This window comes from Lolium rigidum, chromosome 4 (assembly GCF_022539505.1).
Source record: "Lolium rigidum isolate FL_2022 chromosome 4, APGP_CSIRO_Lrig_0.1, whole genome shotgun sequence".
Classification (NCBI taxonomy): domain Eukaryota; kingdom Viridiplantae; phylum Streptophyta; class Magnoliopsida; order Poales; family Poaceae; genus Lolium; species Lolium rigidum.
The window spans coordinates 75,197,769-75,269,669 of NC_061511.1; the positions used below are offsets into that span (position 1 = coordinate 75,197,769).

The 71,901-nt window shown below is 43.0% G+C and overlaps 3 protein-coding genes across 4 annotated transcripts; all 3 read right to left on the minus strand.

Annotated features, from left to right (window-relative positions):
• Positions 1 to 18,894: 18,894 nt before the first annotated feature.
• On the minus strand, positions 18,895 to 22,801 carry LOC124649208 (protein NETWORKED 4B-like). 2 transcript variants are annotated; one of them, XM_047188865.1, is made up of 3 exons: positions 22,711 to 22,801; positions 20,940 to 21,082; positions 18,895 to 20,781 (listed from the first exon to the last, which is right to left on the minus strand). In XM_047188865.1, exons 2-3 carry the CDS (start codon positions 21,040 to 21,042, stop codon positions 19,181 to 19,183), a joined length of 1,704 nt encoding a protein of 567 aa, XP_047044821.1. In that variant the 5' UTR covers positions 21,043 to 21,082; positions 22,711 to 22,801; the 3' UTR covers positions 18,895 to 19,180. The 2 variants fall into 2 exon arrangements, with proteins under 2 accessions (XP_047044821.1, XP_047044822.1); XM_047188866.1 differs by lacking the exon at positions 22,711 to 22,801 and adding an exon at positions 21,254 to 21,330.
• Positions 22,802 to 34,599: 11,798 nt separating this feature from the next.
• On the minus strand, positions 34,600 to 37,503 carry LOC124647436 (thioredoxin H4-2). The gene is made up of 5 exons (XM_047187384.1): positions 37,179 to 37,503; positions 36,516 to 36,594; positions 36,312 to 36,425; positions 35,508 to 35,630; positions 34,600 to 34,988 (listed from the first exon to the last, which is right to left on the minus strand). Exons 2-5 carry the CDS (start codon positions 36,534 to 36,536, stop codon positions 34,851 to 34,853), a joined length of 396 nt encoding a protein of 131 aa, XP_047043340.1. The 5' UTR covers positions 36,537 to 36,594; positions 37,179 to 37,503; the 3' UTR covers positions 34,600 to 34,850.
• A 43-nt stretch (positions 37,504 to 37,546) lies between these two features.
• Positions 37,547 to 59,241, minus strand: LOC124647252 (putative cyclin-dependent kinase F-2). Its single transcript, XM_047187219.1, has 6 exons — positions 58,136 to 59,241; positions 57,692 to 57,744; positions 57,368 to 57,586; positions 57,212 to 57,255; positions 37,860 to 37,922; positions 37,547 to 37,726 (listed from the first exon to the last, which is right to left on the minus strand). Exons 1-6 carry the CDS (start codon positions 59,239 to 59,241, stop codon positions 37,547 to 37,549), a joined length of 1,665 nt encoding a protein of 554 aa, XP_047043175.1.
• Positions 59,242 to 71,901: the final 12,660 nt, after the last annotated feature.

The window sequence follows — 71,901 nt, forward strand, 5'->3', positions numbered from 1 at the left end:
GCATGCTATGTTAGTACTTGGTGTAATTGCAATGATCTATCATGCACTCTAAGGTTATTTAAATATGAACATTGAATGTTGTGGAGCTTGTTAACTCCGGCATTGAGGTGCTCTTGTAGCCCTATGCAATTAGTGGTGTTCATCATCCAACAAGAGAGTGTAGAGTGGTTTTATTATGTGATCAAAGTTGAGAGTGTCCACTAGTGAAAGTATGATCCCTAGGCCTTGTTTCCAAACATCGAATCTCCGTTTATTTACTGTTCCGTTGCATGTTTACTCGCTGCCATATTTTATTCAGATTGCTATTACCACTCATATACATCCATACTACTTGTATTTCACTATCTCTTCGCCGAACTAGTGCACCTATACATCCGACAAGTGTATTAGGTGTGTTGGGGACACAAGAGACTTCTTGTATCGTGATTGCGGGGTTGCTTGAGAGGGATATCTTTGACCTCTTCCTCCCCGAGTTCGATAAACCTTGGGTGATCCACTTAAGGGAAACTTGCTGCTGTCTCGCAAACCTCTCGCTCTTGGAGGCCCAACACTCGTCTACAAGAATAGAAGCACCCGTAGACATCAAGCACTTTTCTGGCGCCGTTGCCGAGGAGGAAAGGTAAAAGGCACTCATACTCCGGTCCCAGGTAACTAAGTACTTTTCTGTTGTCGTTGTGTGTGTGTGATGCGTGCAGTTGACACACGTCCGTTGGGAACCCCAAGAGGAAGGTGTGATGCAGACAGTAGCAAGTTTTCCCTCAGAAAGAAACCAAGGTTTATCGAACCAGGAGGAGCCAAGAAGCACGTTGAAGGTTGATGGTGGCGGAATGTAATGCGGCGCAACACCGGGGATTCCGGCGCCAACGTGGAACCCGCACAACACAACCAAAGTACTTTGCCCCAACGAAACAGGTGAGGTTGTCAATCTCACCGGCTTGTCTGTAACAAAGGATTAACCGTATTGTGTGGAAGATGAGTGTTTGCGAAAAACAAGTAAAACAAGTATTGCGATGAGATTGTATGCGATGTAAAGAATTGGACCGGGGTCCACGAGTTCACTAGAGGTGTCTCTCCCATAAGATAAAAGCATGTTGGGTGAACAAATTACGGTCGGGCAATTGACAAATAGAGAGGGCATAACAATGCACATACATGATATGATAAATATAGTGAGATTTAATTGGGCATTACGACAAAGTACATAGACCGCTATCCAAGCATGCTTCTATGCCTAAAAAGTCCACCTTCGGGTTATCATCCGAACCCCTTCCGGTATTAAGTTGCAAAACAACGAGACAATTGCATTAAGTATGGTGCGTAATGTAATCAATAACTACATCCTTAGACATAGCATCAATGTTTTATCCCTAGTGGCAACAAGCACATCCACAACCTTAGAACTTTCTCGTCACTCGTCCCAGATTTAATGGAGGCATGAACCCACTATCGAGCATAAATACTCCCTCTTGGAGTTAAGAGCAAAAACTTGGCCAGAGCCTCTACTAATAACGGAGAGCATGCAAGATCATAAACAACACATAGGTAATAACTTGATAATTAACATAACATAGTATTCTCTATCCATCGGATCCCGACAAACACAACATATAGTATTGCAGATAGATGATCTTGATCATGTTAGGCAGCTCACAAGATCCGACAATGAAGCACGATGAGGAGAAGACAACCATCTAGCTACTGCTATGGACCCATAGTCCAGGGGTGAACTACTCACTCATCACTCCGGAGGCGACCATGGCGGTGAAGAGTCCTCCGGGAGATGAATCCCCTCTCCGGCAGGGTGCCGGAGGTGATCTCCAGAATCCCCCGAGATGGGATTGGCGGCGGCGGCGTCTCAGTAAGTTTTTCCGTATCATGGCTCTCGGTACTGGGGGTTTCACGACGGAGGCTATTTGTAGGCGGAAGGGCAGGTAAAGGGGCGTCACGAGGGGCCCAGACGACAGGCCGGCGCGGCCAGGGCCTGGGCCGCGCCGCCCTGGTGTCTGGCCACCTCGTGGCCCCACTTCGACTCTCCTTCGATCTTCTGGAAGCTTCGTGGCAAAATAGGACCCTGGGCGTTGATTTCGTCCAATTCCGAGAATATTTCTTTACTAGGATTTCTGAAACCAAAAACAGCAAAAAACAACAACTGGCTCTTCGGCATCTCGTTAATAGGTTAGTGCCGGAAAATGCATAAATACGACATATAATGTGTATAAAACATGTAGATATCATCAATAATGTAGCATGGAACATAAGAAATTATCGATACGTCGGAGACGTATCAGCATCCCCAAGATTAGTTCTCGCTCGTCCCGAGCAGGTAAACGATAACAAAGATAATTTCCGGAGTGACATGCCATCATAAACTTGATCATACTATTGTAAACATATGTAATGAATGCAGCGATCAAAACAATGGTAATGACATGAGTAAACAAGTGAATCATAAAGCAAAGACTTTTCATGAATAGCACTTAAAGACAAGCATCAATAAGTCTTGCATAAGAGTTAACTCATAAAGCAATAAATTCATAGTAAAGGTATTGAAGCAACACAAAGGAAGTTTAAGTTTCAGCGGTTGCTTTCAACTTGTAACATGTATATCTCATGGATAATTGTCAACATAGAGTAATATAATAAGTGCAATATGCAAGTATGTAGGGATCAATGCACAGTTCACACAAGTGTTTGCTTCTTGAGGTGGAGAGAGATAGGTGAACTGACTCAACATAAAAGTAAAAGAATGGTCCTTCGAAGAGGAAAGCATCGATTGCTATATTTGTGCTAGAGCTTTGGTTTTGAAAACATGAAACAATTTTGTCAACGGTAGTAATAAAGCATATGAGTTATGTAAATTATATCTTACAAGTTGCAAGCCTCATGCATAGTATACTAATAGTGCCCGCACCTTGTCCTAATTAGCTTGGACTACCGGATCATCGCAATACACATGTTTTAACCAAGTGTCACAATGGGGTACCTCCATGCCGCCTGTACAAAGGTCTAAGGAGAAAGCTCGCATTTTGGATTTCTCGCTTTTGATTATTCTCAACTTAAACATCCATACCGGGACAACATGGACAACAGATAATGGACTCCTCTTTAATGCATAAGCATGTGGCAACAATTAGTGTTCTCATATGAGATTGAGGATATATGTCCAAAACTGAAACTTCCACCATGATTCATGGCTTTAGTTAGCGGCCCAATGTTCTTCTCTAACAATATGCATGCTCCAACCATTAAGGTGGTAGATCTCTCTTACTTCAGACAAGACGGACATGCATAGCAACTCACATGATATTCAACAAAGAATAGTTGATGGCGTCCCCGAAACATGGTTATCGCACAACAAGCAACTTAATAAGAGATAAAGTGCATAAGTACATATTCAATACCACAATAGTTTTTAAGCTATTTTGTCCCATGAGCTATATATTGTAAAGGCGAATGATGAAATTTTAAAGGTAGCACTCAAGCAATTTACTTTGGAATGGCGGAGAAATACCATGTAGTAGGTAGGTATGGTGGACACAAATGGCATAGTGGTTGGCTCAAGGATTTTGGATGCATGAGAAGTATTCCCTCTCGATACAAGGTTTAGGCTAGCAAGGTTTATTTGAAACAAACACAAGGATGAACGGTGCAGCAAAACTCACATAAAAGACATATTGTAAACATTATAAGACTCTACACCGTCTTCCTTGTTGTTCAAAACTCAATACTAGAAATTATCTAGACTTTAGAGAGACCAAATATGCAAACCAAATTAGCAAGATCTATGTGTTTCTTCATTAATGGGTGCAAAGTATATGATGCAAGAGCTTAAACATGAGCACAACAATTGCCAAGTATCAAATTATTCAAGACATTTTAGAATTACTACATGTAGCATTTCCCGATTCCAACCATATAACAATTTAACGAAGAAGATTCAACCTTCGCCATGAATACTATGAGTAAAGCCTAAGGACATATTTGTCCATATGCAACAGCGGAGCGTGTCTCTCTCCCACACAATGAATGCTAGGATCCATTTTATTCAAACAAAACAAAAACAAAAACAAACCGACGCTCCAAGCAAAGCACATAAGATGTGACGGAATAAAAATATAGTTTCAGGGGAGGAACCTGATAATGTTGTCGATGAAGAAGGGGATGCCTTGGGCATCCCCAAGCTTAAACGCTTGAGTCTTCTTAAAATATGCAGGGGTGAACCACCAGGGCATCCCCAAGCTTAGAGCTTTCACTCTCCTTGATCATATTGCATCATACTCCTCTCTTGATCCTTGAAAACTTCCTCCACACCAAACTCGAAACAACTTATTAGAGGGTTAGTGGACAATAAAAATTAACATGTTCAGAGGTGACACAATCATTCTTAACACTTCTGGACATTGCATAAAGCTACCGGACATTAATGGATCAAAGAAATTCATCCAACATAGCAAAAGAGGCAATGCGAAATAAAAGGCAGAATCTGTCAAAACGGAACAGTCCGTAAAGATGGATTTTATTGAGGCACCAGACTTGCTCAAATGAAAATGCCCAAATTGAATGAAAGTTGCGTACATATCTGAGGATCACGCACGTAAATTGGCTTAATTTTCTGAGCTACCTACAGTGAGGCAGGTAGAAATTCGTGACAGCAAAGAAATCTGAAACTGCGCAGTAATCCAAATCTAGTATTCACTTTACTATCAAAGACTTTACTTGGCACAACGAAACACAAAACTAAGATAAGAAGAGGTTGCTACAGTAGTAAACAACTTCCAAGACTCAAATATAAAACAAAAATACTGTAGTAAAAACATGGGTTGTCTCCCATAAGCGCTTTTCTTTAACGCCTTTCAGCTAGGCGCAGAAAGTGTATATCAAGTATTATCAAGAGATGAAGCATCTTCAGCGGGGTTTGGAGTTTTCTCAACCATGCATAGTATATTAGATACATAAGTTTCAGCGGCTCCCTTTTCATTAGTCTTGGGCTTGCTACTCTCATCAAACAAATTTTCAGGAACAAGCCAAGCATAGTTATTTTCTAACGCTTCATTCATTGCTAGGAGCTTACATGGTATTAGTGCTTTGATCTCCCCACCATCATTAATATTATTAGTGTACCTTACTCTCTCCATGTCCATATTTTCAAGAATACTAACAAAATTGGTATAAGAACCAAGCATCTTATATTTAATAAAGACCTTTCTAGCCTCTCTCGCTATACCACCAAATTCTCTAAGAAGGGTTTCTAAAACAAAATCTTTCTTTCCCCTTCTTCCATATCACCGAGTGTAAGAAACATGTGTTGGATTATAGGATTGAGATTAACAAATTTAGTTTCCAACATGCGAACTAAAGCAGCAGCAACAATTTCATAAGTAGGAGCAAGTTCTACCAAGTGTCTATCTTCAAAATCTTCAACGGTACTAACATGATTGAAAAATTCTTCTATATTATTTCTCCCAACTATGGACCCACGTCCTACCGGTATGTCTTTTGTGGTAAAATTAAAAGGAAACATGATGAATCAAGTAAAGTAAATGCAAGTAACTATTTTTTTGTGTTTTTGATATAGAGTGCAAGACAGTAAATAAAGTAAAGCTAGCAACTAATTTTTTTGTGTTTTGATATAATGCAGCAAACATAGTAGTAAATAAAATAAAGCAAGACAAAAACAAAGTAAAGAGATTGGGAAGTGGAGACTCCCCTTGCAGCGTGTCTTGATCTCCCCGGCAACGGCGCCAGAAAACAGTCTTGATGCGTGCAGTTGACACACGTCCGATGGGAACCCCAAGAGGAAGGTGTGATGCGAGACAGTAGCAAGTTTTCCCTCGGAAAGAAACCAAGGTTTATCGAACCAGGAGGAGCCAAGAAGCACGTTGAAGGTTGATGGTGGCGGAATGTAATGCGGCGCAACACCGGAGATTCCGGCGCCAACGTGGAACCCGCACAACACAACCAAAGTACTTTGCCCCAACGAAACAGTGAGGTTGTCAATCTCACCGGCTTGTCAGTAACAAAGGATTAACCGTATTGTGTGGAAGATGATTGTTTGCGAAAACAGTAAAACAAGTATTGCGAGTAGATTGTATGCGATGTAAAGAATTGGACCGGGGTCCACAGTTCACTAGAGGTGTCTCTCCCATAAGATAAAAGCATGTTGGGTGAACAAATTACAGTCGGGCAATTGACAAATAGAGAGGGCATAACAATGCACATACATGATATGATAAATATAGTGAGATTTAATTGGGCATTACGACAAAGTACATAGACCGCTATCCAGCATGAATCTATGCCTAAAAAGTCCACCTTCAGGTTATCATCCGAACCCCTTCCAGTATTAAGTTGCAAAACAACAGACAATTGCATTAAGTATGGTGCGTAATGTAATCAATAACTACATCCTTAGACATAGCATCAATGTTTTATCCCTAGTGGCAACAAGCACATCCACAACCTTAGAACTTTCGTCACTCTGTCCCAGATTTAATGGAGGCATGAACCCACTATCGAGCATAAATACTCCCTCTTGGAGTTAAGAGCAAAAACTTGGCCGAGCCTCTACTAATAACGGAGAGCATGCAAGATCATAAACAACACATAGGTAATAACTTGATAATTAACATAACATAGTATTCTCTATCCATCGGATCCCGACAAACACAACATATAGTATTGCGGATAGATGATCTTGATCATGTTAGGCAGCTCACAAGATCCGACAATGAAGCACGATGAGGAGAAGACAACCATCTAGCTACTGCTATGGACCCATAGTCCAGGGGTGAACTACTCACTCATCACTCCGGAGGCGACCATGGCGGTGAAGAGTCCTCCGGGAGATGAATCCCCTCTCCGGCAGGGTGCCGGAGGTGATCTCCAGAATCCCCCGAGATGGGATTGGCGGCGGCAGCGTCTCGATAGGTTTTCCGTATCGTGGCTCTCGATGCCGGGGGTTTCGCGACGGAGGCTATTTGTAGGCGAAGGGCAGGTAAAGGGGCGTCACGAGGGCCCGGACGACAGGCCGGCGCGGCCGGCGCCCGGGCCGCGCCGCCCTGGTGTCCGGCCACCTCGTGGCCCCACTTCGACTCTCCTTCGGTCTTCTGGAAGCTTCGTGGCAAAATAGGACCCTGGGCGTTGATTTCGTCCAATTCCGAGAATATTTCTTTACTAAGATTTCTGAAACCAAAAACAGCAGAAAACAGCAACTGGCTCTTCGGCATCTCGTTAATAGGTTAGTGCCGGAAAATGCATAAATACGACATATAATGTGTATAAAACATGTAGATATCATCAATAATGTAGCATGGAACATAAGAAATTATCGATACGTTGGAGACGTATCAGTGTGCTCGAAGCTATTTCCTTTAGATCCTGCAATTGCATCTTTTTGTTTCTTGTTAAACACTAGTAAGGCATAATGGAAAACATCTGTGAGCTTTTTGTACTATTTCCCGAGTCAAGACATGAATGGTTTAATGCGAAAATTAAAAAACCTATGGAACCTTATTTGCATGCTAGTAGCAATGATATTAGTATGAACGCTTTGAACACCATTGTTGCTAATGATATAGAAAATTTTAAGCTTGGGGAGGTCGGTTTTGATGAAAATGATCTCTTTAGCCCTCCGGGTATTGAGGAGAAAGTTTATGTTGATTATGATATGCCTCCCATATATGATGATTATAATGATAGTGGTCTTTTGGTGCCGCCTACTGTGGAGAGTAAATTTTATTATGATTATACTATGCCTCCTACACTTGATGAGAATAATAATCATAGTTACTTTGTTGAATTTGCTCCCACTACAACTAATAAAACTGATTATGCTTATGTTGGGAGTAGTAATAATTTTATGCATGAGACTCATGATAAGAATGTTTCGTTTGATAGTTATATTGTTGAGTTTGCTCATGATGCTACTGAAAGTTATTATGAGAGAGGAAAATATGGTTGTAGAAATTTTCATGTTACTAAAACACCTCTCTATATGCTGAAATTTTTCAAGTTACACTTGTTTTATCTTTCTATGCTTGTTGCATCATGCTTCATGAATTTGTTTATTTACAAGATTCCTATGCATAGGAAGCATGTTAGGCTTAAATTTGTTTTGAATTTGCCTCTTGATGCTCTCTTTTGCTTCAACTCTTATTTCTTGCGAGTGCATCATTAAAACTGCTGAGCCCATCTTAATGGCTATAAAGAAAGCACTTCTTGGGAGATAACCCATGTGTTTATTTTACTACAGTACTTTTGTTTTATATTTGTGTCTTGGAAGTTGTTACTACTGTAGCAACCTCTCCTTATCTTATTTTATTGCATTTGTTGTGCCAAGTAAAGTCTTTGATAGTAAGGTTCATACTAGATTTGGATTACTGCTCAGAAACAGATTTCTTGCTGTCACGAATTTGGGTATGATTCTCTGTAGGTAACTCAGAAAAATCTGCCAATTTACATGCATGATCCTCAGATATGTACGCAACTTTCATTCAATTTGAGAATTTTCAGCTGAGCAAGTCTGGTGCCTCTATAAAATTCTTCTTTACGGACTGTTCTGTTTTGACAGATTCTGCCTTTTATTTCGCATTGCCTCTTTCACTGTGTTGGATGGATTTCTTTGTTCCATTATCTTCCAGTAGCGTTGAGCAATGTCCAGAAGTGTTAAGAATGATCGTGTCACCTCTGAACATGTAAATTTTTGATTATGCACTAACCCTCTAATGAGTTTGTTTCGAGTTTGGTGTGGAGGAAGTTTTCAAGGGTCAAGAGAGGAGGATGATATACTATGATCAAGAAGAGTGAAGAGTCTAAGCTTGGGGATGCCCCGTGGTTCATCCCTGCATATTTCAAGAAGACTCAAGCATCTAAGCTTGGGGATGCCCAAGGCATCCCCTTCTTCATCGACAACTTATCGAGGTTCCTTCTCTTGAAACTATATTTTTATTCGGTCACATCTTATGTACTTTACTTGGAGCGTCTGTGTGCTTTTATTTTCGTTTTGTTATTTTCATTCTCTGAATAAATTCATGCTTGTGTGGGAGAGAGACACGCTCCGCTGGTTCATATGAACACATATGTTCTTAGCTTTACTTTTAATGTTCATGGCGAAGGTTGAAACTGCTTCGTTAATTGTTATATGGTTGGAAACAGAAAATGCTGCATGTGGTAATTGGTATAATGTCTTGAATAATTTGATACTTGGCAATTGTTGTGCTCATATAGATCATGTTTAAGCTCTTGCATCATGTACCTTGTACCTATTAATGAAGAACTACATAGAGCTTGCTAAAATTTGGTTTGCATGATTGATCTCTAGAGTCTAGATATTTTCTGGTTGAGGTGTTTGAACAACAAGGAGACAATGTAAAGTCTTATAATAGTTACAATATGTTCATATGTGAGCTTTGCTGCACCTTTTATACTTGAGTTTGCTTCAAACAACCTTGCTAGCCTAGCCTTGTATTGAGAGGGAATTCTTCTCGTGCATCCAAATCCTTGAGCCAATAACCATGCCATTTGTGTCCACCATACCTACCTACCACATGGTATTTCTCCGCCATTCCAAAGTAAATTACTTGAGTGCTACCTTTAAAATTATATTCTTTGCCTTTGCAATATATAGCTCATGGGACAAATAGCTTAAAAACTATCGTGGTGAAGAATATGTACTTATGTGTCTTATTTCTTAATAAGTTGCTTGTTGAGCGGTAACCATGTTTCTGGGGACGCCATCAACTTTACCTTTGTTGAATATCATGTGAGGTGCTATGCATGTTCATCTTGTCTGAAGTAAGAGCGATTTTCATGATCATATGGTTTGAGTATGCATACTGTTAGAGAAGAACATTGGGCCGCTAACTAAAGCCATGATTCATGGTGGAAGTTTCAGTGTGGACAACTAATCCTCAATCTCTTATGAGAATTTCAATTGTTGTTGAATGCTTATGCATTAAAGAGGAGTCCATTATCTGTTGTCTATGTTGTCCCGGTATGGATGTCTAAGTTGAGAATAATCAAAAGCGAGAAATCCAATGCGAGCTTTCTCCTTAGACCTTTGTACAAGCGGCATAGAGGTACCCCTTTGTGACACTTGGTTGAAACATATGCTATGCAATGATAATCCGTGTTAATCCAAGCTAATTAGGACAAGGTGCGAGCACTATTGGTATACTATGCATGAGGCTTGCAACTTATAAGATGTCTTATACATAACACATATGCTTTATTACTACCGTTGACAAAATTGTTTCTTGTTTTCAAAATGAAAAGCTCTAGCACAAAAATAGTAATCCCTGCTTCCCTCTGCGAAGGGCCTATCTTTTACTTTATGTTGAGTCAGTTTACCCATTCCTTCTATCTCAGAAGCAAACACTTGTATCAACTGTGTGCATTGATTCTTACATGTTTACTTATTGCACTTTTTATATTGCTTTGTGTTGACAATTATCCATGAGATAAATATGTTGAAGTTGAAAGCAACCGCTGAAACTTTTATCTTCCTTTGTGTTGCTTCAATGCCTTTACTTTGAATTTATTGCTTTATGAGTAAATCTTATGCAAGTCTTATTGATGCTTGTCTTGAAAGTATTATTCATGAAAAGTCTTTGCTATATGATTCATTTGTTTACTCATTATCTTTGCCATTGCTTCGAATCGCTGCATTCATCTCATATGCTTTACAATAGTATGATCAAGATTATGATAGCATGTCACTTCAGAAATTATCTTTGTTATCGTTTACCTACTCGAGGGCGAGTAGGAACTAAGCTTGGGGATGCTTGATACGTCTCAAACGTATCTATAATTTCTTATGTTCCATGCTACTTTTATGATGATACACACATGTTTTATACACATTATATGTCATTATTATGCGTTTTCCGGAACTAACCTATTGACGAGATGCCGAAGGGCCAGTTGCTGTTTTCTGCTGTTTTTGGTTTCAGAAATCCTAGTAAGGAAATATTCTCGGAATCGGACGAAATCAATGCCCAACATCCTATTTTTCCACGAAGCTTCCAGAACACCCGAGAGCCAGCAGAGGAGGGCCACAGGGCCACCAGATGATAGGGTGGCGCGGCCAGGGCCCGGGCCGCGCCCCCTATTGTGTCACCGCCTCGTCGGCCTTCCGACTCCGCCTCTTCGCCTATTTAAGCCTCCTCGACCTAAAACCTCGATACGGAAAAGCCACGGTACGAGAAACCTTCCGGAGCCGCCGCCATCGCGAAGCCAAGATCCGGGGGACAGGAGTCTCCGTTCCGGCACGCCGCCGGGACGGGGAAGTGCCCCGGAAGGCATCTCCATCGACACCACCGCCATCTTCATCACCGCTGCTGTCTCCCATGAGGAGGGAGTAGTTCTCCATCGAGGCTCGGGGCTGTACCGGTAGCTATGTGGTTAATCTCTCTCATATGTACTTCAATACAATGATCTCATGAGCTGCCTTACATGATTGAGATTCATATGAGTTTTGTATCACAATTCATCTATGTGTTACTCTAGTGATGTTATTAAAGTACTCTATTCCTCCTCCACGGTGTAATGGTGACGAGTGTGTGCATCGTGTAGTACTTGGCGTAGGTTATGATTGTAATCTCTTGTAGATTATGAAGTTAATTATTGCTATGATAGTATTGATGTGATCTATTCCTCCTTCATACTTGTGATGGTGACTGTGTGCATGCTATGTTAGTACTTGGTGTAATTGCAATGATCTATCATGCACTCTAAGGTTATTTAAATATGAACATTGAATGTTGTGGAGCTTGTTAACTCCGGCATTGAGGTGCTCTTGTAGCCCTACGCAATTAGTGGTGTTCATCATCCAACAAGAGAGTGTAGAGTGGTTTTATTATGTGATCAAAGTTGAGAGTGTCCACTAGTGAAAGTATGATCCCTAGGCCTTGTTTCCAAACATCGAATCTCCGTTTATTTACTTGTTCCGTTGCATGTTTACTCGCTGCCATATTTTATTCAGATTGCTATTACCACTCATATACATCCATACTACTTGTATTTCACTATCTCTTCGCCGAACTAGTGCACCTATACATCTGACAAGTGTATTAGGTGTGTTGGGGACACAAGAGACTTCTTGTATCGTGATTGCATGGTTGCTTGAGAGGGATATCTTTGACCTCTTCCTCCCTGAGTTCGATAAACCTTGGGTGATCCACTTAAGGGAAACTTGCTGCTGTTCTGCAAACCTCTGCTCTTGGAGGCCCAACACTGTCTACAAGAATAGAAGCACCCGTAGACATCACTCCCCCCCGAACACAGCTTACAACTTTCATCGTACTGTGCTCTCCAAAGAGCAACTCTTCTCAAAATCTCAAAACAAAAGGTGCTGAGTTGGAATCCCATTCTAAGGATTCTTGTGGTTCCGGGGAATCCAGCTACAAGAGAGCACAGTACGATGTGAGGGTTTATGGATGAGTGCTATTGGCGTAGTAGGCCTGGCTCTGAACTTACGTGCCTATGCCTTTGTTTCCCAGGAAATCCGTGCAGCGGAAGATCCTGAATTTGAGACTTTCTACACCAAAAATATTCTTTTAAACGAGGGTATTCGTGCGTGGATGGCAGCTCGGGATCAGCCTCATGAAAATCTTATATTCCCTGAGGAGGTTCTACCACGTGGAAACGCTCTTTAATGGAACTTTCGTTTTAGCTCGTCGTGACCAAGAAACCACCGGCTTTGCTTGGTGGGGTCGGGAATGCCAGACTTATCAATTTGTCCCGGTAAGCTACTTGGAGCTCACGTAGCTCATGCCGGATTAATCGTATTCGGGCCGGAGCAATGAACCTATTTGAAGTGGCTCATTTCTTACCAGAAAAGCCCATGTATGAACAAGGCTTAATTTTACTTCCACACTTAGCTACTCTAGGTTGGGGAGTAGGACCAGGGGGAGAAGTTCTAGATACTTTTCCGTACTTCGTATCTGGAGTACTTCACCTAATTTCCTCCGCAGTCTTAGGCTTCGGTGGTATTTATCACGCGCTTCTGGGCCCTGAGACTCTTGAGGAATCTTTTCCAAACCCTCCTTTATTCCCTAACTTATAGTATTTATCCTCTTTTTTTCTTTTTATCACATGGTTTAAGATTCATTAGCTTTCTCATTCTACTCTTTCACAAAGGAGTGCGAAGAGAACTCAATGGATCTTATCCTAGAATATATTTGTTTTTTATTAGAGTATCGGGAAAGAATCCCGGTTATTCGCTCTATTTTTCAGTATTATTAAGTAAGCCATGTACAATGCATAGGACTACCCCCCCCATTTTAAAATTTCGAATTTGAAATCCTTTATTTAATTTATTTTTTAGTCCATTTAATTGACGTAGATACAAATACTCTACTAGGATGATGCACAAGAAAAGGTCAGGATAGCTCAGTTGATAGAGCAGATGACTGAAAATCCTCGTGTCACCAGTTCAAATCTGGTTCCTGGCAGAGAAAAAAAGATCTACCGAATAGGTATTGATACAAATACCTCGAGATGGGTTGGGATACATATTCATTAATAATATAAATAGAGTATGATTTATTCATCTAAGTGGATAAGTCTATAATAAAGAATAAAGAAGCACTTGTTTTATAGAAGTAGAAAGAAAAAATATATCTTTTCTTTATGGTACAGAAGGAGGTTAGATTAGGCTCCCCCTTTATTTATTTTTTTGCATTTCTTAATTTTATATTCTGCTATTCCGACGAATCTTTTTTTAGTCTTGCTTATCTTAATCTTACTTTCCTAGTTGTGCTAAGTCATGTGCGCGATACAAAGTTCGTGGTAGAGAACTTCTTTGAGTCATCCTATCTTTCTGTTCATTATGAAGGAAATTAATATGTGATTTTCAAAATAGGGAATCTAAATGAAACCTTTTTTTTGCTCAGTCTATCTAGACTGCTTTTGTACAATAGGATTTAATTAGAAATAGGTATTCCGTTTCATCTAGAAACGGAACGTAAATATCCCTTTACTGGAATAAAATCTGGAATTGCGTTGTATAAGTGAGCATGAATTTTTTATCATTCAATGAGCATCTTGTATTTCATAAAAATTGGGGGTTATATAGTCCTTACGTAAGGGCCACCCTATCCAACTTTCAGGCATTAGGATATGTTTAAGGCGCGGATGATTATCATAAGAGATTCACACCATATCATAAGATTCGCGTTCTTGAAAATCGGCACTTCTTCAAATCCAGAAGACAAACGGAATTCTAGAATTATCCTTTTGGGCAAAGACTTTTATACAGACTTCTTCTGGATTATCTATGCCATACTGTATTCTCGTAAGATGATACACGCTAGCTAAAAATCCATCGGGTGCTACATCATAAGCACATTGGGAGCGTAAATAATTGTAACCGTATACATATAAAATGACAGCAATGGAATCCCACACAGTGTCAGCATCTCCCATGCTTCTCTCAATTTGTTGTGAGTCCCTTGCTTTGTTAGCTACATCCTATATAACTAAGAAGTTCATCCCCACTAACCTATTTCTCTAAACATGCAGCTATGCCACCTCATCGGGCCCACCATATCAGCCATCTTGGTCCATTCATGCAGAACAAGTGCGGCTGCCCTCTCCGTGTTGCTTTCCCACTAATTCATTTCTTTGGACATGCAAACGCTTCATACAATTGTTGTGCGGTACCTTGCATCACATTTATTTTCAACTTTGCTACCAATGCGAAGAGTCATAATATACCACTAGCCATCAATTCTAGCTGCTGCACGCATGAGACTGTTGGCATGCCACCACACAACATCGAGCTTTATATCATCTCCAACTCAGAAGCTGTAGTGTACACATTCTCATATGCCTTGGCTCTTCCTCCGGCCGGCACCACGGGCAGCTTTATTACTTCACGCACGCCCTTCTCCGGCGACTATCGACGCCTGAGCTAAGGCAGTGTTGTGCTACTCCTTGACTCGATACTGCTAGGACGCTCTAGCTCCAGGAGGCTGCAGCTTGGCCGTTCTTCTCCTACCGTCCAGGCTCCGTTCTGGCCAGTTGAACTCTCGACGAGGTCTGTTGTTTGTAGTTCCCTCTTTTTTGTTGGTGTTGCTCCATATTACAAGACATCCTGAGGCGATCCCTGCAATTCTTTTTTGCTTGGGAAGGGCTCCAATGTTCTTCTTTTGTTCCAAATGACCAAGGTTTAAAATAGCGTGCTAAATAAAATAGCGTCGGCCTCCTTCAAACGCTATGGACGCTATATCGTGCTAATTTCGTGCTATATTTAAAATAGCGTTTTGAAAAAATATTAAATATATTCTAAAAATAAAGGATTTCGCTAAAAAAGGTTGGATATTTAGTCCAAAAAATGACTGAATCATACATACATAACCACATACAACAAATAGATCTCTAATTTTTCAGAAGGCTAACATCAGTATTCCACAAGGCAACAACATAATATAAATTATTTATTAAGAATCATCACCATTAGCGATATTAGGTTCTAATCTACAAAAGGGACCAACATATTGTAGTTTATCACCACGAAAAAGTGAAAGCAACTTAGATTGAAAAAACAGCGCACTAAGGCTATGAAGTTTTAGCACGATATATCATGCTATTTCACAAATAGCGCTATAGCGAGCAAAATTACTAAAATTTAACGTAGACCCTCCAAATATGCTATTGCGTGGTATTAGCGGAGAAATAGCGCGCTATTTTAAACCTTGCAAATGACTCAACGGAAAAATAATAATGGAGAGAATGAACGCAATTGCGCCGATGAGTGAATTAGAACACTCAATAAGAGCAAGTACAATAAGGTACAGTCAGCTGGCTATAAGAGATAAAATATTATAAATTTGCTTAGTTGGAAGAGAGAGATTAGGGGAGAGAAGAGGAGTGGGCTCTTATCTTGTAGCCAGCTCTAGCACGTGCTCCTAGGCACTATGTGAGACTAAAAGGTGGGCCATGTATTGTAAAAGTACTACACTTTTATAGCTCACTATTGTATATGTTGGCTCTAAGTTAGCTATAGATGACATGGCACTTGGCTTATAGCTAGCAGCTGGCTACACTATTGGAATTGCTCTAACTAGGTGGCCACCTTAACTTTACTGCTTTGTATTCTCTGTCTCCCCAAGTTATTCAGGAATATATTCTCTCTCTCTCTCTCTCTCTCTCTCTCTCTCTCTCTCTCTCTCTCTCCAAGTTAACTGCTTTCTACCCCAAGTTAACTGCTTTCTACAGGATGTTCATTTCATCTTCTTTCACCGGCCTAAGCTTGCACAAGTATGATCGAAGTTATCATCAAGACTTCCTTATGAATGAACGTTAGAGCACGTTGATGGTTTTAATAGATTTGTCCCCTACATGTCTGATTTGCAATTTTCTACCTTTCTTCATACATTCAGTTTTACCTAGATTAACAACGACATCCACCTCGAGTTTCACCATCAGCCTTCTCCACTAGATAAGCCCTCGGTATCTGTACTGATAAGAAAATGTGAAGTATAACTTCACTTATAGAAATTATGGAGTATATTTTTCCTTCTGTTTTTATAATGTCCCATTACTGTTTTTTTTAGCTTTTGCAGCCTACAAGCAAATCAAGCTCATATACTGAAGGTGTCTCTATAAGTAGTATTTGCTAAATTAGCAAGTTCTAAATGTCACACTTGCTTCTATTTGGTTTACTTGCTTCTTGATTGCGCTGCAGGAAGGCGGCAATGTGGTTGCCACGGTTGCCTGCTACTACAGCGGCTCTGCTAGCAGTTCTCTCTCAGTTTAATCTTTCTTTTAATGTTCCTCTATTCATTGTGGTTGTGGTGTTGGTGTTGCAAAGGTGAGATGTCTAAAATGGCACTGCATACTTTTTATGTTGTTTATCATAGTTGTCTAGCAAAGGTGGAAAAAACTAGGGCTAAGGTAGTGGTATATTAGTCATAACACCAATTAATGACTGCTAAATCATGCACACTCATCTTAGTTTGGTTATTGTCTAGATATTTTGTTTACATTATGTTGCATACAGCGTAGCAACTAGCAAGAAAATCCATTTTGTCATGTTGTGTTATGCACCAAAATAGTATATTATTCAGTGTATTTGTCACTAATACGGGCCCAAAAATAAATTAAGGTGAAGAGAAATATTTTCTTTCTCATCTACTATACTATGTAACACCACTCACATGCAGGGTGATGGTATGTTTACGCTGAGTGCATGAAATTAATTAGATATATTAACCTTGGGAAGGTAGATTCCAAGCATCATCCAAGGAAGGCGAATGTTGCAATGCATGAAATAGTTTGGTTGTTTTTCTTCTTAATACTCCCTCCAACCCAAAGCTTAAGACGTTAATTTCTGAGCGCGGTTATTAAGGAAGGATTAGGGGTATCCGTAGTTTTCTCTTTTACCCCTGCATTCATGGCAGAAACAAGGGAGATTCCTTTTCTCATGCCTAGCTAGGACTCTTCGTTTCTCATGCGTAGCTGTCTCTGGCTGTCTGCTCTCCGTATCTTCTCTCAACGCACGCCGCTCGCCCATCGCTAGGAGGTTGCTGCACGAACAGGCGTCTACTATGGAAAGGATTGAGAGGCGGCGAATTAAATTGGCGCAGAAGAGGAAGAACAAAGTTGCGGCGCATTAAGAACGAGGGGATACAAACGGAGTAGAAACGGAAACATATATAGCGATTGCACACGACCCGTGCCTTAATCTTTGAGGAAAAAACGGATTTTTTTTACGCCCTAAGCTTTGAGTCGGAGGGAGTAATATGTAAAGTAATTTTGGAGATAAACACTCTATCACAGACCTCCTCCACGATGTAACTATCTTATATACAATCAAAAGCATGATCTTATGCAATATAATTGGGCGAAGTAAAATCATTTATATTCCATATAGTTATATGGCTGATTTAAACAGTGTTATCTTGACATAATATGCTTTCCCTCTTCATTTGAGCTTTGTGAATACATTGAACACTTTATGGTCCTCCTAATCCGGTTTACTAAAATTATTCCAAAAGAAAGAGTCATAGATTTAAATTTCATGTTTCGCAAAGTTTATTTCACAAGTTTCTCGCAACAACGTGCGGGGTATCATCTAGTTAACTATATATACTACTCCCTCCCTTCCATACTAGTTGTCATTGATTTGGATGTATCTAGTAACATTTTGTGTATAGATACATTCAAAAATGCAACAACTGATATGGAACGGAGGAGTACACAATATTTTGGGCTCATCAAGAGCTGGGCTAGGCACCCTCAGATGAGGGCCCAGACTTTTGGGCCGGATGGGCTGGGCAGGAAATATTACCATGAAGGGACCGTTCGGCCCAGCCCAGCCTTTGCCCTTTGATCCAGTGCAAGGCATGTAGAAATTCTGCGATACAAAATACTTCATGTCTAAAGCGATTCTTTCTTCTGATCAAGAAAATGTGATTGTGAAAAATGATGAGGCATGAAAGGAGATCGGCATTGTTCGGATATTCTTAGAAAATTACTCCCTCCATTCTATAATTCTTGTCGTGATTGAAGTTTAAATTTGAATTGGAACCACAACAAGAATTATGGAAAAGAGGGGAGTACTTCAGTATGACACAGGATAGTCTGATGATATTTGCACATAATCAAAGGATTCAGACTTTATCGAGAAAATATTTACATACCAGAAAAGGATTCCAAATTAATCAAGACAATACTTCTGTGCAAAAGGTAGGAGCCTTTTTCACGAATTTTTACATCAACTTTGCAGCAATTTTACAGCAACGGATGCACTAGAACTGGGATGTACCAGATTACCAGGTTAGCTTCAGAATTTGCCTCTGACTTGATGAGGTTATTACTCATGAATTTCTTACTCCAGCTTCTTGACCACATCTCAGCAACAATACTTGTATGAGATAAAGGCACATTCACTTAACTTGACAAATTCAGCTTAGATTGGAAGACACAAGACTGACTCAAACATGCCACAGGTTGGCAAACTAACATCACTGTTTCAAAGACCAAAACATAGAATTCACCATCTTGAATATCTGACAAGAGTGTAAGGAAGTTTTAAAGAGCAAACAATGACCGACATGATTCTTGCATTACAGTACAGTTGCACAAGGACATCACAGAGTTCTTCTGAACTGAAGAAGCTACAGAATCCAATTCATAGCACAGAAGGATCTTGGGAATCCAAGAAGGATGCACTTGATCAGGCTGCCATCAGCGCCAATGGTCTCCTGTGCCCCTGCTGCAGCATCTGGCGGAGCTGCTGATACCCGCTGCGGTAGTGATCAAGAGAGAAGCACAGCTGCCTGATTGCCTCGCGCTTCCCCTCGGCACTCTCAGAGATGGCAAGCTTTTGCTTCTCCACCAGTTCCTCAAGCTCAGAAACCCGGGCACGCAGCTCCGACAGGGATTTGTGCACAACAGCGGCATCTGCCGTCATCTGTTTCATCTTATCATCACGTGACGTGATGTCAGTTAATAGAGTGGCCAGCTTGTTATCAACTGTGGCTTTCTCGGATAACATCACTTCGATCTTGCTTGTAAGGTTGGCAAGGTCTTGATTCAGCCCACAGATTTGCTTCTCGCTGTTCATGGATTCTTGTGCCTTGTCAGCATAAGCTTGCCTAAGCTCTTCTTCCATGGATGCAAGCTTGCTTTCGAGAGAGGTATTGGCCTCTGATAGTGTTAAAACTTCAGCACTAAGAGCAGACTTCTCAAGCGAATGTTTGTCCAAAGACTCACACACCACCTTCTCCAGCTCCTTGATACGGTCCTGAAGTACTGATTTCTCTTGTAAGGCTATTTCTAGCTCCGCTTCCAGGTTCATGATGGTTTCTGCTTTCTCCAGTGAAACTTCTTCTAATTCTGCTTTTGTATTCTTTATTACTTCTTGCAGCTTCACCATCTCGGAAGCTGAATAATCTAAGCTGCATGCTGCCTGTTCAAGCTCTTCAATGCGACACCCCAGCTGCAACTTCTCCTGTGACAATCTTGCTAGCTCACCTTCGTAATTTGTGATTACTGCCTGGAGCCTTCCAGTCTCAGCCTCAAGAGCAGATTTATCATGCAGATACTTTGCTGAAAGTTCTCTAAGCTCCTCCTTGCACTTGTCAACTTCAAGATCACGATGCGCCAATTCAATTTCAAACTGCTTAGCTGCTGAAGCCATTGCTTCCTTCAGCCCATCAGTCTCGTTTTTCAACAACAGCACAGCTTCCAATGCTTCCTTCTCACTGTTGTTTTCTTCAAGATCCTTCTCAAGACAATTTTCGATTTCCACATTTGAAACCTGCAGTTTTTCGTCATGTTCAGACCCTTCTGAGCTAGCACCAAAATTTTGGGAATGCATGTTCTTTTCCTCTAAGGCGTCAAGTTTTCCTCTTGCTTCATGAAGCTCATCTTCAAGCTCAATAATTCTTTGGCTCAAGGCATAAAACATGCTGTTGCCATTTTCTTCTTTGGCATCATCAAGCTCTGACTCAGATTCTGAAGATGAAGACGACCCATCACTCCCCTTCTTGTCTTCCACGTCAGGCTCTGCGGATGGAGAGGGAGACCGTGTCTCAGAATCTGATTCAGAGATACCACCAGAGCCATGTGACTGCAGCGATGATGGGATATTTTTGCGCAATTCTCCAGTTACATTGTCATACCGCTCAGCAAGGGCACGATACATGCGGCAGAAATTCTTGATATGGGCAACAAGCACGGGCCGTTCTTGGTAATACACCTCAGCCTTTTCTGCAGGCGATTCACCTTCCTCCTCAACAAGTCCCAGCATCTCTGCCACTTGCGTCTCCATCTCTGTTCATTTAGAAGAATGGTTATGTTCAAAAAACAACTTAGAATGAGATTGGGGACCAGGATTGAAATAAAACAGTCAACAAACTATCCAATTCCAGTCCTGAGAATTTACAAGGCAAGTCATTGCCATGTAGGCGCCAAAAGAGAAAATGAATTACCTTGTAAGTTCTCAGAGAGCCACTTGGAGTTTTCTGGACTGATGTGGCTATCCCACCACCATGAGCGGGATTTCCTTGACTGTGTCACTTTTGATCCCTTCATCTTCGAAAGAAAATAAGAAAACCCGCTCGGTTATGCAGACCTGATAATGATCCAAAAGGATATACAAGTGAGAATAAAGAACAAGGTACACACACATGAGGACATATAAAGTACTAAAAATAACCTTGATTACAAATATACAACAAAGTTCTGTATGACCTTGCTGGCAAAACAAGCTCTGTTACTCAAAATCTCTAATTGAATGACTTGCCTGTGCATAGGAAAGACTGCACAAATACGCAATGATCTGACCGAGAAAGTAGCTCTTGCACACACACTATATAAAGGATGATGGAAAACCATAACTTCTTCTCAGGTAAGCAAAGCTTATATCCTACTGATGAGCACATGGCAGGAAGAGTAGACAGATAGGATGCTAAACCCCGGGGGACCAGGACTGCTGGAAGCCCATGACTGACAATGACAAGCTATCTATAGAAGGGTAACATGGAGTGGAAGACAGTGACATTTTTGTGGAAAAAGGAAAACATCCCTACTTAAATAAGCGTGAATAGGTGTATGCTATCACCTTACATATTTGGTATACATGTAGAAACATTTTTAAGATGAAGAATACCAACATAAGCTAGAGCCGGTGTCCACAATAACAGTATTACTCAGACCGAAAATCGCAAACGTAGGATGCACATTTGCATACTTGAGAAACAGACATACAGTGAAGTCGATGAGAAGTTGTATTATTCTTAGAATAAAATGGCTGGGACTTGGGTATCAGATGTCCAACTGCAAAGGACACAGCAACTACAGCTATGTAGCCTGTTGGGTACGCAGGCCAGGCAACTCGATTCAATGAACTGGGGAGCAATTTTCAGACAGACAGGAAGAATGGACAGGAGACGTTCTGCCCCACGTTGATCAACACTTTGGGGTTCAGGCAAGAAGCCGCGAACGTGCTACCAAAAACAGCATTATTCACAGAATAGGGCCATCAGGATTCAGGAACACTGCTCAATGAGTTGGACATTATTGGAGATCCGGTATCCACCAGAAGGCATGGCAGGGTCACGCGTAGATAGACGACACACGAATGGCATCAAGAGCGCCGTCAGCATCGGAACAGTGCCGTTCAGCAGAACAACGGATAAACTGTCTATCCAGAATATAACAAGTGCAACGCGAAACAAACAGAGCTAATTTGACTGAAGCGTGGATGGAATTGTGCCGCTGTAGCAACGGGCGAAGGTAAAATTTGATGACCACGTTGAATCTGAGGAGACTGAATCCATGACATGGACGTATGGAACGAGCGCCCGGCAACAGCACGGGCCACGGGACGTTTGACGGGCAGAATCGCATCTGAGCTAAAAAGAAAAAAAGAGTTACTCCTACAGAGGACAGGATCGATTGCATCTTCGCGGAGCAGGCACGTACACAGCCGTACAGGTAATTAAAAAGGAAACATTACGGATCGATCCCTCGCTAGGGACTGGGGCCAGGAGCAGGAGGAAGACGGAGAGAAACAGAAATTCCGCGGCGGTTGTGCAGCCTACAGGGCTAGAAACGCCGACGAACCACCCACTCACCCCGCCGTACCGCCACTCCGCGCCGCCCCACAACGGAGGCACAGCGCCACGGAAAGGGGCAGGCAGAGAGCGTCGCAAAGAGAAGGAGACACTAGATTGAGATGAGGGCAGCCGCAGGAGTTACCTAGGTTCGCCGGAGATCCGATCCGTAGCCCGAACTGCAGGCTAGCCGGGAGGGAGATGCAGCCGGGAGGAATGGAGGCAGTGGCTGGCTGGCAGGCAGGCAGGGAGAAAGAGGTTACGGAACTGTGGGGAGCGCTAAAGCCCAAAAAAGGTTAAAACGCATGGGGAGGGAGCGTGGGGGTTTTCGGGGGTGAGTTTACCGTCATGCCCCTGGACCGGACCGTCCGGGGGTTTCCAGTTCGAAATTATTACTGGCCGTGAGCTGGAGACGCGGGCGGAGGGTAACTGCCAACACGGCACTGTGATTAACGTTCCTTGGATGAATGATGTCTTGGGGGTGGGGCCCAGCGGCCGGCAGTGGAGCGTGTCCCCGGGGAAAGTGGTGGGAATGCTGCCGGCGGCCGCAGCATCGGATCCCTGTGGACTGTGGGAGTGCCGTAGTTGAGCATGTTTTCGTACGCGACAGTCTTCTAGACACACAAGAATCAAGGGCTTTTGCTGGAGTAGAATTATTTTCGTCAGATGCAGTGTCATTTTTAAATAATCATTTGGAGTTTCAGTCAAAATTTGTCTAATTTTCGCGTGACAGGGGAAGCAGACAAAAACATGGTTTTAGGGATGTGGAGAGTTTTATTGTGCCCCCAAGGCCTAGAGGACTCATAATCGCCTAGAGGAAGTCGGCGAGTGGACAGCAGGACCCGGCCAGTCCATAGGAAGTCGTCAACCAAGAAGAACCATCCACGGAGTATATTGTGCCCCCAAGGCCCATGCTCCAAGCAGCTGCCAACATCGACACCACCATCAAGAAGGAAGCGACATCATGGTGTCGTCGTCGCCCGATCTGGCAACCGGACCTAGGTTCCCCCAGTGCTCGGGTGAGGAAGACGAATCAGGGCCACAACGATGCCTCCAAGGATGAACACGGCACCCGTGGGCATCGTCGTCGTCCACAAAAAGCAGGGATTTCTCCCGACCCGACCGTCGACCCCATTGTCCCGCTGAACCGTAGAGATGGGCACAATATATGGCCACACCACCGCAGAGAGCCAAGCTGGGGAAGGCGCTGACCACGACCCACCAAGACCACCACCGGATGAGACTGGATGGCAAGATCCAGGCTGACAGCCTCCATCGCGCCTTCCTACAACCAGCACCACAGCGTCAGCCCGTAGAAGCCCAGATGGGCCGAGCGGGCCCGAAGTTCCAGGCAGCAGCTACAGGGGCACCACCACCGAGAGTGTAAGCACCCCCTCAACAGCCGACCAACCGCGCCCGCCGTCGGCAACACCCTCACGTGCCCCGCCGAGAAGGCTGGTTGGCGTGGTCTCCATCCACCAGCGCCGCCATGGGCCACTGCAGACGAGGGCCGCCACCCACTATCGCCTCCATATGCGAGAGGACGCCCCTGGCGCAGCACGCCGGTCATCGCCATGCCAGGCCCCGCCGAGAAGCACCCCTGCCAAGGAAGGCCGCCGCCCCGCACAGCCCGCCTCGCGTCGGGTAAGGGAAGTCCCTCCGCCGTCGGCACCGCGCGGGCTTTGCCCGACCGCGCACGCCTACAACGGCAGGGGAGCGGGAGAAAGGGGGAGAGGGAGGTGGGGACTAGGGTTTCGCCCCTAGGCCGCCGCAGGGGACGACCAGGAGCGGGGACTTGGCCAAACTTCATATGAATTAATATAGGCAATTGCATTAAAAACATTCTTTTTTTTCTTATGAAAACCCTCTGAATCAAGGATGATCTGGGATACTTCTCCATTCGATGCTACAAATTAAATAACCCATATGGAAAATGTACTACGGGTTTGAATCCAAAGGCCGTATGCATCTTTTTGGTGCAGACGTCTGGGCCTTAACCTCCTTTTCGGAAAAAACTGAAGGTTTAAATCCTCCAATTCTAAAGTGAAAATCATTCGAGCCAAAGAACACCTAAAAAGTTTGAACTACTTATAAAGTGTTAGACGTGTATGATTAGGACACGTCTAGAGCAAACCGACTCAAAAGAGTCCTACCTTATTTGTAATCTATTTACTTAGCAGCCAAGTCTCCTGTACTATATAATCCCAACGTGGGATCAAATTAATCTAAGAGCAACAATTATATTTGCCTTCATGGTATCAGATTAGGGTTTTCTTGATCCTCTCCTATGGCGCCGTCAGAGCCCTCCGCCGCTGATCTCGCGGCCGCTGCCGCCGAGGCCACCGCCAAGGCCGCTCTCTGGGCGCTCGCGGCCGCACTCCCCAGCATCCGTGCCGTCGTGCCGGTCACCCTCGAGCTTTCAACCTCCAACTACCTCCAATGGCGCGGCATGTTCTCCGACGCTGTTGAGAAGTACGCCCTCGAGGATCATCTCCTCGAGGATGCCTACCCCACGGACCCCCCGCCACAGTGGGCCCGCAACGACGCCATCGTCCGGTCATGGCTCAACAGCGCCGTCGCGCCCGAGCTTCTCGCCATGATCGTTGACACCACGACGCCACTCCACGCCTTGTGGACGCGCCTCTCCAACATCTACCACGACAACGCGGACACCCGCTCCTCCTACCTCGAGCAAGAGTTCCACGGTCTCCAACAGGGCTCCCTGACCGTGGCTGATTACTGCCGCAAGCAGAAGGTTCTCGCCGACGAGCTCAATGCGCTGGGCACGACCATCACCGACAAACGCCTAGTCCAGAACACGCTTCGCGGTCTCGGACCTCGGCTTGCGTACATGCGCACGTTGCTCCTGAAACAGCGTCCCCTTCCGCCGTTTCTCGACGTCCGCTCATCTCTACTACTCGAGGAGCTCACGTTGCAGCAGCAGTCCGAGTCATCCTCGACCCCGTCCGCCTCGTCGCGCGCGGAGCCCCCACACCTCCACCACCGCGTGGCCCCGCCGAAAATACGGGACCTCCGCGGCGCCCGGAAGTCTGCCGCAACTTCCGGCCGCTTTGGAACTCGTCGCTTTGGCGCACGGTGCCGTTACGTCCACTCCGCGTCTCCCCAACAACGCGGCGGCACCCCCAACACATCCGGGAAGGGACCGCAGGCTCCCGGCCGTCGATGCGAACCCTTGGGCTGGGTCAATCCGGATGTGGCCGGGACCACCGCCACGGCCACCTCCTCTTGGCCTCGCCTCAGGCTCATCATGCCATGCTATCGGCGCCGCCTCCATGGCCCTATGGCTCTACATCACCGATGCCATGGCCACCGGGAGCAGCTATACCATGGACGCCAGGAGCGACGCCATCCGCCCCGCCACCTGCACCCACATACAATCCAACCGCACCACCGCCATCCTTCGACCAAGCCCAACTCATGCGGGCTTTCAACACCATGTCCCCGACACCACCATCCTCGAATGAGTGGCTCATGGACTCGGGCGCCTCCGCTCACATGACCGGCAATCGGGTAACCTCTCTCACATCCTCACCTCTCACTCTCCTTACCCACATGTCATCGTCGGCAATGGCCAAACTATTCCCACAACCCACATCGGTCATACCACTCTTTCATCTCCTACCCATTCATTCTCTCTTAACAATGTCTTAGTTACACCTGACCTAATTAAAAATCTTATTTCTGTTCGTAAATTCACAACTGATAATTTTCTATCTGTTGAGCTTGATCCGTTTGGTCTCTCTGTGAAGGACTTCCGCACCAAGAACGAGATCGTCAGGTGCAATAGTTCCGGTGACCTCTACCCCTCTCGGTTGCCGGCCTCCACTGCGCACGCACTCTCCACCACCACATCATCAGCAACCTTGTGGCATCGTCGTCTAGGACATCTTAGTAGTCAAGCTTTGTCGCACCTAGCAAGTGCTTTTTCTTTTCCTTGTAATAAAAATGCTACCGATAATCAGTTATGTCATGCTTGTCAATTAGGGAAACATGTGCGTCTACCTTTTGATTCATCATCTACTCACACTACTCGACCTTTTCAACTAACCCATTGCGATTTGTGGACTTCCCCTCTTCCTAGTGTATCCGGTTACAAATACTACCTAGTTGTGTTAGATGATTTCACTCATTACCTTTGGACTTTTCCCTTACGCATGAAATCTGAAACTTTCCCAACACTCAAAAACTTCTTCGCCTATGTATCCACTCAGTTTCATACAACAATTCAATCCCTACAAGTGTGACAATGGTCGTGAATTTGACAATACTGCTGCCCGCACATTTCTCATGTCCCTTGGTGCCACTCTACGCATGTCTTGCCCATACACATCCCCTCAAAACGGTAAAGCCGAGCGTGTCATTCGCTCTACAAACAACATGGTTAGATCACTTCTTTTCCAAGCATGCATGCCTCCAATATATTGGGTCGAAGCTCTTAACACTTCCACTTTCTTGTTCAACCTTCACCCCACTAAAACCCTTCAGCACCGCACCCCACACGAGGTTCTCTATGGCCTCCCTCTTCCTCTCGACCAACTTCGGGTTTTCGGATGTCTTTGTTACCCTAACCTCTCCGCTACCTGTAATATCCCAGGTAATGGGGTTACAAAAATAGAGGAAACAGATGTGTGCATTGCATTCATGCATAGAAAATCTGGGGAATTTTCGCGCTTTAAAGTAAAACAGTCACAGTAACTTAAGTTCACTTGACCTTGGTGGAATTGAAGTAGCTCATCAAGTCAAGCGCTATAAACCTCAATGTGACTTTGTTAAAACCTTGTTTTGGGTAAAGATGATTTGATCTAAGGGGTTAGATCAAATGGAACTAATAATCAACACAACAACACTTTACTCAATGATCAATTGATTGATCTTATAAAAGATCATAATATGGAATTCCTTGCCATAACATATGAATATCCATTTATTTAGAAATCAAGTAACAATAAATGAAGAAACTATTCTTCACTTATCTTTTCCATGTCCTAAGACTAATCTATGATCCTACCATGAAACCTCATGGTGTTCATTCCACTTGCACATTGGAGTTATAACAAGGAGATCCACTCAAGCAATATATATCCTTCTCTATTCACTACAACAAGATCCCTCCTATAGCAACGCATCTATCTGTATCTAAATTTAAATATTGGCGTTGCTAGCGCCTCTACCAACGGATAATGGTGCGTTGCGTTTTTGGGTGTTGCAAGGGTATAATGCAACGCATATAAGTCTGTTGGTAACGAGGGCGTTGCTACGCAGCAACGCATAGAACTATGGGTGGACAACACTTACATATGTTGTTGCTTGCACTGCCGGATTGAATTCATGACCTCATAATATTGATTTTATTAATTAAATGTTTGCAAAATTGCAACCGGTGGTCTACATATAACATCCATAATTCTTCCTTTTGGCAATTACCTTGAATTGGGTTCATTGCGTGCTTTCCAGACATACATGAAGTGAGAAAATTAATTATCACTATGTATAGATAGGAGAAACATATTATATATTGGATTAAAATCGTTGCATTACAACAGGAACACCAACAACATGGTACATATATAAATATTATGTTTACAACATCACTTTCCTCCTACTAATAACTAAATATGGAGAGATGTGAAGTAGATTATCCAGCAGCAACAACATTATCTTCCTTGCATTCAACTTGTCACCCATATCACCATCAATTTATCTTTGGAATCTACAGAAAAGAGGCCAAACTGTTAACATAACACTGGAGGATATCTCACTATGTAGGGGGTTTGCTCTCTTGTTCTGAATTGTAATGCAAGAATAAATTAGCAATAAAAGTGCCAAACTTCAAAGTTCAAAATCTTGCTGATCTCTGTAGCAATTCAACAAATAAAATAGTACGATTACATATACGAGGCAACTTATAGACCATCGACAAGACCAATGCAATATCATTTTATTTAGAGATATTTCACAATTTTAATAACCATAGCAATTAACCACTTAGGCATCTTTTAACAACTGGGGCAGAGGTAACTTGGTTATTTAGAATATGGAGTAGACATGCATAATAGCATATACATGACTGTTAGCTATAGTAGCAGTAGCAGCGTACTAAAATTTCAACAGGTACTCTCAAATTAACATATGAGATATCCAAACTTACCATGACAACTTACAAAAGAAAAATTACAAAATACTGAAATTTAATTGAAGGAATTGGAGGAACCAGTGGCGAAGGAAACTTACATGTGGTCAGCAGCGTCAATGGAATCATTTCAACAACATGAAACAGAGCAGAAACTCCTCCATGGTCGCAATTTGAGAATCACATCATGTATGCATATATCCTAGAAACATAAGGTAATTAGAATTGGATCTCAAGGTTGAACCTATATGCATTTTCTAATTTTATCAAGAAAAGATGGCAACCGAAAGGTGAAAAAAATACCTATACATTCAAAAAATTCCTTTGTCCAATTGAACTGCAGATGAGTAGAGTATAACTGTAAGTCAAATCAGCAGTCAATATTAGTGTCTAGGACTGCATGATCAAGAAATACGAAGTGCAAGAATTCCTCACACATCCTATTAGGGCAATTTGCAGCCAGTGCCTATAAAAAATAGTAATGTTAGTGGACTATATAGACTGGACGAGCACTGTTCCACTGCTTTAAGTTCCAACACTGAGGCAGTAACCCAGTAAAATGAAGACATGCACGTCACTTTGCAACAAATATTCATATAGCCACATCTGTGATAAAGAAGCATATGACAAGTTCTTGCAGTAACCTTCTAAGAGTATTCTCGAAGTAATGGTTCTCATCAGTACCAGCACTGTTTGCTTCTTCCAAACAAGATGAGAAACTGGCTTACAAAAAAATGTAGTAATAACAATCCACGCCTCAAGGATTACCAAATTCATCAAGCAAAAAACACTTTCTAGTCTGTTACTAATTAATCAACGTCGAGCAAAAGTATGGCAAGAAAGGATGATATTGCAGTCTATACCTACGGCAACAGCAAAAAAATTAGGACAAAAAAACATGTTTGCACACTACTGTATGTCACAAGCTTAGCACACTATTTAGCCACAAGCTGACAAATAATAAATAAATAACTTTCTGAAAGTACGGAAAATAATAGGTTAGCACACTACTGTATCTCACACAACACATGCACTGACTCAAGTGAAATTACTTTAGCAATAAATATTCAGATGAGCATAAAATAAAAGCTGCTTCAAGAAAAATGATGTAAAGCTTGGTGGAACATGAACTCACCGACTACTTGTTGCAAATAGATAGTGGTCATTGCATCTCTCTCATACTGAAGACCAAAAGTACCCGTGCTATTGGTGGTCTGGTCTATGCGCTAGGAATATGGAGGGATAATGCATACAGGTGTTCAGTAGTGATTGATCTAGCAAACAATGCAGACAAACATCAACTGTAAATGATCAGCGGCCAAGACCTGGCGATACGGCAAGGATGCCCAAAATTTCTAGAAAGATTATTAACGGGTCAAGCATGGGGAGAATGAGAGGAATTTGGATAGGGGAAAAGAGAAGCTGCACCTGGATTGCCCTTGGTCCGACTTGTCCCATACGATCCACTCCGTTTCCTTGCCCCCGTGCGGCCGCATCGTTCAGTGCATGGTCGCAGACCGGCAAGGGCCAGAAGAGCGCCTGAAAGCCTCGCAAGAGACAGGGTCCGCCCCGTCGTGAAGCCAGAGGAGATCTCTGGAAGGTGGGCGCCAAGTCTAGGGAAGGAAGCGTGTATGGCTCTCGCTCGACGACCTGATTTCCGGCGGCGCGTCGGTCCCGGCGTGCTGCTGCTAGGGTTGGGCTGATTAAATGGGGAGCGAGAGTTTTTAGATGGGGAACCGGTAGTTGGGATGGGGCTATGTTTGTGGCTCCGGAGGTGGGAGGATAGGTAAAAAAGAATGATCCACTCGGTCGTGGGAAAGATCGTGGATGGTAGATACGTATATCATCATCGTTGCAGGGTATCTGTTGCTGTATGCCCGTGTGTGTTGTAGTGATTCCATACTGTTATACATCAAACTTAGAGAGGTGAGAGTTCTATTATAATTATTAAAGAATCAATAACAAAACTTGAGTTAAACCTTGGATATACATCCAAGTATTCAAATCATCATCTTCAAGACAACCCTAGAGAGAGATAACCATTAATGTTAAACATAGATCTTGATGATCACATCAACCTCTAAGGAGCCTAATATTAGGTTAGCATTGAAGTCCTTCCCAAATGAGAGAGACCATCCATACTAATCCTAAATCATCGGGGTTAGGTCACGCTTAGAGCGATTGCATCTCATACTTATGCATTACTGCATCCTTGCCAATCTTTTAAACATCGTCCTTACCGGACGATGATGCTATTTCAGAATTTGGAGTTATTGCGTATCGAAGACCTTGTCGGCATAATCTTGCAGTCAAGAAAGGCAAGTTCATCGCTTGCTCATGTCATTTGAGTATCTTTATCAAATTACTTGCAAAGTACTATGGTTATCACTATTGCATAAAAACCAAAACCACTACTTTCATAACTATGAATATGACTATGTGGTGGGCAATGGAACCATGGATTGTGTTGATATGGTGGAAGTTCCATTGCAAGGGTTTATATCCATCTAGGATTAAACAACAAATGTCGCCGATGATTCTTGTGCCGTAATACCCGTGTTAACCATAAGATCCGGAGTGGGACGGAATAGTCAATCGTATTTCCACCTCTTGTACATCAACGGATGCGCTTGCCGTAGACACTTGTATCCCGAGGGACAAGCGGTGGGCTGGGGAAGCCTAAAGTCCCCACGGTAATGCGGTCTATGATGGATTGTAAGGTGTCCGGAACGGTCTATCTATGGTTGATAGGGCAGGGCATATAAAAATTGTTCGGAACGGTCTACCTTAATTGGTATAGGGGAGAACAAATGCCTGGGTCGGTCTCACCATAGATATAGGGGAAGACAATCTTACAAAAGGGTGGGTGTGCGAGGTAGCGGAGGAATATGATTGGCTATGACCTTATACCGGGCCTCACACCAAAGGAAGTGTGGACGAGCACGCGGCTCGGTTGGCACCAAGGTTAAGATCTTTTATGGGTAAAGCAACACACCTCTGCAGAGTGTAAAGAACCGTGACCTGTCACTCCCTGTTCCGGGATATGGAACTCGCGAACGCGGCCGGAAAGGAACTCCATGAAGTTCTAGTAAACCGGTGAAGGCCGACGGACATAGTTCTTCCGAATAAAAGCAACCTTTTGAAGAAATGGTTAAGAAAACTTGCATTGGTATTAGACTTTCTCGGTCTAATGCTGTAGCTAGTGCATTAAACACCTATTTCCTATAATGAACTTGTTGAGTACGCTCGTACTCATCCCACTCTTAAATCCCCAGCTAGATATGGAGGCACCGAAGGAGGATCTACGGTGCAACACGAAGACCGAGGAGTCAACAACTACTTCAAGGGACGAGAACCTGTCAGAAGAGTCAGATACCACATCCAACAAGGAGAAACCTAGATTAGCAATAGAAAGGAACTAGCTTTCTAAACTTAGCTCCTATTTAGCTAGAATCTATTCATAGCCTCTGTAGCTAGTTAGATACTCTATCAATAGAGTTCGTGATAAGACTAGTCTACGAGTCGTTCTTCTGGAGTTATTTGCAGTTTTACCTCATTGTAAAGTAGGAGGCTGTGCTGATCTTATGTAACAGAGTATGTATGTAATTCTATAGACATGCCTTGGACCCGCATATGTTTCTGTTGTACCACTCTGAGCGATATAATACTAGTGGAACGGTGTTTCATTGGTGTTATATCAGACTTGCATACTACACCATGCAGTGGTATGCCGGGTCACCACACTACCACAGCTCACAAACTCGCTCCTCGCACGACCGCCTGTGTCTTCCTTGGATACTCCTCTTCTCACCGCGGCTACCGCTGCCTCGACCTCTCCACACACAAACTTATCATCTCCGTCATGTTGTCTTCGATGAAAATTCATTTCCTTTCTCCAAAATATCAACACCACCTACTCCCATTGATCTCTCCTTCCTTGATGAGCTGAGCAACCCAGAAAGCTGATACCACATGATGCGTGTTGATTTTGAGATTGGACCGTATAAAGATTCCATTGACTTTGATGTGGTTCCTATGACGGTTTGTCACCTGCTGTTGGGCCGGCCATGGCCCTATGACCGTTCTGTGCAACACAATGGCCGCGCCAATACATATCACTTGGAGTTCAAGGGCAAGAAAATTAACTTACAGCCTATGTCACCGCAGCAAATTGTCAATGAGTCTCGTCAGAAGATTGAAGTAAATTTGGAGGATGCATCCATAGATAGGCGAGAGAATTGTAATGCCGTGAGTGATATAACGAAAAGTGAGAGAGTGAATTCCTTAGTCTCATTAGCCACCAAACAAGACATGAGAGAATTTTGTGAGGATCCTACAGCCATGCCTATTGTGCTCATGTACAAGGGTACGGTTTTGGTTTCTAACGACATGACCCCTCTTCCTCTTGGTGTTTCTAATGTTTTGCAGAATTCAGCGACGTGTTTCCGGAAGAGGTACCCGCAGGACTTCCACCATTGCGAGGTATTGAGCATCAAATTGACTTGATCCCCGGAGCATCACTGCCCAATAGGGCGCCATATAGAACAAGTTTAGTCTCAAGATTAGGGTTTTCCCCATTGCGTGTGTTCACGTGTATCATCCCTCCGGGGGTACGGCGCTGCCGTTTATCTATACTATTATCCGCTGCGAAGGTTCTTGTGTTCATCAAGGATTGTCTAGCTCTTGGTTTGAGGCGTATCGTTCATCGATCCGTTGCTTGCTGGATTAGGACACGTCTAGAGCAAACCGACTCAAAAGAGTCCTACCTTATTTGTAATCTATTTACTTAGCAGCCAAGTCTCCTGTACTATATAATCCCAACGTGGGATCAAATTAATCTAAGAGCAACAATTATATTTGCCTTCATAAAGCATTCATATGGACTTGCATCCTACTACTGATCATAATCAAGAAACCCTCACAAGATTAGGGTTCCATGCAATGCTTGGTTCATGAAAAACTACCCTCATATGATTTGTGTAAGAATTATGTAGGATTTAGATCCTATGGTTTGTTTGATTCATAGTAACATACCCTACAGAAATCTTGTAGTGTAAATTCTACAGGAAAAAAACATGAGGTCACACCTCATGGAAAAATTCTTTTGGTACAATCAAAAGGAACTTATCTTTATATAGGATTCAACTAGGTATAACATCCAAATCCTATGATTTTCCGATTACTATGTTTTTCCTATCTTATGAATCAAATGAGCCTTGAGGTAATATAATTGTATGTGCAAGATGGAGAGTTTTAACTTTGAGCAAGCAGTAATCATAGAAATCAGTGCAAACAAAAATTAGAGACGATCCTGATTGACTTTCGTATAAAGCAATGCAAACAAAGAATAGAGGAGATGCTGATTGACTTCTGCTTGGTCCGAAGATATTCGTACATGCGACCCTGTCGCTCAACAGAGAACTGGCTGAGTCGAAAAGGAGCACAAAAAGTACAGATCCTGCAAAAGCTAGAATCACATGCTTTAACCAATGTAGAAACACTGGTAGCGACGAAGCTTCATCGTTTGCATGACCCGCTCTGTTTCGCCAGATAGTAGAAGACCTAGACCATAGAAAGTCAAATTGGGCACACAAACTCAGAGAGATCCTTCATATTTTCAAGAACATGTCACCATATATCTTTCATAGCGTATGTGCTCCATTAATGGATTTGAATGGACAGATTTCTATTCTTCAATTATCAACAATGACAACCATGATGAGTCTGGAATCCTATGATTCCCGTGACATCAACAATAACAATTCTCACGGGATTGGGTCTCTGAAGATCCCATTAGCACTTGTAAAGAACTCCAGGCAACCACCCACACTTGACACGTAGCATTTAGGCAGGTCTAGACTTTCTCAATAGACACAGAACCACGACAAGCAAAACACTTTCCCTCGGCAGATGACAAACTCACAAGACTAGCATTTTACAGCTCAGGTTCATCTTCAAAGTTTCACAAGCATGCATATGTGTCGGCGCAAAATTGTAAAACGTGGTCTTGGCGGGAAAGACACAGACACTGTACACCGGGAAACCATCATGCAGCACACACGACACACAAGCATATGGCGGTACAGACAGACAAGCAATGTCGAGCTGTCTCGTTTCTAGTTCTGCAGCAGAGTTCAGCTGCCATCACCAATAGCTTGTACTTTCTTTTCGAGCTCAGGTCTGTTGGCGCCGACGAGCTTGTCAATCTGCTGGCCGTTCTTGAGGAAGAAGAACGTCGGGGTTGCTCGGATGTCCCATGTTGAGCTGAAATCCTGCAGAGCATTGGAGGGAGAACTACTTAGGTGAGTCAATACTAGAAGCATCAGGGGTTATGCAGAAAGCATGTTAAGCATGGTCGGATGAACCTATTAGGAACACAAGACCACTTCAGCATACCCTACATACATACGTAGTACATATAACGTTTTGCATATTTCTTCCAAACATGAAATGGCAAAATGCCTTAGAAATTGGGCTGAAAGGTTTGTTAGTCAACAGAGATGCGATCATTGTTCACAGTTTACATGGTATTGGCTAATGGCAATTCAGTAGAAGTACAGAATGTGAAATAGAATATTCAGTGTTATGTCATCCTGTAGTGAAAAAATTAATATGGACAAAAGCTAGAACATTTTTTCTATGCTCCATTAGGTATACAAAATCTTCTTCTATCACGTTTTATATAAATAAAGGTACCAGAGATATAGCGGCATTCTTGATTCAGAAAAAGACGTTAAAACTGCATATATTTCCAGGAGCTGCTGTTTTAAGTAAATGGAAGATTGGATTACCATTAGGTCATCAACGTCAATTGTCAAGAACATGAGTTGAGGATAAGTCTTTGACATCTCAGCATACACAGGTGCAATGACACGACATGGGCCACACCAGGAAGCGCTGAAATTGGCCACAACCTACAACAGAAATCAATAAGTATGGCAGATGCAACTCCAGAAATGGAATGAAGAAACGTTAGTATGTTGAGCAACTGGACGTTTCAGCCCAAAAAATTGTCAGCGGAAATATTGGGCTTAAAGCGTGCGAGTGTCATGTTCTATCATGTAAATTTACATATACTCTTGTATATTCTTGGGTTTAAATCGGAGAACAGATCCTGCTACAGGGAACCTCCTGCTACAGAATTCAAGCACATATCACTAAACAGAATACCTGCCCATGATTTTAAGTGCACAAATAAGAAAATAAACACGTTATAGCACATCCTGCAAGTACTTTCAATCATGGAGCCACTGGGTATTTATGTAAACATAATCACTAGATTATGTGCTCCTAACAGCTGATCACTTTTCTTGCACAATTTCTGTGCGAGCATGTAGCAATGATATCGGCTTTGGTGTCTCATAAAGGTCGCCACTTGATTTCTACATTCTCAAATAAGTGTTCTTTTCAGGGATGGGTCTTTTTTTCTTTTACAGGCCAGAAATTGGCATGGTGGAAGTAGAGTGCGGAGAATGACTTCTTAAACCTATTCACACTGCATGCACGGTGTAAAGTGACAGACATAAACACCAAGTACTGCATACATCGAAGCTAAGAAGCAAAGGATCTCTGCAACAAATTGCCATTTTTCTTACAATTTTCCCATCTTTGTTTGCTTCTGCAACCTTTTGGTCCCAGTCCTCTTTGGTTGTGATGACATGCACATTTCCACCTTTGAAATCAAGCTTATCTTCCACAATGCTACGGTCCTGACCAAAAGAGAATGGCACGAAAACATCAGAAACCAGTTGAACAGGAAGGAACTTGCTAAAGATGAAATATTCTTCCAGAAGGCTCACCTTGCCCACACAGCCTCCCATGGTGAACTTCCGTCGACGAAACTAGGCACACCACCGAACGAAAGGCCCCCTGAAGGCCCTGTAATTGTAAAAACATGACATGGTCTATCAGAAATAAGCTGTGTTTGCGTAGAGAAAAGTGCATGAACAATGAATTTCAGTAAGGTACAACTAGATGTTTGAGCTAACAATTATCCAGTCCGGAGTACAACATAGCTTGGTCGCAATCAAACGGAGTACTAGCGCCTATCCCAGTGTGGTCACAAGTAGAACACCTTGGGATGAGCCCACGAAAAAGAATCTTCTACCAACCCCTTTCCAACTTGAACGAATGCGAGAAAATGCTACCATACGGGTTTGCAATTGTAATAGGCTACGGTAGCTGTGTCTGTGGGCATCTCTGGATGCTGTGGTAGGAATTTTTCCATTATATTATAGAATGGAAAGAATGAACCGTAGAGAATAATCCCATGAACTAGAAGCATACTAATTGGCCCGAATAAGCCATCAAGAACCCAAATTTCGACTCTAGGGAGTCGAATAACCCAGGAGCTAGGACCATAAATTCCATCCTGTCCGCCCGCTGGCGGGTCAAGAATCCGTCCACGGGCTCAAGGACAAAGCGAAGCCGACCGGATCTGCGAGTAGCCAAGGAGGATTTACCTGAGATCGGAAGGGGGAATTTTGGCGCCAAGAGCCGGGGGAACACGGTAGGACGGGGAAGGAGGCGAAGACGATAAGCCAGGCGGATCTCCGGGCAATTAAGAGGTCCCTTAACTCGGGCTGGATTGATTAGCGTAGAAGGCAAAGCTCTCCGGTGGTGAGGGGGGTCAGACGACCAGTGGTTGGTTGGGTCTCCTCTCCTGGTCGTAGGTTGCTCCTCGCCGCCGCCGCAGCGAGTGGTTCGATTGATTAATCGGAGGTGGAGGAGGAGGAGGATTTGTTTTCTTGTTTTGTATTGCTGCTGGGGGTCCCGTGGATGAGGACGGAGAGGGTGGAAGGGAAGGGACGTGGAAGATTCTGCGGCCGTGCTATGCCCGGCTCGTGTTTCTGGAGGCGACGACGAGGACGACGACGGCGACGGCGACGGCCCGGTGGGATTGGATGGAGTTCGATCGGGCGGCCGGCGTGCGTGCGTGAGCGAGCCCGTGGATTAACCGCGTCGGCGTCGCATCCCTTGGCTCGGCCGGCGCCGCTCGTGCCGCGTGCGCCTGCGGAAAGAAACGGCTTTTTTGTCTGTGGAAAATGGGTTGTTTTGCCTTGGTGGAGGATTGGCGACGTGGAACCTCTTTGTGTTGGTTTGGTCTGGTACGCTGGTCCGGTTGTCTTGGCAGGGAGAAGTACCTGGCCGTGGCTGTAGGATTTTCTGCTGCCACGAGGTATAGGCTTCTTCTCCACAGTATAACTCTATTTAGCAGAATAAAAACACCTTATATATTTTTCAGCTACTCCCTCCAATCAATAATACTTATCCCTGAATTACATGTATCAAGACACATTTAATATACCTATTCACTCGAATTATACGTCGAAGGGAGTAGCTAATTTTGTACTCCCACCGTTAAGTATCCCTAGATTATTGATTTGACCAACATAATTTGAATTGTATAGCATAAAATTATATTATTAAAAAGTAGAACATGTAAACTTTCCAATGATAAATATTTTATAATATATACATGTTGATCAAATTTACAATCTAGAGATACGAGCCGGTCTTATTTTCTAACCGTCCGATCACGCAATCTACCCGGGAAATACACGCTGGGGAGAAAGGAGGGCTGATCCCACATACATGTATCCTTGGTACTGATGTCTACCAATTCTTAGGGCAAAATATGTATGGACATGACCATCACAAAAAAGAGAAATATGTAACTTGCATTGTAAAATTTTAGATTTGTCTTTTTTCCCAAGTTACATATTTTCGAAGTTAACTTAGCACGCACATACACGCATACATCATCTACATGCAAAAAAATTATTTCGTGTTTTTTCGATTTTATTTAGTATATTTGTTTCGAATTTATAGTTTACGAGTACCCCTACCCAAAAAATAGGTCTTCAATCCACTTCCCTTGCAGCATCCCGCACGCGGGTGTTGGTTTACCATGGGCCAGGTTGGTTTAGGTGTAGTTTTCCGGTCTTTTACGGTGGTACCTTGTTTTCTATTTTTCGCACCTATCGTCATTTTGTTCTCACTTGAGCGGTGACTCGATGCCACGGCGAGAGAGGGATGGAGGGAGAGGGAATCATAGAGGAGAGCGCAGCCGTAGGGTGGTCACCGTTAGCCCGAACAGTACATATTGGATTGCTCTTCCCTCTTTCTGCATCATGCACTAGTTTTGTGTCGTGATTTGGTTTCTCAGCAAGCGTTCTCAACTCCACATCCTTCTATAATGGTGTAGGCCGACTAGCCGAGCCACTAGCCACAGAAGTGGAATCACAAGCGAACATTTATGAGGATACATGAGGCAATATAATGTTTGATGGGCGGATTGTTTCCCCCATTTTCTAGGGTTTCTAGTAGCAGCTTCATTTGTGTGGTCATGCGGCGAGCGAAAAGGTTTTCTGGACAACCGTGTGATTTTGTTGGTGTTCATTTCTTTGATGAGGTTTTTTAACCTTGGTACAGCGAGTTAATATCACCCACCCACTCAATCTTGTACCATCATCAGGAATGCAATTGGCATGTATCACTCATGAGTGCATTTTTAAAGCATATTTACTTAATGTTTTTTGCATTAGTAGTGATAAGATTTTGGTATTTTACAAGCGCACAACGTTTATGTTAGTTTCAACAGAATCCCCGAATGGAAGGACATAATGGACACAAACAATGGAACAATCATTTTTTTCATACGAATATGCTTATTGAAGGCCATTTAAAGCAATAAAGATATTTACCTTAGCACGTGGGAAAACAGTCAAAACAAAGCAATCAGATAGTTTGGCGACCACTGGTACGGCCAGAGCCCGCTTGTACGGTGCGCTCACCCTCTACTGCCTTCGCCTCTTCAAATAGTTTCACCCCGTGCAAACAAATCATAGATCCAACATTCGTAGGCACCAGAAAGCGCATAAACCTCACCTCCAGAAGAGATCTGGAAGGGAAACTAGCATAAGGGCACCGATCCTAGCGCTACTCGAATCTAAGGAGGCTTGGGCATCATCTCCATCACCACCACCTGCACCAACACCATCATTGTAAGGGTACATTGCCCCTATGTGTGGTTTTGGTAATTAATGACAACCCCTATGGACTAATGTTTTCATTGAGTTTATATGAAGGAATATTCCATAGGTACTACTTGCTCTCCATGTGCTGGATTCAAGTATGGATGCCATGAAGATAAAGATATACCTTGTGATTTGGCATCAAGATCATCGGTATGAAGATATATTTGAGATATGATCAAGAAGAAGAAATGAAGATGGAGTTCTTATGTGGAACTCAATATTAGCCATGCTCTATCTCAAGTGAGTATGAGAAGATACAAGATTGAGTTGGGCAAGTTCAAGATGAGCATCTCAAGTGGATCACATGCTTGAAGCTTGCCGTCCATTTGGTGATAATGGACATGTGAAGATGTGCATCAATGGAGCTTTCCCATCATAGTGTATGGGGGAGTATTTGTGAGTCTTCACGAAGCAACATTGATCAAGTGAGGCATTCCGGCTTGTGTAGAGCTTGAAGAGTTATCATCAAGATCAAGCGGGATACGCAAGGCAAAGGTATGGCCTTGCTAGGTTTTCCTTTTACCGGTCTCAAGGTGGATGTTGGGAGACCGGATTATAGGATAGATAGCCGCACTATCAAGAGGGGCTTTCGGTTGGGTAACTTGATCTCATCGTCTTAGGGAGCTCAATCCTTTGCATGCTTTGCATATTCTTATTGCTTCTTGGTGTTTCTCTGTGTGAGGTTCTTGAGCTTGTTGCTAGCTTTACAACAAGCCCAAGTTCATCGAAAACGGAATCCGCATGCATCTTCTATTGCGTTTTCGAGTTTGGACGTCTTCACCGTTTCTTGACGGTGGGAGACTCCCTCTCTAAAATCATCTAAAATATTCTGTGAGGAGTCTCCATATTTCCAGTTTTTGTTGGGGTTCTATTCGTCGTTATCTTTCCAACAAAATTGGTTTCATGTCAATCGGGGTCCGGACACAAAAGTTATCACAGTTTTTGTATAAACATGTTTTCCTGCTCACCCGGTCTGGGACCTGGTCGGACCGGCCCGTGCGCCGGACTAGCTCCGGCCTGCCGCCCGGTCAGCCGGCCTACCAACCGGCCTGGCCGGCGTGCCGACCGGTCCAACCGGTCGGCAACCGGGCGCCAACCGTGCGTGGAACTGATCCGGTCGATGCCCGGTCTCGCCGGACTCTCGGCCGGCGGGCTCGGCGTATCGTCCGGTCGACCGGTCGACAACCGGGCGCCAACCGGATGAGCTCCTGGAAGACGCAAAGTGACCCCGGTCGAGGTCCGGTCTGCCTCCCGGTTTGGACCGGCTGGTCCGGTCTATGGCCCGGTCTGACCGGGCCCTGGACCGGACGGCCCGGTCCCAGGCCCGGTTGACCGGCTTCCTCGACGGTTTTCTCAGCCCAACTTTTCCCCAACGGTTATATTTGCTCTTGGGCTATAAATAGCCCTTCTTCCACCTTGGGCTGAGCAAGTTCTTCCACTCTCTCTCCTCCATTGTTGCCTTTGAAGAACTTGCCCTCTCTCTTGATTCCTCCCATGATTCTTGCTCATTCTTGAGGGATCTAAGAGAGGAGATCTAGATCTACAATCCCCACCAATCCATTTCTCCTCTAAGTGAGGGGAACCCCTTGGATCTAGATCTTGGAGTCATTTGTTGATTTCCTCTTTGTTCTTCCTCTCCAATCTCATCCTAGCATTCGTTGCTTTGGTGGGATTTGAGTGTGAAGGATTTGAACACCTCTAGTGTTCTTGCTTTGCATCATTGCATAGTGTTGAGCTCTCCACCACGATTAGTTCGAGTGAGAGCCCGTGAGCTTGTTACTCTTGGAGGGAAACCTCCTAGTTGGCTTGGCGGTTGGTGCTCCGGTGATCTCTTCAAGAAGATTGTGAAGAGGCCCGGGCTTCTCCTTCGTGGAGCTTGTGAAGTGGTTGTGGAGCTTGCCATCTCGGAGCGGAGGAAAAGCTAACCATAAGGAAAGGGCCATTATCCTTCGTGGGTGTGGTTCGGAGAATAGGGTGAGCCTTCGTGGCGTGGGGAATCCTTCGTGGGACCTCCACCCCTCCAAACGTGACGTACCTTGTTGCAAAGCAAGGGAACACGGGAATACATCCTCGTCTCCGCGTGCCTCGGTTATTTCTATACCCGAGCTCTCTTTCCTTGTGATAGCCATCGTGCTTGAAGTACATATATCTTGCTATCACTTGTGCTACATATATCTTGTGCCTATCTTGCTTAGCTCTAGTTGCTATTGTTACACCTAGTTGAGCTTAGCATATTTAGGGTTTGTGCTTGTAAACTAAACGATAGTTTAATTCCGCATTATTACAAGACAAATCCGTAAGAGTTTTTAATTGCCTATTCACCCCCCTCTAGGCGACATCTCGATCTTTCAATTGGTATCAGAGCAAGGTCTCTCCTTGTTTTAGGCTTCACCGCCTTGAGAGTAAAGATGTCGGCTAGTATAGTGCACAATGACACAATTATCTTTAATGGCACAAATTATCTTTTGTGGCGAAATTGCTTGCTTTGTAATCTTCGGACCTTGTGTCCACATATAGAGCAATTTCTAGATGTAGGTTTTTCTCCTCCGATGGATTCTCAAAATCTATCTCTAGAGGATGAGAAAAACTTACATCTTGAAGCTCAAGTATCTAATGAGCTTTTCTTCTCTTTGAGACCCGATTTTCGTAGGTTCTTGATATATATAAAGCAAAAATCGTCTCATGAGATGTGGATCAAGCTTAAGGAAATGTTTGGTGGATCCACTTCTCAATTGGTCGATGGTGACTCCGAGGAGCTCTCTTCCCCTTCACATCATGAAGAGCTCCAAGTTGCTTCCACCTCCGGTCGTGATGAGTTATCATCTTCTTCCACTTCACCAACGTGTAGCAAGACACGAGGTAATGATATGGTGAGTGGTGAGGAGAATTGCAATATTGATATTGTGCTCAATAATGATGATTCTTCATCTCTATCCTATTGTAATGCTTCCTCTTTGGACTTAAACACATCTAGAATTGAAAATGACCTACATGCTCGTGTTGATAGTCCTTGCATATCATGTGTAAATTGCTTACATAGATCTCATGAAGATATGCTTACCTTGTCTTGCTCCCATAATCAAAATGCTTATATTTCCTCTAGTTGTTTGTTGACTAACAATGTAGAGGAAACCGAACACTCTATGGATCAAGACATGATTTCAAATGAGGATTCAAGAATATCTTCATCTTCATCCTCCGGTATGCACATGTGCCTTATGGCAAATGGATCAAAGGTATCTCCTACTTTGACTCCTAACACTTCCTCTAATGATGAGAGTGATGATGATGATAATGATGAAGAATATAATATCTTGGTGCATAATATGGCAACGATATATGCTTCTCTTCATGGTAATAAAGAAGCTCGTGCTAATCTCGAACACTCTATGGATACCTTGAATAAATATAGGGAAACCATAGTGAAGTTGGAATCCCATGTTGAAAATGAGGAAATGAGATTCACTCTCCTCAAGCATGAGCTAAAAGATGAGAAGCATACTAATTTTATGCTTACACAAAAAATTGAATCCTATATGCATGAAAATGAGAAAACTATTGTTGATGCTTGTGCTACTAACTCTAATTCTTGTGAAGCATCTACCTTAGAGGAGAATGTTGAGCTAAGGGCTCAACTTGAGTTGCTAACTAGCAATTATAGGGAATTGGAAGAAAATCATAAAAAGCTCTCAAGCTCTCATGATGATCTTCTAATTTCCTATGATGGGCTAAAGTTAGCTTATGAGGCAAGTATCACTAAGGTAACATCTTGTGAGCCTCATATGGATGTTAGCACAATCTCTACTACAAATGTTATATTACCATGTGCTAGTCCTTGTAATCCATCTAGTCAAACTAGTGATACACCTTGTGTTGGATTACTCACTTTGCCTTGTTGCTCTAACAATGAAGCTTCTACTTCCTCTAGTACTTGTATTTCTACTAACCATGTAGAGGAAATCAAAGAGCTCGAGGCCCAAGTCCTTTCTTTGAAGAAAGACTTGGAAAAGCGTCATGAAGGGAAATCCGCACTTGACAAGATGCTAAGTGTGCAACAATCCCCCAATGACAAGAGTGGACTTGGATTCAACTCCAATAACAAGAACAAGTCCAAGAGCAAGAGCAACAAGAAGAAGGGCCAAGATAAAGTCAAGAATCCGGCCAAGTTGGTTTGCTTCAAGTGCAAGGTTGAAGGGCATCATGTTAGATCATGCCCATTGAAGAACAAGAAGCACTTGAGTGAGAAACAACAAGGGAAACGGCCACAAGGTCAAGGTCAAGCTCATGCTCGACCTCAAGTTGAAGATAGGCCACTTCCCAAGAAGAATCAAGATAATGTTCCCCAAGAGAAGAAATCAATAAAGAAGAGAAAGGGGAACACTTGCTACTTATGCCGTGAGAAGGGGCACTTTGCTTCTTCTTGCCTAAGTGGTACCTTATCTAACCCTATAATTGTTGATGATGATTATTCTCTAGGGAAGGATAAGGATGGCAATGTGTTTGCCAAGTTTGTTGGAACTCAAAGTGGTTTCAAGAAAAGAACCATTTGGGTTGCCAAGCCTATTGTGACTAACCTCTTAGGACCCAACTTGGTTGGGGACCAACAAGCTCAAACTTGATCAATAGGTACAAGTGGAGGTCATTGGAGACTTGGCTACTTCATGAAGAATTAAGGGATCTTCATATATTATATTTTTACCAAGCCAAGTCGTATGGATTATCATCTATATCTTATATCCAATGTTCCTCCTTGCGGTAACTTATACTTCAACTCATCATATTTATTGTAAGTTACTTGCCCCTTTGCATGTTTGGTTTTGTACCAAATATGTGTATGTATGTGTTGTGTCTTACTTACCTATCTTGTGTATTCAAGTATGTTTGTTTGACTCATCATATACTTGTGTATTGTTTGTGAGCCTAATGCATCTTGATGACATCTTTTTTGGCTCTCTTTGAGTGATTAATGGAACATCCCATTTTGGGGGAGTGATATGCTTTGTGCATCTCTCTTTCTTTAAAATGTGTGTACATGGGTATCACCACTTAGTATTGATATTAAGAGATTATCTAGTCACTATGTGGTGTGTTATACTCATGAGAAATTCAAATTCTAATGTCCATTAATTATCTCTAGTCGAATTTTAGTTGCCTCTTGTTTTAGAAGAAATGTCTTATCACATTATGGGGGAGTAATATGTTATGAACATATCACAAGCCTAGAAAATGTGAACATATGAGGTTATGCCACTTAGTGTTGATGCTCTTAATTATCTTGTTCCTAGGTGGCATGTTTGCTCAAACAAGCTCCATTCCTAATAAAAATATTTTATTACTCACCTTGTGGGCTTTTGTTTGAATATGAAATTCTTGGTGCGGTTTTCCTCAAATACATATCTCTATATCTTATTTGGGACACCGTTTGCTTCAAGTTATTCTAATCATTGCCGTGCGTGATTGTGTGACTAGTTGAAGCTATCAAGAATCTTCATCCGTGCATAGTGCTCAATTCTATATACTTATCCTATGCCTTTTATTGTGAAGTTGATCCTTTCTAACATTGTCAATACTCCACCGGAAATTATTTCCAATATACTCATTGTCTTTGACAATTGATAACCTTGTATGTGGTTGAATTTTTGGATCACCTTCACCTTGGATTGTTTCTTATTGCCTTATTTTACTTCCAACAAATCTTTGTTGCTCCCATGTGTCTTCCTTGTCCCTTTGAAAAATCTTTTGATAAATTATCTTGATTCATATCAAGTGTTTGTTTTGGAAGACAAACCTTTTCCTTACGGTACATTGTGCCATTGTGAAAAGTGTATAGGGTTTGGTTTATTTTGTTTGAACCTTGCTCTTTTGGGGAGTTTGCTATCTCATTCCTTCTTACATATTCTATTTGCTTGAATGAGATATATCCTTGAGCATGTTTTCTTTATTTCATCCTTTTTGCTCAATGGTTTCTTCTTAGTTCATTTGTTGAACTTTGTTGAACAAATCTTTTGTGATTTGCGTCTTTGATATAATTTGGACAACAAATTTGTTTGGTTACACCTTTATGCCTTATTTGATTCATTTGGTGTTTTGTCCAAAGTATATCTTTCTTGGATCTTTAAAAGTTTTGGTGCATGCTTACATGTAATTTGTTTATATTTGTAGCATGCTTGCTTTGCTTGATCCATTATATAGGGTATACTCCATCAAATCCTAAATGGCTAAGATGTGCATAAAATTCAAATTTCATCTAAATATGCACATATTTATATGGAGTGTGTCCTATATATTGTGGTTTGTCTAACCATGTTGGACCCAATAAGTTTGGGGGCCAAGATGTACTTGAATGATGTTTTAGGTACATTGGAGATGCAATGGAAGCTTGTCTCATCTATAAGGAAGGTGTTATCACCATATGAGAATTGGAGTCAAGCTAGGATGATCGATGAACTCTTATTTACTACATCAAGCCATTGCTATCTCGGTAACAAGTATCTTATTCATGCATACTCGTATATCATCCAACCTCTTGTAGGTTGCATCTTGGCATGAAATTCCTTATTTCGAAAACATTGAGGCTCTTGAAAAATCCTTTTAAAGAAAACTTCTTATTGTACACTTGAGTAATTTGAGAAGATGCATATGATAGGTTATATATATATATATCATATTTTATGATTCACCTATCACAAATATGCCCTCTAGCAATTTATTGCATATCAATTCCTCAAAGAGCTCTTGTGTGCAATATTGATGAATTTGTGAAATAAATCCATTTTTGTGATACTTGTTGCCTTTCTCAAAACACTCCAACTAGCTCTACTTCCCTTATTGTTAGTTGTAATGTTTTTGAGGTTTAACTTGGTTGATGTTCATTCATATACCATAAGTGAAAATTGGAGCCATAGGCTATATATGCTTCTTAAGCAAACATCCTTTGGTATATTTTATGACTTCATCTTGGATATCTTGTCTTATCTATTTTGTTAACCTCTTGTGTGTGCATGTTTCTTTATGGATCACTTTGTCCACTTTAGAAACTCATATACATAAGAGCGTTAATCCATCATCTTGATATCCTTGCTCTTTGCCGACCATCTTTTACCCTTTTTTTGTTTTTAGTGGGTTGGTAAAGAAAATTTATGAGTGCTTGGTTTATTTATTTTCTTCATGCACTCATATCTCGTAATTGTTGGACTAAAGTTGTTCTTGATAAGCATACTCTCTTTATCTTAGTTGTGTTCTAAATGATATATAGGGAGTGAGGATTCCATGTTTGTGCATATTGTATTCAAATGCAAACATTATAAATTGTGCACGAACCTTGGGGAGCTTTCTTATTTCTAGAAGCACTATATCTCTCTTATCATGATATCTTTGTTTGTCCAAATTGGATCTTTGATTGCTTGCTTTATTTGTTGAAGCTCACTTCACCATGTTATCTTTATGCAATCTTTGATCCTCAATATAGTTTGATTTCCTTCAAGTATTCATCATTGGATATGTGCACTTGATTCCGCTCAAATTATGAGAAGTGCACACTTTGGGGAGGAACTCACATTATATTGGCCTTCTAAATTTTTCACCCATTTTGACAATCGATGTCAATGGGGGAGAAGTTTAGAGGGTTTAAGGGAATGGTTTTAATACTTAAGTTTGGTTTGTGCTTAAGTGTTGTGCCTCTCATGCATTCCATATTTATATGTCTTGCATGGTTGTATATATATAGTGGAAACTATACCAAAGGTTAATCTTGACAATATATGCAATGAATTCATGTTCATCACACGTGCATACATTGTGGGGGAGTTTTCTCTATATATATTGGTTCTACTCACATCTCTTGCATTTGTTGTAGTTGTGTGAGTAGAGCCGGTTTTGATATGGACTAGTTGCTTTGTGTTACTTGACCATATCAAATACAACCTCTTGTATACAACTTATTCTCGGATAAGTTGTGTACTTGTCACTAATATTCATTATATAAACCCTCTTATTGTGGTTGTCATCAATTACCAAAATGGGGGAGATTGTAAGGGTACATTGCCCCTATGTGTGGTTTTGGTAATTAATGACAACCCCTATGGACTAATGTTTTCATTGAGTTTATATGAAGGAATATTCCATAGGTACTACTTGCTCTCCATGTCTTGGATTCAAGTATGGATGCCATGAAGATAAAGATATACCTTGTGATTTGGCATCAAGATCATCGGTATGAAGATATATTTGAGATATGATCAAGAAGAAGAAATGAAGATGGAGTTCTTATGTGGAACTCAATATTAGCCATGCTCTATCTCAAGTGAGTATGAGAAGATACAAGATTGAGTTGGGCAAGTTCAAGATGAGCATCTCAAGTGGATCACATGCTTGAAGCTTGCCAGTCCATTTGGTGATAATGGACATGTGAAGATGTGCATCAATGGAGCTTTCCCATCATAGTGTATGGGGGAGTATTTGTGAGTCTTCACGAAGCAACATTGATCAAGTGAGGCATTCGGCTTGTGTAGAGCTTGAAGAGTTATCATCAAGATCAAGCGGGATACGCAAGGCAAAGGTATGGCCTTGCTAGGTTTTCCTTTTACCGGTCTCAAGGTGGATGTTGGGAGACCGGATTATAGGATAGATAGCCGCACTATCAAGAGGGGCTTTCGGTTGGGTAACTTGATCTCATCGTCTTAGGGAGCTCAATCCTTTGCATGCTTTGCATATTCTTATTGCTTCTTGGTGTTTCTCTGTGTGAGGTTCTTGAGCTTGTTGCTAGCTTTACAACAAGCCCAAGTTCATCGAAAACGGAATCCGCATGCATCTTCTATTGCGTTTTCGAGTTTGGACGTCTTCACCGTTTCTTGACGGTGGGAGACTCCCTCTCTAAAATCATCTAAAATATTCTGTGAGGAGTCTCCATATTTCCAGTTTTTGTTGGGGTTCTATTCGTCGTTATCTTTCCAACAAAATTGGTTTCATGTCAATCGGGGTCCGGACACAAAAGTTATCACAGTTTTTGTATAAACATGTTTTCCTGCTCACCCGGTTTGGGACCCGGTCGGACCGGCCCGTGCGCCGGACTAGCTCCGGCCTGCCGCCGGTCGGCCGGCCTACCAACCGGCCTGGCCGGCGTGCCGACCGGTCAACCGGTCGACAGCCGGGCGCCAACCGTGCGTGGAGCCGATCCGGTCGATGCCGGTCTGCCGGACTCGCGGCCGGCGGGCTCGGCGTATCGTCCGGTCGGCCGGTCGACAACCGGGCGCCAACCGGATGAGCTCCTGGAAGACGCAAAGTGACCCCGGTCGAGGTCCGGTCTGCCTCCCGGTTTGGACCGGCTGGTCCGGTCTATGGCCCGGTCCGGCCGGGCCACTGGACCGGACGGCCCGGTCCCGGGCCCGGTTGACCGGCTTCCTCGACGGTTTTCTCGGCCCAACTTTTCCCCAACGGTTATATTTGCTCTTGGGCTATAAATAGCCCTTCTTCCACCTTGGGCTGAGCAAGTTCTTCCACTCTCTCTCCTCCATTGTTGCCTTTGAAGAACTTGCCCTCTCTCTTGATTCCTCCCATGATTCTTGCTCATTCTTGAGGGATCTAAGAGAGGAGATCTAGATCTACAATCCCCACCAATCCATTTCTCCTCTAAGTGAGGGGAACCCCTTGGATCTAGATCTTGGAGTCATTTGTTGATTTCCTCTTTGTTCTTCCTCTCCAATCTCATCCTAGCATTCGTTGCTTTGGTGGGATTTGAGTGTGAAGGATTTGAACACCTCTAGTGTTCTTGCTTTGCATCATTGCATAGTGTTGAGCTCTCCACCACGATTAGTTCGAGTGAGAGCCCGTGAGCTTGTTACTCTTGGAGGGAAACCTCCTAGTTGGCTTAGCGGTTGGTGCTCCGGTGATCTCTTCAAGAAGATTGTGAAGAGGCCCGGGCTTCTCCTTCGTGGAGCTTGTGAAGTGGTTGTGGAGCTTGCCATCTCCGGAGCGGAGGAAAAGCTAACCATAAGGAAAGGGCCATTATCCTTCGTGGGTGTGGTTCGGAGAATAGGGTGAGCCTTCGTGGCGTGGGGAATCCTTCGTGGGACCTCCACCCCTCCAAACGTGACGTACCTTGTTGCAAAGCAAGGGAACACGGGAATACATCCTCGTCTCCGCGTGCCTCGGTTATTTCTATACCCGAGCTCTCTTTCCTTGTGATAGCCATCGTGCTTGAAGTACATATATCTTGCTATCACTTGTGCTACATATATCTTGTGCCTATCTTGCTTAGCTCTAGTTGCTATTGTTACACCTAGTTGAGCTTAGCATATTTAGGGTTTGTGCTTGTAAACTAAACGATAGTTTAATTCCGCATTATTACAAGACAAATCCGTAAGAGTTTTTAATTGCCTATTCACCCCCCCTCTAGGCGACATCTCGATCTTTCAATCATCCATCCCCACCTTGTTGTATTTGTTCACTTTGGTGTAGATCTGAACAAGAATTCATTCCCCTTATGTGTTTGATACGGTTCATTACCATGATGATGTTTCCTACCTCTATGTGTGAGTAGATTCCTTTGTTCTTGGGGATATGGTGAAACTCTAGTTACGATTAGAAATGAAAAAAATGTTTAATTCATTCCTTTATCATTGTGTATTAATTGTCTCTCCTGATGTTGTATGAAGATGACCATGCAACATTTGCCTCTAAGGACAAGAGAAGGGATTACTCTTGGACACGTGGTAGAGAGGGGGCATCAAGTGACACCCTCACACTGATCCTTGATACGTCTCAAACGTATCTATAATTTTTGATGATCCATGTTTGTTTTACACCAATTCATATATGTTTTGCTTACACTTCGATGCACTTTTATATGATTTCCGGCACTAACCTATTAACAAGATGTCACAGTGCCAGTTCCCTGTTTTCTGTTGTTTTTGTATTTCAGAAAAGTTGTACAGGAAATATTCTCGTAATTGGACGGAACAAAAGCCGAAGTCAATATTTTACCGAAACGAAGACATAGTCCAGAGGGGGGATGAAGGGGCGCCACAGGACGGACAAACCACCCCTTGGCGCGGCCTGGCCTTGGCCCACGCCAAGGGAGGTGTGGGCCCCCCAGGCACCACACCGACCTAAGTCCTCCGCCTATTTATACATCTTCTCGGGAAAACCATGGATACCCGAGCCTCCATCCACGAAAAGTTTCGTCGTGGACGCCATCGCAGAACCCATCTCGAGGGGTCCTGAAGCTCTTCCCGGCACCCTGCCGGAGGGGGAAATCATCACCGGATGCATCTACATCGCCATGCCCGCCTCCGAAGTGATGCGTGAGCAGTTCATTCCTGGACTATGGGTCCATAGCAGTAGCTAGATGGTTGTCTTCTCCACTTTGTGCTTCATGTATAGATCTTGTGAGCTGCCCTACATGATCAAGATCATCTTTATGTAATCCTATATGTTATGCTTGATGGGGTTCGATGAATACCGTATACTATGTTGAGATTGATTATATATTCATGTCATATGTTCTTTGTGATCTTGCATGCTCTCCGTTGCTAGTAGAAACTCTGGCCAAGTGGACACTTGTGACTCCAAGTGGGGGTATTTATACTCGATGGTAGGTTCATGCCTCTAGTTTTTACGGGAGAGTGACTAAGATTATAGATGTGTTGTTGCTACTAGGGAGAAAACAACAATGTTTTATCCAAGGGTAATTCTATTGTTTACTTTACCACATTACTTGATACGATAATCTGTTGCTTGCAACTTAATACTGAAAGAGGTTCGGATGATAACCGGAAGATGGATTATTAGTCATAGATGCAGTTGGATTACGGTCTATGTATTATGTTGTAATGCCCAATCAAATCTTATAGTAATCATCTTATCATGTATGATCGATATTCTGTCAATTGCCCAGCTGTAATTTGTTCACCCAACATGCTATTTATCTTTATGGAGAGACACCTCTAGTGAACTATGGACCCCGGTCCTGTTTCGTTTACTGATAAATTCTACTGCAATCCTGGTATGTTTACTTTCTGCAAACATCTCTTTCCACTCGATACGTCTAATTCTTTGTGTTCAGCAAATCGGTGAGATTGACAATCTCACTGTAAGTTGGGGCAAAGTACTTTGGTTGTGTTGTGTGCAGGTTCCATGTTGTTGCTGACGTCGGTAGTGCGCCCTGCCACTAGTCAGCTAGCAACACCTTCAGAAGTCACGCCTTTCTCCTACTGGCCGAATAAACCTTGGTTTCTTACTGAGGGAAAACTTTCTACTGTGCTTATCATACTTCCTCTTGGGGTTCCCCAACAGTGTGAAATCGGTGTTACGATAAGCACCATCAATCCTCTATCACATGGTTAAGGGGAAATAATAGGACACTCATAGGGCGTTCATCCATAGCTAAGGGATCCTAGCGAAACCTTTAATAGTAATGTACTGACGTGGTTTGCCCTTTACATTGTTGTGAGAGGACGGTCGAACAGATGGCATGGACCGCCCTATGCGAAGCTTCTCACATACACATGTATAAAGAATGGCTAGAATATCCTAATATTTTATATTCCGAACACCACTTTACAACGCGTTGTTTTCCTTTTCCTTAGTTACTTTTAGCACTTTTACTTTACTTTTCAACACACTCATCAACCTTACTTACTTTTGCTTGGAATTAAGTGCATCCTTGTGCATTCTTTAGTAAGTTGTAACAAGTAACAAATATTTGACCATAGCCGATAGGCTCTCTGTGGGATCGATACTCTTATTTCGAAACTAGCTACACCTACATGTACACTTGCAGTTATCAAGCTATTTTTCTAGCGGCATTGCCAGGGAGTTAAGCGCTATTGGTATTTTTTAATTATTTATTTACTTTGGTTTTGCAAAAGTTTGCTTATTAGTTTCAGGTTAATCGCCATGACCGAGCTTGGACTTATGAATAAGCTCGATCCAAATGAATACCTTGGAAGGTTTAATGGTTCCTATGTTACGGAAGACCCAAGGGACACTACTATTCACTATGAGGTTAATCCTCAATTACTTGTACTCATGCACAAAAGAAGGTTTACAGGAGATGATATTTCTGAAGACCCATTTGAACATTTGGCTTATTTTAAAGGTATATGTTGGATTGTGAAATTTCCAAACTATACCGGGGAAGAGGTAATACTAAAACTATTTAGTCAAACTCTTATTAATACTCCTCTCTATCTCTCTCGGTATAGAACATGTCCAACAGAGCTCTTGACCTCGGAGAAGTTATCCAATACATTCATATCATGTTTTTATCTATAACACAAATTTAGTGATGGGAGACGGTTACTTCAAAACTTCAAGAACCGTCCATGAGAAGGCCTTATAAGGGTCTATATAAGGTTTAAAGATTTAATATATAAATGTCCTCGCCATGGTTTACCAACTTGATATGTTTTACATATTTTCTATGAAGAACTATAAGAAGAAAATAAAACTGATCTAGATTTAGCTGTATTGGATATTTTATGGATTATTCCATCACTAATGCGTGGGTACTTCTAGATAAAATGTGCCGCAATAGAGAATATTGGTTCAGATTTAGGAAGTGAAGTTAGCATAGAAATTAATTATGACTGTCTTCATGCTTTCATTAAAATTGGTAAAGTAGAAGAATTGGCTAGAGATCTTTATCTTGATGATGGTATTGTTTTACAAGTGCTTCAAGTTTTTAAGAGCATATGGAGCTACCTAAGAAGGAATGGCTTCACTTTGATCTGCCACCTCCAAAACCAGTGAAGAAAGTAAATGTTGTCATTACAACACCAATTAAGCCACTAAAGGAGAGACCACCATATGGTGTGCATGTTCCTTTCCCAAGGCCCATGCAAAAACATATTATGATGGCCCAACTTTTAGAACAAAAGGAGGCGGAGGAGAAAGCCCACAAAGAAAAATAAGAAGCATAAAAGAAAGAAGAAGTCGTCATTGAAGAACATATAGAAGAAATAGAGAATGAGATCACAAAGGAAGAGGTAAAAGTTATGTTCACACATTGCGATGTTGTTGAACTAGATTAAGAAGCCTCAAGCTATGTCAAAGGCAAAGTAAAAGCTAAGAATGTAGTTAAACCGATTCTTCCTCATACCTTTGGAGATCTTCTCATTATGTCCTATGTGATTTAGGAACCCATTTTTAATGGCATTCCATATGAATACTATATGGAAATACAAGATAAGTTATAACCATCTAAATTTCAAGACACTTATATGATAATTATGTTGGCCAACAAATTCCATAGAATACCTATGGGTCAAATTAAAAATGCTACTATTTGTGTTTGTGCACACATGTTTCCCATTGACTTCGTAGTAGTGGATATGCCTGCTGATTATTCTTGTCCAACCATTTTTGGAAGAACGATTTTAAGCATTGCATGGGCAATCATAAATTGCAAGGAAAATACGATTATTCTGAAGTTTGGGGAAGAAAAAAATTGAAATTTCACTTTTATGACTTCCAAGAGAATCCCAACCGTGAAGAACTATAAGAACCAAGAGAATGACAAGGGAAGACTATCGCTAGACTAGCAGCTGTGTACTTTGGTACACAAATTGATGAATTGGAGAGAAGATTGGTTGATAATGACAATACCCTGATGACACAGAAAAGTGGAGCTTGATGAAGCCCCTATACTGGAGTCTCCTATGATTCTATGAATGAGACTTATGAGGTACCAGAGAGGAAGGAAGATGAAGAGCTCACATCTCCTGAACTTAAACCTTTAACTCGAGAACTTAAACATACAATCTTAGATGACACAAATAAGTATCCTATTATTGTAAGTGCTAACCTTGTAGTAGGAGAAGAAGAAAAATATGAAGGTTTTGATTAAACACCGCAAGGCCTTAATTTGGATATTCTATGGATGACTTGAAGGGTATTAGTCCCATGATATTGGGTTTGTTTTACAGAGAAAGCACAAAAGATTGGAAAAAGTATCAGCCTCTTGTAATTCTGTATGCTAGCCCCTATCATATGTGCTAAGAGGACGTCAAGTAGCCCAAGACTCTTATTTATGATCTTGTTTAGGATTGGAAGAGCGGAAAATCCAAGGTACATCATCACGGGTTCTATTCTCGTCTTTCATGTACCTACCCGGGTATCACCTATGTAGATTGTTGGGGCTTTAGTGCATTCAGAATACTGATACCGAGCCCTTGGATGGACGAGCTCCTCGGGAACAAAGCAAAGTCCACAAAAGGGTAGTTTGCTTTATATCTACCCTTGGCATTACCGTTGGCTTCTCTTTCGTAGGCTAAGGAAATTTCCATAGACAGAGATGCAACTTACAATTGGAAGAAAGCTCTAGAATAAGAACCCAGGGTGTCTCCATCGAGTGTGCTGGCAGCAAGCACAGACCGGTGATTTCTAAATGGAATATAGGGAGGGGGAATAATGATTCAGTTCATGTGAGAAAGAATAAAGCTCAACCAGCTGTGGATTGCCAAAGGAGGCTGAAACCACAAATGAAGGAAGTGGTGAGAAAACAAACAATTCGTCTTCTAGACACATATATTATATATCATGTGAAGGAAAGTGAATGGGTAAGTCCAGTCCATTGTGTTCCTAAAAAGGGGGAGTTTACAATTGTAGCTAATTAGCATAATGAGCTAATCCCAACTAGGACTGTTATTGTACATAGGATGTGTATTGATTTCAAAAAACTAAATAAAGATACAAGGAAGGATCATTATCCATTTGCATGTATAGATCAAACACTTGAGAGCTTCACTAAACACTCTCACTTTTGTTACTAAGATGGATATTCCAAATTTGAGAAATTGTTGTTCATCCTGAAGACCAACTTAAAACCACTTTCACTTGCCCATTTGATTTGTATGCTTACCGTCGCATGACTTTCAGTTCATGCAATGCACCTGCTACTATTTACAGATGTATGACTGCTATTTTTGTTGATTATGTGGAAGAAATAATGGAGGTTTGCATGGACGACTTTTCTATCTATGACACTTCATTTATTCATTGTCTCCATAATATTGACAACGTTTTGCAGAGATGTCAAGATACTAGCCTTGTATTGAACTGGAATAAATGTCACTTCATGGTAAGAGAAGGGATAATACTCGGTCACAAGATCTCAGGTAAAGAAATTGGGTTTGACAAAGCAAAAAAACGAAGCAATAGAAAGATTGACACCTCCTCGAGACATCAAAAGTATACATAGTGTTCTTGGTCATGCAGGTTTCTATGGAAGGTTTATAAAGAACTTCTCTAAAATTTCAAAACCTCTAACTAATCTCTTGCAAAAGAATGGTTGATTTAACTTTGATAAAAGTTGTCGTGTTGCCTTCAAAACTCTTAAGAAAGCCTTATTATATGCTCCTGTTATCAAATCTCCCATTTGGGATAAACATTTTGAACTCTTATGTGAGGATATTAATGAAATTGTAGGAGCTATTCTTGGCCAGCGTGATGGTGCTAAGTTTAATATCATCCACCATGCTAGCCGTGCTCTTAATGAAGCATAAAGAAATTATCCCATGGTAGAAAAGGAACTCTTTGTTGTTGTTTTCTCCTGTGATAAGTTTAGATCTTACATATTCGATGCTTTCGTTAGAGTCCACATGGATCGTGATTGTTTAAAAGAAGTCCTTGAAAGAACTGATGTTAAACCTAGAATGATTTCTTAGATTTTGTTATTGCAATAATTTGAGCTGCAAATTGTTCAAAGAAACGAGGAACCACCAGAAAATGATGTGGACAAATAACTCACCTCTAGGCACAATGAAACATAAAAATAGTTAACCATATTCATTGTGTGATTATCTCATGATTGTAGTGCAACAAGTCGATCATGCACCTACCGAAGAAAAAAACTTCAATGGCTTTATCATGCACCTAAATTTACTATGTCTAAGCTCATGAACAATGTAACTATGTTTGCTGGTCAATAAAATGTGTTCAATGGCTTTCCAAAAAAAAAAAAACTGAATGCAGTCTGTGTCTCGATGATGATCGGCAGTTGACTACTCCTTCAACACATGCCCGAACTTCAGCTTCCGAGGGATATTCACACATCACTAATGATCGGCATGCCGAGAACACAATGTCCCCTGTGTCATTGTGAAGGATCATACCCGCACCGGTTGTACCATCTTCCGATTTGAATGAGCCGTCGACTGTCAATTTAACCCAGCCTGAAGGAGGAGGAGACCACGGCCTGTCAGGTGGCTCCTTCTTACTGATAACTATCCTGCCCAGTAAAAGGAGCAGCTATCGTTGTTGACTTTCCCTTCAAAATGGCCTCGACTGGCTGCTCTTGTATAGTATTTCCCATAACATTCACATAGCTGCATAAGAACCGGCGAGAACTTTGAGTTGTCGGCAGTGGTTTGTCATGGGTAGCCTCATTGCGTGCATGGCACACCCGCCAAGCAAAGGAGAGTGTTGTCAAGCATTTTTTCCGGAAGTTGATTAATTACCGTGTAGAACCATGCATCTATATTCACTTGCAGAGCTGGATCAGCTGGCAAGGGCCACAGACATTGCAGAGTCCTGGTACTCGCATGCATCGACGCAGTTTATTGGATTCAGTTGCTAGCACATTCCGATGCTCATTTCCAAGCAAACACTTTCACCTTCGGAGGCACAGAAGCACGCCAGATTTTGCCCAGCACAGGTTCTCTCCACCTGGCAGATCACTAGATACAGGGATACAGGGAAATCCCACTGCACCGGCTGAGACTGGAGGACCACTTTGTATGCACTTCTTACTGAAATTACTGAAAAGATACTTGATTTCTCTACTAACACATCCTCGTCTCCACGTCTACAGGGCTTGATCTTTAGAATGAAATCTGAATGTCCAGCAGTTCAGAGTCACAAATCAAACACTTTCAACTTTCTAATACATGTGACCATTCATATCCTGGAGGTTTCAAATTTATATACTCCCCACTGACAAATACTTCCATTTTGCTTCCAACATTCAGCCACCTGACAGTCTGAGACGCACCTGACCATGTGTACAGGTGATCACCGAGATTTTAAGCGATTGAGTGGAACTACTCCAGTCGTAAGATCAAAGTTTGTACTAGCAAAATATTGGTCAGAAAGTTGTGGAGACAGAGATTTAGCTTGCACATACTCAAATTGCACAATTTATATCTTTCTGAAGAAAAAAAGGAACTGGTGGATGCATGCATGAACAAATCAATCAATATCATAATCATAAGGTAAACTATTACATATATTGACTGTATCTACAAGTGAAAGTAATGCACATGCGTACACATGGTTTACAAGTAGGGATCCAGATCATCTATACTTCTCAAACAAAGAAGCCTAGGAGCACGACAATCTAACAAAAGCAGCTGCCAAACCCACGCCGTCAGCAATGATGGAACCAAGGCTTCTCGAGGGCCTCCGCTGCAGTAAGCCGCTTCGTCGGGTTGCTCTCCAGGAGCCCGCTGAGCACCTCGAAGCCGGCTGACGACAGCCTCCAGAAGGGGAACCGGCGCCGAAGAGGCTGCCCGAGTAGCTTCATCTTCAACCCTGCCTCTATCCTCGCCAGCTTCGACTTGTTTTTTCCGGCCGGTAGCTTCGACTTCCACTCTGCCGCTATCCCCTGGTAGCCGGCCCAGTCCTTGATCCCCTTACACTTAGGGTCGACGATGTGAAACACTCTGCTCATGGTCTTTTCTTCCGAGTCATCGGGGCCAAAGGTGGGCATACCGGTGCCCAAGAGGAGGTCGGCCATTATGCATCCGAGCCCCCACATGTCTGCGCGCTCGTCGTACTCGCACGAGTGCAGGAGGAGCTCCGGCGCGCTGTACGCTGTCGCAATTGTCACCTCCGACTGCTTCGGGCCCTGCTGTTTCCTCCGGGAGATCCCGAAGCCTCCGATCTTGTAGACGATGACATCTCCCTTGAGCTCCCCGTCCTGGTTCGCCCCCTTCTTGTTCTTGGGCCTCCTCTCCGTCCTGTCCTCGGTGCCGTCGTCGAGGATCACGTTTTCGGGTCTGATGTCCAGGTGCATGATGCCCGTGTCGTGCACGGAGTTGACGCCCTCCAGGAGCTCCTTCATGATCCGGCACACCTCGGCCTCGGAGAACCGACGATGGCGATGGGCACGGCGCTGCATGTAGGCGCGTAGGTTGAGGCGGCCGGCGTATTCCATGATGAGGAAGGAGTCGTCCGAATTGACCTTGGGGACGACTTTATCCAGCAGCTTCACCACCGAGGGGATGTCAGCGCACGTCCTCAGACACCTGCACTCCCGCCAGACCTCTGTAAGGCCGGAAAAGATCAAGCCGTCGCCAGCGTCGATCCCGGTCCCGCTGAGCCGCTTCGCGGCGACGATCCAGTTCTCCTTGTTGTCCCACGCCTTGAACACCTCGCCGTTCATGCCCGCGCCCAGCCTCTCCAGCGGCTCGTAGCGTGCCATGTAGGCTGGCCAGACAGCCGGATTCCGGTGGCCGCCGCCGCCGCTCCTGCTCGTGGAAGCCGCCATCGCAGTACGAGAAGATTCGGTTCGCGCTTGTTCAATCGCCGCGGAAGATACAAGAACAACCAGTTGAGCTTCGATAAACGCAACTAGTTTAGTTCCCCTTATGTAGGCCGCACGCCGAGATACCTGGCCTGGACTCCAACTTCTGCTCCGACTCGGAGTCAAAACTCAAAACCGATCACATTCGCAACCCAGAAACTATCATGTGTACACGTCTCGATCGACAAACGTGGACTGCACGCGTGGAGTCCACCTCGTATTCCGAGCCTAAACTCACGAGCCAAGGTCCGGAAACTATTTGTATGTCAGGAAATTCATGAAATTTCGTTACAAAAACAATTATATGCAAAGTACCCTAAAAAAACAATTATATGCAAAGTCACATTCAAAATAATCACCCGAAATCTTCAAAGCGCACCTGCAGAGGAAGTACGTCCCCTGCGTACGCTCGCTCGGCCACACATCTAGGGGAGGCCGGTGGCAGGAGCGCACGTACGCCTTGATGGAATGCCTGCGGCGAGCACAGTTAGCGGGGGAGGCGTGGACGGCGCAGGTGGTGCTCCTGACCGGAGCGGGGAATGGGGCGAGGTTAATTTGGCAATGGGAAAGATGAGTCGGGTGGGCTGGCCTGTTTTTTCATCTGGCGATACTAAGCACTTGGAACAATCAGTGGGCGTGCCGGCACCCGCTAGACACGTCCTTCCATTTTTTAACTGAGAGAGGCCCGGAGGGTCTAGATACTAACTTCCATTACATCAGTGCAATTACTACATGATGGTCCTTCAACAAGTAGAAAATTACAAGACATACCGTAGAATTAGCACAAAAGGACCCTACAATAGATAAGGAAAACACATTTAAATCCTTTTACACCAGAGGATTCCGCAGTGGGCCTTTTTCTATGGCGCCATGTGCCGAACCACTTCGTCCAAAGAAGAAGATGAGTGTTGCCTAATGTCCTTCACATGGCCTCCAAATGAGGTTGAGCATCAAACGAAGCTGGCGACATGGAGCTACCATTCAGCCATCTGACTCAACGGTTAATATAGGACCGTCGAGATTCAACAACTTGATTTTCCAGTTTACCAAACTCCCAACACCGTTCAGACCCATCTTTAGCTTTGATCTTCCCCACCATCACCGTGTCGAGCAGGAGAAGAAGAATAACCTTGGCGCTAGATCGACTTTGGATAACACATCACATCTAGGTCTTATTTTATACGGAGATCATAGCAGCTTTCCTCCTCCACCTCCGGCTCCAACCCTTGGAGTGCCGCAGCGAGGAGGAACACTACCAGGAAGCACCTAATTTGACTCGAAGGGTCTGATGGTCTCCATAGGAATGAAGCCGTACACCCATACATGGCCAAAACCTACTGCCACTTCTACCCATGTAGAACAAAATTTTATGTCAGTGTCAGTACGAAGAAATTTAACTTTTTTTTAAGTATTTTGGTTGTTACTTCTGATGGACCTAGTAAAACCAATTTGTGTCATATGCATTTTGGACATATGAGTGAAAATGACATGGCAGAATTGCACCTAATTTGGCTGCAAAATGAGTAAGTTAGAGTTATGTGAGCACTGCATTTTTGATAACCATAAGAGGGTAAAATTTAATGCTTACAGTCATACCACTAAACAAATTTTAGAATATGTGCATGCTGATGTGTGGGGATTTTTTCGCAAGACTGTCTTGGTGGTGCAAATTATAAATTATGCTTTCTATCATTGATGATAACTCCAGAAATGTGTGTTCATTCTTTCTGAAACATAAATTTAATGTGCTTGATGCTTTTAGGAAGCGGAAAGTTCTACCTCTAAAAATATATAATTTTGTAAAATTCGTATCACCTATCATGTGAACGAGAGAACCTTCTGACACCTTTAGAAGTCTACGCCCACCAGCGTAAGCCTATCGACGACGGGCCACGCTCCGCTTGTCAGAATTTAGGCTCTATTTTATATTATTTGGATGAACATACAACAACATCCATGGGAGTTGTAATGGTACATTGCCCCTATGTGTGGTTCTGATAATTAATGACAATTCTTATGGACTAATGTTTTCGCTAAGTTTATATGAAGGAATACTTGATACGCCCCAAACGTATCTATAATTTCTTATGTTCCATGCTACTTTTATGATGATACTTACATGTTTTATACACACTTTACATCGTTTTGATGCGTTTTCCGGAACTAACCTATTGACGAGATGCCGAAGTGCCAGTTCCTGTTTTCTGCTGTTTTTGGTTTCAGAAATCCTAGTAAGGAAATATTCTCGGAATCGGACGAAATCAACGCCCAGAGTCTTAGAATTAGACGAAGCTTCCAGAACACCCGAGAGCCGCCAGAAGGGAGCCCTGGGGGCCCCACACAACACCCTGGCGCGGCCAGAGGGGGGGCCGCGCCCCCTATTGTGTCACCGCCTCGTCAGCCCTCCGACTCCGCCTCTTCGCCTATTTAAAGGTCCCTGACCTAAAACCTCGATACGGAAAAGCCACGGTACGAGAAACCTTCCAGAGCCACCGCCATCGCGAAGCCAAGATCTGGGGGACAGGAGTCTCTCGTTCGCGCACGCCGCCGGGATGGGGAAGTGCCCCCGGAAGGCTCCTCCATCGACACCACCGCCATATTCATCAACGCTGCTGTCTCCCATGAGGAGGGAGAAGTTCTCCATCGAGGCTAAGGGCTGTACCGGTAGCTATGTGGTTAATCTCTCTCCTATGTACTTCAATACAATGATCTCATGAGCTGCCTTACATGATTGAGATTCATATGAGTTTTGTATCACTATTAGTCTATGTGCTACTCACTTGATGTTATTAAAGTAGTCTATTCCTCCTTCACGGTGTAATGGTGACAGTGTGTGCATCGTGTAGTACTTGGTGTTGGCTATGATCATAATCTCTTGTAGGTTATGGAGTTAATTATTACTATGATAGTATTGATGTGATTTATTCCCCCTTCGTAGTGTGATGGTGACAGTGTGCATGCTATGTTAGTACTCGGTTTAAATTGCAAATATCTATTATGCTCTAAAGGTTACTTAAATATGAATGTCGAATGTTGTGGAGCTTGTTCACTCCGGCATTGAGGTACTCTTGTAGCCCTACACAACGAATGGTGTTCATTATCAAACAAGAGTATATGTAGCACAAAGGAAGAGAACTTATTTATTTATGTGATCAATGTTGAGAGTGTCCACTAGTGAAAGTATGATCCCTAGGCCTTGTTTCCAAATACTGCAATCATCGCTTGTTTACTGTTTTACTGCATCTTTACTTCCTGCAATATTACTAACATCAACTGCACGCCAGCAAACACTTTTCTGGCGCTGTTACTACTGCTCATATTCATTCATACCACTTGTATTTCACTATCTCTTCGCCGAATTAGTGCACCTATACATCTGACAAGTGTATTAGGTGTGTTGGGGACACAAGAGACTTCTTGTATCGTGATTGCAGGGTTGCTTGAGAGGGATATCTTTGTCCTCTTCCTCCCTGAGTTCGATAAACCTTGGGTGATCCACTTTAGAGAAACTTGCTGCTGTTCTACAAACCTCTGCTCTTGGAGGCCCAACACTGTCTACAAGAATAGAAGCACCCGTAGATATCAAGCACTTTTCTGGCGCCGTTGCCGGGGAGGAAAGGTAAAAGGCACTCATACTCCGGTCCCAGGTAACTAAGTACTCTTCTGGCGCCATTGTGTGAGTGTTCGAAGCTATTTCCTTTAGATCCTGCAATTGCATCTTTTTGTTTCTTGTTTTACACTAGTAAAGTATAATGGAAAATATCTGTGAGCTTTTTGTACTATTTCCTGAGTCAAGACATGAATGGTTTAATGCGAAAATTAAAAAACCTATGGAACCTTATTTGCATGCTAGTAGCAATGATATTAGTATGAACGCTTTGAACACCATTGTTGCTAATGATATAGAAAATTCTAAGCTTGGGGAGGTCGGTTTTGATGAAAATGATCTCTTTAGCCCTCCGGGTATTGAGGAGAAAGTTTATGTCGATTATGATATGCCTCCCATATATGATGATTATAATGATAGTGGTCTTCTAGTGCCGCCTACTATGGAGAGTGAATTTTATTGTGATTATACTATGCCTCCTATATTTGATGATGAGAATAATAATGATAGCTACTTTGTTGAATTTGCTCCCACTACAACTAATAAAATTGATTATGCTTATGTGGAGAGTAATAATTTTATGCATGAGACTCATGATAAGAATGTTTCATTTGATAGTTATATTGTTGAGTTTGCTCATGATGCTACTTGGATATTATTATGAGAGAGGAAAATATGGTTGTAGAAATTTTCATGTTACTAAAACACCTCTCTATATGCTGAAATTTTTGAAGTTACACTTGTTTTATCTTTCTATGCTTGTTGCATCATGCTTCATGAATTTGTTTATTTACAAGATTCCTATGCATAGGAAGCATGTTAGGCTTAAATTTGTTTTGAATTTGCTTCTTGATGCTCTCTTTTGCTTCAACTACTATTTCTTGCAAGTGCATCATTAAAATTGTTGAGCCCATCTTAATGGCTATAAAGAAAGAACTTCTTGGGAGATAACCCATGTGTTTATTTTGCTACAGTAACTTTGTTTTATATTTGAGTCTTGGAAGTTGTTACTACTGTAGCAACCTCTCCTTATCTTAGTTTTGTTGCATTGTTGTGCCAAGTAAAGTCTTTGATAGTAAGGTTCATACTAGATTTGGATTACTGCGTAGAAACAGATTTCTTGTTGTCACGAATCTGGGCCTAATTCTCTGTAGGTAACTCAGAAAATTATGCCAATTTACGTGAGTGATCCTCAGATATGTACGCAACTTTCATTCAATGTAGGAATTTTCATCTGATCAAGTCTGGTTCCTCTTTAAAATTCGTATTTACGGACTGTTCTGTTTTGACAGATTCTGCCTTTTATTTCGCATTGCCTCTTTTGTTGTGCTGGATGGATTTCTTTGTTCCATTACCTTCCAGTAGCTTTGAGCAATGTACAGAAGTGTTAAGAATGATTGTATCACCTCTGAACATGTGAATTTTTGATTATGCACTAACTCTCTAATGAGTTTCTTTTGAGTTTGGTGTGGAGGAAGTTTTCAAGGGTCAAGAGAGGAGGATGATATACTATGATCAAGAAGAGTGAAAAGTTTAAGCTTGGGGATGCCCCGGTGGTTCATCCCTGCATATTTCAAGAAGACTCAAGCATCTAAGCTTGGGGATGCCCAAGGCATCCCCTTCTTCATCGACAAATTTATCAGGTCATTTCTCTTGAAACTATATTTTTATTCGGTCACATCTTATGTACTTTACTTGGAGCGTCTGTGTGCTTTTATTTTCGTTTTGTTATTTTCATTCTCTGAATAAATGCTTGTGTGGGAGAGAGACACGCTCCGCTGGTTCATATGAACACTTGTGTTCTTCGCTTTACTTTTAATGTTCATGGCGAAGGTTGAAACTGCTTTGTTAATTGTTATATGGTTGGAAACAGAAAATGCTGCATGTGGTAATTGGTATAATGTCTTGAATAATTTGATACTTGGCAATTGTTGTGCTCATATAGATCATGTTTAAGCTCTTGCATCATGTACCTTGTACTCATTAATGAATAACTACATAGAGCTTGTTAAAATTTGGTTTGCATGATTGATCTATAGAGTCTAGATATTTTCTGGTTAAGGTGTTTGAACAACAAGGAGACAATGTAAAGTCTTATAATAGTTACAATATGTTCATATGTGAGCTTTGCTGCACCGTTTTATACTTGATTTTGCTTCAAACAACCTTGCTAGCCTAGCCTTGTATTGAGAGGAATTCTTCTCGTGCATCCAAATCCTTGAGCCAATAACCATGCCATTTGTGTCCACCATACCTACCTACTACATGGTATTTCTCTGCCATTCCAAGCAAATACTTCATGTGCTACCTTTAAACAATTCAAAGCTATTATCTCTTATTTGTGTCAATGTTATAGCTCATGAGGAAGTATGTGGTGTTTTATCTTTCGATCTTGTCATTTACTTTTGACAGACTTTCACAATGGACTAGTGGCTTCATCCGCTTATCCAATAATTTTGCAAAAAGAGCTTGATGAGGACTGGTTTCCCGATCTTTCACGATGCACCTTGTTGATCCATAGGAGCGATAGATCTTGAACTCCCTTGACAGATTCAAGGATACTCAAGCACATATGATTACTCTTGACAACTCAAGAACTCACACATCTTTATTGGATAACTAGACGAACGTCCGAGACGCCGTCATAGGGCCAACCCCGCAGGGATGGTGATACTGGAACCCAAGGTTCTACATGATCTGAATCAAAACTAGACTACCCTAAACCCTAACCGTGCCATCTCCTTATATGAGGGAGAGGTGGCCGGCCGGCCCCCCTTATTGGGCCTAACCTAGTTCGACTTGGACAGGCCCAAGTCAAACAGACTCTATTAAAATCCTAGATGGCCCACCACATGACCTGGCTACATTATTATTTCCTAATAACAAGACTATAATAGAATACTGGTACAACCTTAGACCTAATTATCATATCAATGGCTGTCCTAGTGTCCTAATTATCATACTAAGGCTTATGTGGACAAGTGCATAGTTCCTATTCAGGAGACTGTTCCACTACCAACAGTCACTAAGGTTGAGGTGAAATCTTCAGAGGAGAGGAAACCTGGCTCTGATACCAAGAGCGCTACTGTGACTGTTGAGGCGGATGTACCATTGAGCGGGCTGAATATGCAACTCAAGAAGGTACAAGATGATGCTTGCAAGACAGTTGACAAGGTTCAGCGATGGAGTTTATTTCAGACTCAGTGTTTTATCAAGGGCAAGGCTTGCAAGTTGATGGTTGATGGTGGTAGCTGTACTAATGGCATTAGCAAGGTGATGGTGACAGCGTTGGGGTTGTCTACATGGCGTCTTCCTGAACCTAAGCGTCTTGAGTGGTTGAATAGTTGTGGTATGCTGAAGATTACTCACAAGGTGCGTGTGCCATTTACAGTTGATGATTATGTTGATGAGATCGATTGCGATGTGTTGCCATTGGAGGTGTGCGGATTGCTACTTGGGCGTCCTTGGCAGTATGATCGCAATGTGACACATGCTGGGCGAGCAAATACATATTCTTTTATGCATGGTGGAAAACAGCGGACTTTGAAGCCTATGGGTGATGATCATATCAAGTCCGATGTGGAGTTAGTGGTGCGTAAGGAGAAGTTGCACAAGCCTAATGTGCATCATAAGGTGCATGATGTTCCAAGCATTGATGTTGGTGTTGTTTCAGCCATGCCTGTAGATGACAAGCTAGTTCTTGTTGGTGACAAGCCGGATGAAGCTACACTTGTTGTTGATGTGGATGTTGCAGCATGTGCTACAGTTCCAGTTTGTGTTGATGCCAGTATACAGACTGATGATATTTGTGCTGATAATACTTCAGTACATGTGGCGCAGATGCGCATGGGAGGAGTGGGAGGCGAGCGCGTCAGTGGAGACAGTGGGCAGCGGCACTACCGTGCTAGGAGTACTGCAGTCCAGTTTTCCGCGACACCGCGGATGCATCGAGGCAAGGATGGACGTGTGAGACATCTATGTGGCCCAGGAATTACACATCTTGTGCAGGGTCATGTGCAGCGACACAACGGTCCATCAAAACCTCGCAAGAAGAAGGAGTTGGCGCCGAAGTCCAAGCTCATGTGGAGAAGAAAGGAGGCGCCAAGTGCCGTGTCAAGTCAAGCAGGCCACGAGGGAGGATGTGGTGTGGAAGGCAAGCAAGACTTGAAGACGGCGAGGACGTGTCATGTTCATATCACGTCACCTTTTCCAGAAGACCCTCACGCGTTGGGGACAACGCTTCTTGAAGGGGGAGGATGATACGGGCATGGAGGCCTATGTGGAGCCTAGATTCAGGACTCCACCAGCTTAATTATCTTAGTTTTTGTAATTGTCATATATTGGCAAATTAGGGATTTTTAATAAATCGAGTCAGTCTTGGTTTGGGCCTGTCCAACCAAGTTAGGGAGGCCCATAGTGGGGCGCCCAACCCAGCAAGGGCTGGCCGGCCACCTTTCCCCTCATATAAGGAGGTGGGGCGGCTAGGGTTTAGAAAGAACAAGTTTAGTCTAAAAGTTTAGGGTTTTCCTATAGCGTGTGTTCACGTGTATCATCCCTCCGGGGGTACGGCGCTGCCGTTATCTATTATATCCGCTGCGAAGGTTCTTGTGTTCATCAAGGATTGTCTAGCTCTTGGTTTGAGGCGTATCGATTCATCGATCCGTTGCTTGCTGGATTCGTTCCCTCTTCTCCAGGCTGCGTTCATCGCGTTGTTGGGAGGAATCTCTACCCCAGGTTCTCGCTGTGAAAGATCGGGCATCACCAAGGAGGATCCACTGGGTTCCTCCTACATCAGAGCTGGCAATGGGGTGCCCAGCCCCAATTAATTAACTTGCATTAATAATTCTCTTCACATGTTTTGCTCTGATTCATCAGTAAGCAACTTAATTTTGCAAATAGACACTCCTTCATGGTATGTGATTGTTGGAAGGCACCCGAGGATTCGGTTAGCCATGGCTTGTGTAAGCAAAAGGTTGGGAGGAGTGTCATCTATAAATAATGAAACTAAAATACATGTGTAAACAAAAGAGAAGAGGGATGATCTACCTTGCTGGTAGAGATAACGTCCTTCATGGGAGCCGCTCTTGAAAGTCTGGTTGATGAGGTAGTTAGAGTACCCGCTACCATTCGTTGACAACAACAAACACCTCTCAAAACTTTAATTTTATGCTCTCTATATGATTTCAAAACTTAAAAAGCTCTAGCACATGATTTAATCCCTCGCTTCCTCTCGCGAAGGGCCATTCTTTTACTTTATTGTTGAGTCAGTTTGCCTATTCTTTCTATCCTAGAAGCAAACACTTGTATCAACTGTGTGCATTGATTCTTACATGTTTACTTATTGCACTTGTTATATTACTTTGTGTTGACAATTATCCATGAGATAAATATGTTGAAGTTGAAAGCAATTGCTGAAACTTAATCATCATTTGTGTTGCTTCAATGCCTTCCTATTGTGTCACCGCCTCGTCAGCCCTCTGACTCCGCCTCTTCGCCTATTTAAAGGTCCCTGACCTAAAACCTCGATACGGAAAAGCCACGGTATGAGAAACCTTCCAGAGACGCCTGACAAGGTATCAACTTGTCAATGCCTATGGATTATAGGCTAGGGTTTAGTTAGAAGTAGAGGGCAAGTAGATCTCGAAGGTTTCAGCCGAAAAGTACTCGATGATTATGAAAACTAAGGTTTGTAGACAATGATTCGATGATCTCTGCGTCCCTCGACTCCCCCTTATATAGGAGGTGGAGCCGAGGGATTCGTGCTGTACAAATTACAAAGTCCGGGAAGGTTTCAAACTCATCCCGCAAGATTACAAATAGGACTTTTTATTACAACTCTAACTTTCCTTAATAACATCTTGGGCTTCCGAATCTTCTTATTCTTCGAGTAGTGGGCCTTCAGAAAACCCCGGGTACTATCTTCGGCAGGCCCATTAGGGATGCCTATGTCAGTAGCCCCCGAGATTTTGCTTGAATCGTAGAGTCATGGAAAATCTCCACTGTTTATTTTTACTCGACATCTTAAGCCTTTCTATATTTTTTCGTATAAATTTCTATATTGTACAGGGATAATGGTAGTTGGGGCTAGTTCATCTGACGGATCAGGTACTAGTTAACTGCTCTAGTGGCAATCCGCAAAAACCTACTTCAAAATCACGTCCCTGGACATGATTTCGGGATACTCGTGTAAACTTCGACAGGTGCCGCTTAAGGTCTTACCATTCTGTCGAGTCCCAGTCATATTTATCGAGTACCTAACGCGTCCGTTAGGATTTTCCTTCGTATCTGTTGATACGGATAAAAGTAGCAAACCGACGTCAGAGACGGCGCCACGCCTCACAGAATTGATCTGGGGTCTTACCTTCGCAAAGTTTTGCAGCATTCAGAAATTGATCGCAACTTCGGCGTTCTGAGAATATATTGTCGAGTGCTTATTCGGCTGATGGAATGGCACATTTTATCGAGTCACGGATGACTTATATTGCTCTCCCGATGGGAGTATATGCAGAGTTATTTGTAACTCGAAATATACTCTCTTGCTTTTTTATAATTTCATCGGGCACGCGAACAGCGTTCCCGATGGGAGTAGCCCCCGAGGCTACAGCCAAGGACTTGTGCTTGGTTGTAGGCTCCACGTTGTTATGCCGCTATATTTTCTTTCTTTTTCGAAGTTTTATAATTTCTCGGGTGCGCGAACAGCGCTCCCGATGGGAGTAGCCCCCGAGGCTATGAGCAAATATTTATATTTGATCATAGGCTCATGCCATTTCTATTTTGTCTTTCTCGAATTTTTCCTTTTTTCCAAAGTAGCCCCCGAGCATTTGATCAAAAACTTGTATTTGATCAAAGGCTCTCCAATATTTTTGCTGTCGCCTTTTGTATGAAGCTGTGACGCCGAATTTTTTCCTGCTCAAGTGACGTCATTGTTGACGATAGCCATGACTGTAGTTCCTGAAATCGCGAGAAGTTCTTTCTCGCTGCCTTGCGGGCCCAAATTACGCATCACATTGACACGTCGTGCAAGTGGGGGACACACGTTCTCCGCTTTTTGTGGCGCACGCACCGTAACTCCTCCCGGGTGAAATTACCTTTTTTACCCCTGTTCTACGTGGGCATCATCTGCCGCACACTTTTTCCATCCAACGGTACGCCGCTTCGCCGCACCTCTATATAAGATCCCCTTCTTCTTCCTCGAGCACGTTCGCTCGCGCCGCTCTCTTGCTCTCCTCTGCAAAAATCTCCTCTTGCGCCCCATAGTTCCCTGAGCTCTACTTCCTTCGAGCTGTACTCCTGCGCCATTGTTGATGCCACCGCGTCGTTTGACCAGACACAGCACGCCGGAATCTTCTATGGCCGCCGCGGATCTTGGGACGGCGGAGTGGGAAAGATCGAAGATTTCCACTCAGGATCTCAACCTCTTGAAGAAACTGGGGATCAGCAAGAAGCCCAAAGCACTTTGCTTCCCTAGCGAAGAAAGTTACCCAGCCCCTCCAATGGGGTACCGGGTAAGTTTTGTCGACCATCTCATCCGTGGTTTGTCCGCCCCCATTCATCCTTTCCTCCGTGGATTACTTTTTGTCTACGGTCTTCAACTTCACCACCTCACGCCGAACTCGATCCTCCACATTTCTATTTTCATCACTCTCTGTGAAGCCTTCCTTGGCGTCTCGCCCAATTGGGCGCTATGGAAGCGCATTTTCTTTTGTCGCCGCAATGGCTCTCCCAATGTCGCCTATAATATAGGCGGCGTTGTTATTTCTGTTCGCCCCACAGTTGACTACTTCGACGTCAAACTCCCTGACTCCGTTCAAGGGTGGCGTAAGAAGTGATTATATATTCAAGAAGAGAACCATGGATGCGCTGAAGACAACATCCCTCCATTTGATGGTGCCGAGAAAATTCTTCGTCGCCGTTCCTGGGATGCAGAGGCCACCGAAGAAGAAAGAGCTTCGACAGAGGCCTTGATGACTCGCATCCATGAATTGCAAAATACTCGCGGCAAAGAATTGTCAGGTATCCAGATTACAGTGTATTTTCTTAAGAGTAGAGTGCAGCCTCTTCAGGCTCGCAAATTTCCTCTCTGGAAGTATACTGGCGACGAAGACGTAGATCGGCTGTCAGCGGATTTGGAAGTTAAGGACTTGGAAAAGCTTGTCCGAAAAATTTCCTCCCTCAGCAAAAAGGATTCTGTCCCTTCTGCTTGCCGCGTAAAACCGTACAGCGCTAACAATGCGCTTCCCAAGGTAAACTTTGTCGATTCATTTATTGCTGTCTTGCTATCTTTTTATAACTCCTTTGTTGACATCTTCCCTCATTTTTATATAGAATCATCCAAATCTTGTCTCGCTTCCTCCCCTTCCTGAAGGTGGAGATGTCGAGGAAAGGGCCGTTGTTGCCGATGACAACCAGGAGGCCCCCTCTTTTGTGAATGAACCCGTAGATTCTCGAAAATCTGCGGGATCTATTGAAAAGGATGCTGCCTCTGAAGGTACTACATCAGCACAATCTCCTCCTCCTGCTGTTTCTCCAAAGAACAAAAGGAAAAGGAGTGATGTCGAAGATTCCGGGACCTCCAAACCCGAAGAAGCTGCTCCTTCACCGCGAAAGGCAGCTTATGATCCATATCTCGAGAGTCTCATCAGTTCGTGAGTTCCCTGTCTCTCTTTTTATTTTTCTACTCGAAGAATTTTTGTCTGTCTTGCTTTTTATGCTGCCACCCTTTTACCACAGTGATGATGATGAAGAAACACCAACTTTGGATGTGGCTGCTCGAACGAGTACGTCACATACTCTAGTTGTTTCGGAACCGCCAGTTGAAGGAGAAGAATCCTCGCCTCCTCAACAAAACGTCGGCGCGTCTACTCCTCCTTCAAGCCCCCTTGTCCCTTCGCCAAAAAGGGCAAGGACTGAAATGATTCCGGAACCGAGTCTCCAATTAAGTAGCTCTTCTAACCCTCTCTTGGATGATGTAAGTTCTCAATACTCTTGTCACTGTCTGTACTTCCTCTGTTTGCTTC

Coding starts and splice junctions, on each gene's coding strand:
- LOC124647436 (XM_047187384.1), bottom strand. CDS start 36,536: ATGGGAGGCTGTGTGGGCAAG. Junction 36,426..36,515: donor TGGGAGGCTGTGTGGGCAAG/GTGAGCCTTCTG, acceptor TCTTTTGGTCAG/GACCGTAGCATTGTGGAAGA. Junction 34,989..35,507: donor TTGACGTTGATGACCTAATG/GTAATCCAATCT, acceptor AATGCTCTGCAG/GATTTCAGCTCAACATGGGA.
- LOC124647252 (XM_047187219.1), bottom strand. CDS start 59,241: ATGGCGGCTTCCACGAGCAGGAGCGGCGGCGGCGGCCACCGGAATCCG. Junction 57,256..57,367: donor GTGCTTCTGTGCCTCCGAAG/GTGAAAGTGTTT, acceptor GGCCCTTGCCAG/CTGATCCAGCTCTGCAAGTG. Junction 37,727..37,859: donor AATCCTACAGCCACGGCCAG/GTACTTCTCCCT, acceptor TTCTTTCCGCAG/GCGCACGCGGCACGAGCGGC.
- LOC124649208 (XM_047188865.1), bottom strand. CDS start 21,042: ATGAAGGGATCAAAAGTGACACAGTCAAGGAAATCCCGCTCATGGTGG. Junction 20,782..20,939: donor GCTCTCTGAGAACTTACAAG/GTAATTCATTTT, acceptor CTAAATGAACAG/AGATGGAGACGCAAGTGGCA.